The 62,679-nt window shown below is 47.6% G+C and overlaps 1 protein-coding gene across 1 annotated transcript; it reads left to right on the forward strand.

Moving 5' to 3' along the window:
- Positions 1-15,469: 15,469 nt before the first annotated feature.
- igf2bp1 (insulin-like growth factor 2 mRNA binding protein 1) lies at positions 15,470-45,177 on the forward strand. The gene is made up of 15 exons (XM_068749641.1): positions 15,470-15,644; positions 16,517-16,577; positions 33,529-33,577; positions 35,112-35,163; positions 36,357-36,420; positions 38,578-38,871; positions 39,102-39,236; positions 39,348-39,470; positions 39,610-39,745; positions 42,703-42,825; positions 43,036-43,152; positions 43,297-43,371; positions 43,464-43,595; positions 43,743-43,856; positions 45,031-45,177. Exons 1-15 carry the CDS (start codon positions 15,470-15,472, stop codon positions 45,175-45,177), a joined length of 1,797 nt encoding a protein of 598 aa, XP_068605742.1.
- The last annotated feature ends 17,502 nt before the right edge of the window (positions 45,178-62,679 follow it).

Raw genomic sequence — 62,679 nt, forward strand, 5'->3', positions numbered from 1 at the left:
TCCTGCTTTAACGTGTCCCTCTCCCCGACGTCCTGCTTTAAACGCGTCCCTCTCCCCGACTTCCTCCCTTTAACGTGTCCCTCTCCCCGACGTCCTCCTTTAACACGTCCCTCTCCCCGACGTCCTCCTTTAACGTGTCCCTCTCCCCGGTATCCTGCTTTAGCGCGTCCCTTTCCCCGGTGTCCTGCTTTAACGCGTCCCTCTCCCCGGTGTCCTGCTTTAACGCGTCCCTCTCCCCGACGTCCTGCTTTAACGCGTCCCTCTCCCCGGTGTCCTGCTTTAACGCGTCCCTCTCCCCGGTGTCCTGCTTTAACGCGTCCCTCTCCCCGGTGTCCTGCTTTAACGCGTCCCCTCTCCCCGACGTCCTGCTTTAACGCGTCCCTCCCCCCGGTGTCCTGCTTTAACGCGTCCCTCTCCCCGGTGTCCTGCTTTAACGCGTCCCTCTCCCCGACGTCCTGCTTTAACGCGTCCCTCTCCCCGACGTCCTCCTTTAACGCGTCCCTCTCCCCGGTATCCTGCTTTAACGCGTCCCTTTCCCCGGTGTCCTGCTTTAACGCGTCCCTCTCCCCGATGTCCTCCTTTAACGTGTCCCTCTCCCCGACGTCCTGCTTTAACGCGTCCCTCTCCCCGACGTCCTCCTTTAACGTGTCCCTCTCCCCGACGTCCTCCTTTAACGTGTCCCTCTCCCCCCGTGCAGCCGACGTCGACCATCAGCTGGTGCGACCAGCTCCCGTCGTCCTCGGCGACCCTGTCCACCTCCAGCCTGTCCTCGGCGTCCGCTGTCCAGCTCCAGCCTCTCGTTGGAATCCCGAGGGCCGGCGCCGCCGCCGCCGGCGACGACGGCGGCCGATGACACGGAGTCAGACGAGAGGCCGTACGTCTGCGACCTCTGCAACTGCGCCTACAAACACGCCAGCTCCCTGCTCAACCACAAGCTGACCCACAAGACGGGGGACTTCAGGTCGGTGTCGAGCAGCGGCCCCCGACCGTCGTCCTGCCTCGGGCCGGCTTCATGCCGGGCCGGGGGGGGGGTAATTCAATAAAAAAACTTTATATTATACACTTGTAATAACTATTGAACAAGTATTACACCAATATCTACTCACCATTAGTATCAATAATGGCTTCGGTCCTTCATGTTCACGTTTTTTGTTTGATCATTTCCACATTCTTCTCTTTTACTTTAGGGTTCTTGGTCTCTGTGCCGAAGCAGTTTTGAACCATTGCCTCGTTAACGAAGCAAGGCAGCTGCTGTAGATAAACCCGAGTTTTAAGTCTGACTCCTGGTTTGTCTGTTAAAGGAAGCTTTCTTTTCTTCCTCCTCGGTTCGACTTTTCCCTTTTAGCAAAGGAGCTCCCCAAAGACGTTTGTTTTTTATTAATTTTCTCTAGTTCACGTCTGTTTTTAGTAACGCATCACGTAAATCATGAGAGTTCACAGCCGAATGTTACGTTGGAGAAACTCCGGTCGTTTTTCAAAATAAAACGCATTTTAGCCGCTAATAATCGATGCAACGGAAATGTTATAAACGGGTTCTTCTTTCTGCGCGGCCCGGTAGCAAAGCCTCCCGGGCCGGTACCGGGCCGCGGCCCAACTCCTCCCCCCTCACTCGGCGTTCCTTCTGTCTGCGCGCGCTTCTGACCGGCGCCGTGTCTCTCCGTCTCCGAACCGCAGGTGTGACTTCTGCAGCAAGCCCTACACCAACTACATGTCGCTGCGCAACCACATGCGCATCCACGGGCAGAAGCGGTACATGTGCGACCTGTGCGGGAAGGCGTTCCGCCTGGCCCGCTACCTGCGCAACCACCAGAGGATCCACGACGACGGGCCCAACCGCTTCGACTGTCCCTCCTGCTGCAAGAGCTACAGGACCATGCTGGAGCTGGCCCAGCACCGCTGCAGCGTGGCGGCGTCCAACCAGGTGGGTTCAAAGGTCGCCCGGTCGGTCGACGGTGACACGTCGGCTGTTTAGACCGCGGCGGTTTAGTTTCGCACGCGGAAGCCTTGTGGGTGGGATTTACGCCCGTTATCGGGTTTATGGATCTGATTCTAGCGGAGGAGGAAAATGTTTCCACATAGAGCGACACGCCGAACCGCCGGCTCGAAACCGCTCCCGAGGGGGGGGCGCCGGGGCGAGCTGGGATGAGCTGATCCCAGGCCAGACACTCGTCGTCACTTCTGGGATCAATCAACTGTTCTGAAAGGGGAATAAAGACGCTCCTGTTGTGTACAGTAATATTTGTAACGCCGTCACACACACACACGCTAGCGCAGACATGGGCAAACCCAGGCCCGGGGGCCACGTGCGGCCCGTTGGTCTTTTTAATCTGGCCCGCCAAACTTGTCCAAATTATGTCATTAAATAAAATTGTATAATAATATTAAAGCTCATTCGTTTGACCTTTTCCCTGTAATGCTGCCTGTAAAAGGCCAAATCCTTTCATGCAATAGCTTTCATGTGTCATTTATATTAGCTCACACAAACACTCCATCCATCTTTTCTTGGTCCGGCCCCTCTGTCAAGTTTTAGGACCCATGGTGGCCCGCGAGTAAAAACGTTTGCCCACCCTTGCGCTAGCGCCTGACAGAGGAAGCTAGCAGACGTAGCCAGTTAGCTGAGCCACACTTCCTGGGCTGGCTGCTGCCTGTCTGAATATAATCCTCTGACTGTTTGTGCTGAGCCTTTTCGGTGACCTTCGTGTGATTATGACCTGTTCCGGAGCCCCGTGTATTTATGTGAAGCAGCGTTTAAAATAACTTTAAATACTCCGTGTATTTCTAGCAGGGGGCCAGCAGCTCCTTTCGCTTTGCATTTCTAGACGCCGACTTTGTGTCGGCGAGTACGGCGTGCAGGAGAATTGTGTGTGTGTGTGTGGCGAGGCGTTTCCTTGGTGATGTGTGTGCACGCGACGGCAGGACCACCAGGGCGAGGAGGAGTTTAGGGAACGAATGCAGTTCAGTCCAAAGTGTAGTAATCCAAATTTGTGTGTGTGTGTGTGTGTGTGTGTGTGTGTGTGTGTGTCTGTCTGTTTGTGTGTGTGTGGGGTTGGTTCATAAGAACCGGTTCAACTGCCCGTCCTGCTTTAAGAGCTACAGAACCATGCTGGACCTGGCCCAGCACCGCTGCAGCGCCGCGGCCAAAACCAGGTTGGTGTGAGGCTGACCGAGTGTGTGTGTGTGTGTGTGTAGGTGTGTGTGTGTGTGTGTGCGTGTGTGTGGGTGCGTGTGTGTGTAGCTGCAGGAGCAGTCGGTATGCTGACGCTAAACTGAGGCTGAGCTACCCTCTGCACCATCTCAGGCGTTAGCACGCTACTGACTGTTAGCTTCAAAGAGCCTAATTATTGATGAAAGTCCTCTTTTAAAATAGATCGGGGGGGTGGGGGGGGGGGGGCTATTGGAATCATTTTGGCCGTTACTGTTGCGCTTTGAACTGAAGTGAAGCGTTCGGGCCCCGACCTTCACCAGCTGGGCGACCTTGGGTTTATTTGGGCCCCGAGCTGAAATAACGGAAACATTCAGATCACCAGAAGTGAAAGTTCCGTTTTGTATTATTCTCCTGCAGAATGAAAACAAAAACAAAGTTTTAAAATGTTAAAGGACAACCGGACGCAAACATGATGGGATGCGAGCTAATGCTTTTAATTTGTAGGCGACACCGACTCTCTTCCTGTTTGGGATCTGGCCACCCATCGAGCACCGATGAGGACTTTAGGCCGTCGTGGTCAGAGTGTAGGAGGAGTCAGAGCCACGGTCTGAGTGTGGGAGGAGTCGTGTGTGTGTGTGTGTGTGTGTGTGTGTGTCTGTGTCTGTGTGTGTGTTTACGTGCACGCGCCGTGACCACTTCATTAACTCATGAGTAAGGAGCGAGGGAATAGAAGCCGGAACGTCTTGGAGGATCTGCTCCGTGTGGGAAGCGGTTCATCATCATCTTCATCTTCATCTTCATCTTGTCACAAACTCAAAGTGCATGAAGAAAAATGAGTCACATGACATGTCTTCTTCCTGTCTTTCTCCCTCCCCTTCCTCCTCCCATCCAGTCCGGGGGTCGTCGGTCCAATTACTCCGGTTCCGTCCGCCGGCAGCAGCAGCAGCAGCAGCAGCAGCAGAACAGCGCTAACTCCATGATGCAGCCCCAGCACGGAGGACACGGCCAGCAGGACCCCCTGTCCTCCCACTGCGTCTCACCCATGTCCCAGGGAGGACCAGGCGCTGGGGTGAGCGGCCAGACTGTCACCGACCCCCACCAGGTAGGAGCAGATCAGTCAGCCATTATTACGCATTGAAGGGTTAAAGATCTGATCTGGAACAAGGCTAGCGTCGTCCTGTTCAAAGCGGCTGCAAACGGCCTGTCACTGTATGCTGCCGCCTACTGGCGCCACCGTGCAACTGCAGCAACGCTGTATTGCTGCCACCGTGTAACTGCAGCTACACTGTATTGCTGCCGCCTACTGGCGCCACCGTGCAACTGCAGCGACACTTTATTGCTGCCGCCTACTGGCGCCACCGTGCAACTGCAGCGACACTGTATTGCTGCCACTGTGTAACTGCAGCTACCATGTATTGCTGCCACCTACTGGCGGCGCCGTGTAACTGCAGCGACGCGGTATTGCTGCCACCTACTGGCGCCACTGTGTAACTGCAGCTACGCTGTATTGCTGCCACCTACTGGCGGCACCGTGTAACTGCAGCGACACTGTATTGCTGCCACCTACTGGCGCCACTGTGTAACTGCAGCTACGCTGTATTGCTGCCACCTACTGGCGGCACCGTGTAACTGCAGCGACACTGTATTGCTGCCACCGTGTAACTGCAGCTACGCTGTATTGCTGCCACCTACTGGCGCCACCGTGCAACTGCAGCGACGCTGTATTGCTGCCACCTACTGGCGGCACCGTGTAACTGCAGCGACGCTGTATTGCTGCCACCTACTGGTGCCACCGTGCAACTGCAGCGACGCTGTATTGCTGCCATCTACTGGCGGCACCGTGTAACTGCAGCGACGCTGTATTGCTGCCACCTACTGGCGGCACCGTGTAACTGCAGCGGCGCGTCTGTCCTCTTGCACCCTGTGAGGCGCTCGTGTTGACCTTCTCTCTGACCACACAGGGCCGTTCCAGCTCGGCGTCTTCCCAGAGCAACCAGCAGAGCATGAGGAGCTCCTCCTCCAACAAACACGTCTCCTCCTCCAGCGCCACCCCGACCGCCTCCTACTCCCTGCTCCAGCCCCTGGTGCCTGAGGTAAAGGAGATGAACTCGGGGTACACTAGGCTGAGCGCCCACCCCATGGTAGGAGAGAGCCGCCGAACGCCTGCTGTCTGCTGGCTAACTCCTTCTCCCTGTGTGGCTACTAACATGAGGGGGGGGGGGGACTGAGGAGGTGTCCGCCAGGAGTCTCTGCTCACAGGACGATGCGTGCTGCTGTTGTGGGAGACGACCGGTGGACACGGTCCCAGCTGTCTCCTGTGGGTTTTAGTCTGCTGCTTTCATTGATGCCACTGATTTGCATTAAAGGAAACAGATTCATGGGGGGGGGGGCTAAAACAAGGTCTACTAACGGCAACCAAAAACCCGTTCAGACCAGATGTCCTCATCCCCGGGTGATCCCATCACAGGTGGACGGCTACAAAGCCATCGTTGAAACGCGTGTCTAGAGACGACCCCGCGGTGGCGCTGGGGTCTCCTCCCATTGTAGTCCCACAGGCGTCCGTCACAGGGTCCAGCTGGTCTTTAGTGGGTCCAGCTGGTCTTTAGTGGGTCCAGCTGGTCTTCAGTGGGTCCAGCTGGTCTTCAGTGGGTCCAGCTGGTCTTCAGTGGGTCCGGCTGGTCTTCAGTGGGTCCAGCTGGTCTTTAGTGGGTCCAGCTGGTCCTTAGTGGGTCCAGCTGGTCTTTAGTGGGTCCAGCTGGTCTTTAGTGGGTCCATCTGGTCTTTAGTGGGTCCAGCTGGTCTTCAGTGGGTCCAGCTGGTCCTTAGTGGGTCCAGCTGGTCTTCAGTGGGTCCAGCTGGTCCTTAGTGGGTCCAGCTGGTCTTCAGTGGGTCCAGCTGGTCTTCAGTGGGTCCAGCTGGTCTTCAGTGGGTCCAGCTAGTCTTTAGTGGGTCCAGCTGGTCCTTAGTGGGTCCAGCTGGTCTTCAGTGGGTCCAGCTGGTCTTCAGTGGGTCCAGCTGGTCCTTAGTGGGTCCAGCTGGTCTTCAGTGGGTCCAGCTGGTCTTCAGTGGGTCCAGCTGGTCTTTAGTGGGTCCAGCTGGTCCTTAGTGGGTCCAGCTGGTCTTCAGTGGGTCCAGCTGGTCTTCAGTGGGTCCAGCTGGTCCTTAGTGGGTCCAGCTGGTCTTCAGTGGGTCCAGCTGATCTTCTGTGGGTTCAGCTGGTCTTCAGTGTTATTGAGAGTCTGAGGAACGTCAGCAACACGGATCTATCAGACATGTCAGAGTGTGTGCGTGCACGTGCGTGTCTGCAGTGTCATTTCCCACCTCTTTTCTTCATGCATCTGACAGATACCTTATTGCCCCCCCCCCCCCCCCCCCCTCCAGTCTTTCACCTGTTCTTTCTGTCGCCCCGCAGCCGAAGCACCAGGACGCGTTCTCCCTGGCCCCCCAGCGGCCCCTCACCACCATCAACCCCATCATCAGCCACTCCCTCCATCCGAACGGTGCGCCGACGCTCAAGCCCCCCCCCGTACCCCGTAGCATCCAGGCCATGCCCTGGGAGCAGCGCTCCCTGTACAATCAATGAGGACAGCCCCGCCCCCTCGCTGTCCAGCAGCCCTGCCCCGCACACCCTTGGCCACCTCCCCTTTCGGACCCAGCATCAGGAGGGGGGGGGGGGGGGGGGGTTTGGACGTCCTCCTTCCTCTGGAGCGTGGTTGGGGGAGGGGGGGGGGCACATTGAGAACTCGTGCGATTGATTACTGAGTAGTTAGGTTTGAAATGTGTTGCCTTGAGCCTCATCGATGCCATGTACTGGATATAAGTTAAGATGTCTGGCCCCGCCCCCGGCCCCGCCCCCGCTCTGGTGAATAGTGCCCCCACCACGACCTCCCCTACACGGTAAAGGAACCTCCAAACCCTGACAGACGCCAAACCCAACGTGACCAAACGCCCCCCCCCCCCCGGTTGTGTGAAACGTGTGCCCCCCCCGTGCCCCCCCCCCCCTTCTGTCCGAGGCGGAGACGGAAGTGGAATCGTGACCTTGAGTTTTCCTGCACACGCCCCATCCCAGTGATAGTCGTACGTTGTTGTAGGAGGAGTCTCCTGTGCGAGGACCGCCTCCGCTCTGCACAGTGGGTGCCCCCCCCCCCCCCCCCCTGCCAGAACCGTTACTTGAACCCCTTTCTGAACCGGCACCTGACGATAACAGTAAAGTCTCCTTTGGTTCGGGTCCAAACTGTTTGTTCCTTTCACTTTAAAGCACTTTAAGACAAGTGCTGTGTAATTCTGCCCCCCCCCCTCCGTCGATCCGTAGATGTAGCATTGCCTTACATCACCCCCCCCCCCCTCGACACCTCTCACACCATCACCAGTGACTTGGCAGCAGTACTGGGCCCGGTTTGAGCCCATAACACGGGGACCCCCCCCCCCACACACACAAACGCCTCCTGGAGAAAGCGTCTCGGCTAGCATGCTAACGCCGTTCTCCTGCTAGCCCTGGTTCTACTGACAAGTTGTTTCTGTTTTTATCTTCTCCTTGTTTCTTTCTCTCTTCTTGTAAAGTGTCTTTGAGTATTTAGAAAAGTGCTATACAAATAAAATGTTTTATTATTATCGCCATCATCGCTGCGTTTTGTGTAGATCGGTGTTTCCCAACCAGCGTGAGAGATCGTCGGGTGTCTGCGCTGTAAAAGTGTGTCCGCCGCCCGGAGATCGCTCTTCAGTCTCCGGCGTTGTCGTGCGTTCTCCTTGCACTACAAAATAAGAGCGCACACTTCAAAATAAACGTCACGCAACTGCGCTGCATTTACAGTGTGGCAGATAAAAAAAAAAAACGCATTTATTAAAAAACAAAACTAATATTTCCCCAAAACCAGTTCTTCATGCTTTGGCTTTTGCCTACGATACGCTTTGAGTGCTTCGGTTCCCCTTTGGGGAGGGTCATCCTCGCCTCAGAGGCAGTTTGGGATCACAGCAAGACGAGCGAGTGACAGTGAGGGAGACGATCTTGAGAAGAGAAAATGCAAATGCCGAACAGGACCCTGGACAAAATCCAGACCCGGATGAAGGCCCGAGTATGAGTGGTCGACAAAAGGAACTAGAAAGACAATCAGAGATTGCAGACCCCGCCTCCAATAGACTATTGGATTTTGTGAGACAGTAAACAGGGCTTCCGGATCAGAGGGGCCAAACCTGCTCTAGCTTGCTGCTCCGGAACGTACTACAAGACTCCTTCTGGACTCTTTTTCCCATCATGCCGTTCGTGTCCCTCCCTCTTAAAGTGGCAGTTTACAGCACAGGCACAATTCCAGATGTAAAAATAATTCTAGAATCTGGATCCAGATCCGGATCAACGCCATTCTCGGGGATGACCGAGCCACGGACAGAACCTTGCTTGTGTAAAAATTTGAAGTCGATTGGGTTACTAGTTTTTGAGTTATGCGCTCGGACAGACAAGCATACAAACAAGCAAAGAAACAAACAAACAAACATACAAACGCACCCAATTGCAATACCCTCGCCTCTTCGGCGAGGGTAAAAAGAGAAGACGGTGAGCTCGAGGCAATACAGCGAAAGCTCTTTCATTTGGATTCACTTTCACCGGGGATGCAACGGCACCGACTCCGCTGGGCTTGGTGTGTGGTGAGAAGCTATCGAACAACTCCACGGTGCCAGGCAAGCTGAAACGCCGTCTCCAAACGGAACACCCTTCCGTTCAGAACAAGCCGATTTTGTACGCTTACGTACAAACAATGAGAAACGGAACTGTTTTTAGAAGAGCCCTCAAAGCTAGCCACCTTGTTGCTGAACTTGTAGCTAAATCAAAAAGGTCCCACACTGTGGCAGAAACATTAATACTGCCAGCTTGTAAAGGTCAACGAGATGCTCCGCCCTGATGCGGCCATCTTGAGATGTTTCCTCTCACCGAGGAACTGCACGATGGCAACACTGCTGCAATGTGCGAGGTGATTTGCACACGTTTGAAAACTCTTGAGGAGAAGTTGTCATTTTATTTCTATTCAGCCTCCAGAGAATGCCTTTCCTGGGTTCGGGACCCACACAGCTCAGCATCCGGTGCTGGAAAGTACCTGACTTTAAAGGAGAAGAGGAACTCACTGAACTGAAACAAGATGGTGGCTTAAAGCTAAACTTTGCTGATCTTCCTTTGGACAGTTTCTGGTTATCTGTTGCCAAAAAGTTCCCCATTCGAGCCAACAAAGCTATTCTGACATTGCTCCCGTTTTCAACCACATATCTGTGAGCTGAGCTTCTCAAGCTCGACGGCGATAAAAACTAAAAACAGAGAGCGACTGAGAGATGTTGAGGAAGAGCTTCGTGTGTGTCTTTCTACCATTACTGCCAGGATATCCATTTTGTGTTCGTCAAAACAGCCCCAGGTTTCCCACTAAGTATAAATACATTAAAAACGGTATTATTAACTATATGTATTATAATACCTAAAGGTCATCGAATATAATATGTACTGTGTTGGAGTGTCATTTTGGGTCATTTTGGTTGGTGGTGTGCCGCAGGATTTTGTAAATGTACTCAAAAAAGGTTGGGAAACACTGATGTAGAAGGTGAGTTGGAGGATTAAACTGGGTGTGACCTGTAAAGTGGCCGCCAGGGGGCGCCAGCAGCCGAAGGGGCAGGTCTGGATGTGGAACCTCCAATGAGGCCGCCAGGAGAACCTTTCAAATAGTCCTCAGGTAAAGGTTGGTGCGCGTGAAGCCACGCAGAATGGGGCGTGGCTTCAGGCTCGGACCGATGTATTGATCATCCAAATTGATTCGTATATACTTCCTCCAGCCGACAGACCGACTTCTGTCCCGAAACCCTCCCCGGGTCGCGTCATCAATGAAGAGAACGTTGATAAAGTTTAAACATTTATATAAACAACAATTCAGTTAAAGGTTGGTGATGAGAACCAGCGCTGAGGTTCCGCCATGTTCCTCGTGGGGGCGACCCCGGGTCCGAACAGAGGAACGACCTCTTCATCCGTGTGCGTGCGTGTGCGTGCGTGTGTGTGTGTGTGTGCGTGTGCGTGTGCGTGTGCGCCTTCCCTTCTCCCCAACACGCGTTCGTTGCTGCGCCTTTATCGTTTCTATAAAGTACTGAATAAATATTCTGTGCAGGGTGAGCCGCCGATGACGTAATCAGAGTTTCATGATGACGTCAGCGCTGAATGAGAAATACTAACTAATAGCGGAGACAAAATCAGCAGCTGCGAAGTTTCGTTCATTTCTCCGCAGAGTCAGTTTGTTCTGGGTGTATTGATTAGACATCCAATAATGCGGGTCCGCCGGAAGCGAAGGATAAACAACAACAACAACAACAACAACAACACGCGGGTTCGGATTAAACTTCAAGAACGAGGTTCAAAGATTTAAGTTCTTTAATGCATTAAATAAAAACATTTTAAGGGACTTTGCTTTGATTTGTCTTATTTTAAATGAATCCGAGTCTTCCTGCCGTTTATTAAGGAGCCCACTAATAAACGACGTGACGTCATCAGGTGTCGGCAATTTAACCGGACACTTTCAGAACATTTGATCCAATGGCGTGCACGTAGCGGGGACGCGCATTACAAGCCAACCGAGAAGCGGAGCCGCGCGCGTTGATCGGCCGATAGAAGCCTTTGAAGTATTCCTGCGCGCGGGCACGCGGTGCACCTCGGCGTGTATTCATGTCTTCTCCCGGGTGGAGGCAGAGTTCGATCGATATCGCTGCTGATTATTGATAGGAAATCGTTCCCCGTTTCGATGGCCAGGCTCGGTTTTGGTGTTTGGTGGCCTCTGGATCCAGCTCTGTGGCTGGAAACAGCCGGTTTAACGCGCGTGCACGCCCCGGGCAGCCCGTTATAATTGATTTATAACGGCTGATAATGCACGTACTTAGTGAGTTCATTAGTAACGGCTGCGTCATTGATCAGGAACGACGGGAACGCTGGTTTTTTGACAAAAAAAGGAAAACTTGTTCTTCCCGATGTCCCACAAATCAAAACAGTTTTAAATACAATGAAAAAAAAAATGTGTGAATTAAATTAGTCCCTGATTTTGGTCATATTCTATTGGATAAGGTAACGTAGAGAATAACAAAGAGATTAACAATGGCCGTTTAACTGAATTTAATTTCTGCAATAAGAAAGTAAAATAAATCAATTAATCAATAAAAATAATTTTCATCTGAATTTCTTCAAACTAAAGTCCGGCCCGTTTTTTGGCCCGATAATAAAACTATTGTTGCGTTCGCTGAAGGCCCCGGCCTGCCCGCCCACCTGTAGTGGAGCACATCGGCCGCCAGGTGGCGGTGGCGGCCCGGCCGCGGTCCAACCGCAACCAGTGCGGTATATAATCATTAAATACATTAAAAGATGGTTGAAGAAAAACTTTAAACGTAAACGAGCTCATATAATATATTTAGAAGCAGCAATTAAAACTTTGTGAAATAAGAATTTTGACTTCTGACAAATGAATTTGTCAAGTTTTAGTGCATCGATCTTTCCTTTGACGTTTTCTTCTGTCTGTCTTTTATGCATATAAATAGAAACTAAATGGTTAAAGGCGCTTCCGGTCCGTCTCTCACAACACGCCGTGTCTAGCACAGGGGTGTCAAACTCATGTTCTCCAAGGGCCACATTAGCATTATGTTTGCCCTCCAAAGGCCAAATGTAAACCATTACGGTAAAAAATGTAACTAAATGTAATGTAATCTAATGTAAAATAAATGTAACTATTCCTTAACATGCTGTTAAATAACTATTTATTTTTTATTTAACTCTTTAGCCGCCACAGTAATTACAATAAAATATTCAGTTTTGATATCACTTTTTTAAAAGGTTGTAACTTAATAATTGTTAGAGATAAAGCCAAACTGTAAATGAGAAAAATCACAAGTATGAACCAAAGTTTGTGATGAGAATAAATTAACACATCTAATAATGTGGAAAAGTTCCATTCAAATGCAATCATCACGCAGGAACAAAGATAATCGATACAAAATCAAAGCAAAACCAAAAAGCCACCACCTTGTCTTGTCATGGACATGCAGAAACCAAAAAAACCAACCGAAGTGGGAAAGATAAAGAACATTCCCCGAGTCAATGCCACGGAAAAGACGCTTTATTGACCAAAACCGGGTCTAAAGTTAAACAGATTGAATTAATAGGACGGATGTAATTTTTTTGCAGCAGAGGACTGAGCTCTGAGCCAGAAGACAGAAATGAAAGCATCCATGCATGGATCAGCTGATGCTGACCAGAACCTCCAGAAACCTCCAGAACCTCCAGAACCTCCAGAACCTCCAGGGACTCTGAAGAGGATCCACGCTGGAACACAAAGCTGTAAAAGCTGCGCTGACAAACGTCTGGACATCGATCCTGGAGCAGTTTGTTGTCAGAGGCAGAATAATCTGAGTCTTTGAGTCTTTGAGGGATTGAATCAGAGTAAACTCGCGTGTGTGTGCGCGTGTGTGTGCTCATTGTAATAAAGTGCCATGTTGCCAATGGCAACAGCGAACCTGACTGATGTGTTTTAGTAGTTATCAGACAACAATGGAGCTCTGAAGCAGCAGAGGAAGACGATGTGACCCCATGCTGAGGTACTGATGAAGATGCCAGAGAGACGTCCTCCTGAGCCCCCCCTCAGCCCCCCCCCTCTGCTTCCAGGTGTGTTCCTGGCCTGCCGCTTTACCGTTGGATTATTCAATTCAAAGCTGACGTTCAATATTGATGCTCTTTTTACAAAGTAGTAAGACAAGAAGGTTACAGAAAGACGTCTTCGTCCGACTTCCACAGCAACCGTCGCTGTGATCTAAGCAGAGGACATCAAAGGATGTGGACAGACGTTACTAAAGCTGTCTGTCCACATCCTTTGCTATTTAAACTAAGGAATCGTATCCATGCTTTCCCCCGGGAGCCTCATATCAGCGTTTTCCTGTCTTCCCTTGTCTCTTGATACCATTATGATCTATAAACGTTTATTACCGGGTTATTATTTCACACATTTAAAGACTATTTAAATAATAAAACAACACCCAGACGCTGCAACACCGTTTCAGTGAATACTGCTTGTTCAGCATTCTTTCAATAAAGTTGTTCTTTGTATTTTGCTGCCTCCTTTGATGCGTTTGAATATTAAAGACATGGCGGCATATTGTAGTTCACGTAGGGAGCAGGAATAAATACGGGCTCATTATTACAGCAGGGTTTAATGAGTATAAGGCCTGGATCCACACAAGCAGCCGTCCAATCAGAGGCGAGCTGAATCAGAAATAAGCCTCCATTCATAGCAACGCGAGAGAAAATGGAAATAAAGTCGTGTTTAACAGAGGAAGGAACGCACGGGGGAAGCCACAGGTTTTAAGGGGGCGGGGACAAGGAGGAGTAAAGAGGAGGAGGGGGAGGTGCTGTTGTTGGGGGGCGGGGACAAGGAGGAGTAAAGAGGAGGAGGGGGAGGTGCTGTTGTTGGGGGGTGGGGACAAGGAGTAGTAAAAACGAGGAGGGGGAGGTGCTGTTGTTGGGGGGTGGGGACAAGGAGGAGTAAAGAGGAGGTGGGGGAGGTGCTATTGTTGGGGGGAGGGGATAAGGAGTAGTAAAGAGGAGGGGGGGGTGCTGTTGTTGGGGGGAGGGGATAAGGAGTAGTAAAGAGGAGGAGGAGGAGGTGCTGAGGGAGGAAGAAACCTTTCATGAGGTTCCCTGTTGGGATTCCTGAGAAATCAATCTGAGGTCTGAAACAAAACCACCTTGAGAACAGTCCAGGACAGAACGGTTCCACAGACCTCGCCAGGACCGAGGAGGCCGAACCAAGGAATGACCCTGAAGCACAGTGCTGACCGCTGCGCCAGGTTCACCCGGACTCTGCTGTAGCTGTGGGCGAATGAGGTGGTGCATCCATGCTACGTAACCCCCCCCACACGCACACACGCGCACACACGTGATGGGCCCCGTCCACCTACTGGTTACCAGTTTCAGGCTGGTTCCATTTTGTGTACAGGAGCCATTTTCTAGCCGTGTGGGCGCACGCAGCGCCACGCAGCGCCACGCAGCCCCCACGCTGCTCCACCGTGGGAGCTGCGTGGCGCTGCGTGGCGCTGCGTGGCACAGGATCCCAACTTGTTAACATTTCTGCCTGAACAGGAGGCCCGGAGATAGACGGCCCCCGGACACCCAGCGCGCCACGGGCGTGCGTGCGTGCTTGCGTGGGAGAGGCGGGCCTGCGTCACACACTGCCTCCATTTTGAGAAGCCTCTCCACGCAGAGGGGCGTGGAGTGCGTGCACGGCGCCGTTGGCAGTTGCGCGTCACTTGTAATCGAAGGGATGCGCATGACGTGGACCCACGTGAGCACGCGTGGCGTGAGGCCGACGCTGCGTCTTGGTGGAAGCCACGACCTTCCCGACGCGCCGCGCGCAGGGGCGGCCGCCACCGCTGAGCCACGGAGTCGGTCACCGGGCGTGGGAAGACGGTCAGGCAGCAGCGGCCCCTGGGGCCAAACGGGGGCCCCGGAGCCCCAGCGCGCCTGCAAGCGGCCCCAGGACCCATTTAGCGTCGTGACGCACGGCGTTCATTCAAGGGGGGGCGTAAAGTTCAGGCTGAAAACTTCGGCCCCCGGTGAGGTCCGGTCCAGCCTCACCGAGCAGAAGCGCGCAATGCGCGTGCGCGTGGCCGCTCCGTGTTTCATAAAAGCCCTGACACAGCACACAAACTGCACCACGCACGCACAAGTGTGCACGAATGTGCACGAGTCCAGTCCAGAAGGCACCAACAGAGCTCTCGGCTCGTGCGCCCACTCCTTGGCGAATACCCCTCCTTTTCTATGAAATACTCCAAATAGACCACGTGGTTTCCTCTTTGCAAAAAAAGAAAAGAAAAGGAACCCGTGAATCGGCGTCGCTGGAGGGGCGGGGTCACCCCCAGCCGGTAACGAACGGATCTGAAAGAGGGAAGGGTCGCAAAGCAGAGAGAAAGGAAACGCTTCCCGGTCGGATCCCGCCATCGCTCGTCCCAGCCCTCCACCCGAACCCGGACCCGGACCCGGCCCCGAACCCGAACCCGAACCCGTCCAGTCGGTGCCACAGAGGCTGCGGCTGCCGCTCCACTCCGCCCGGCCCGGCTGCACCTTACCGGAGACGCTTCGGCTCCTGCTCGCACCCGAGCCTCCGTGCGCTTTTTTTTTGGGGTTCTTTCTTCTCAGCAGAATTCAGAATTGTTGCGCCGCAATAAAAACTTTCTTCTTTTTTTTTTTTTTCTTCCGTTCCTTTATTTCGTGCGTTTTTCGGGCTTTTTTTTTTTTTTGTCTTGTTTGGACTTGGACAGCCCCGCGCCGCCATGCACAAGCTGTACATCGGGAACCTGGGGGACAGCGTGACGGCCGAGGACCTGGGGAAGACCTTCGACGAGCACAAGATCCCCTACTCGGGACAGTTCCTCATGAAGACCGGCTACGCGTTCGTGGACTGTCCGGACGACCAGTGCGCCATGAAGGCGATCGAGATGTTCTCCGGTGAGTGGAGTTCCGCCGCGCGTCCATTCATTCCGCGGGGAAGCCGGTGGAGATCCACGGCCCGCGCGCACATGCACACACACACTCACACGCACACACGCGCGCGACTTCCACTGATGGTACAACATGAACGCGGCGGATGGAACTCGTCCGATGATTTTACTGATGTAAGATCAATGGCGGCGTCTTCTGCGCCGTGCGTCCTGGGGGCGCGCAACTTTTGCTGGGGGAGGGACGCACACTTTAGACCCAAAGCTCGGGCTGACGGCGGACGGGAAGCGCACACCAGAACTTTTTGCTCGCATGAAGTCCGTGCGCGTTTCGGGCTAACGGGCCTGCGTGCGTGTTGCCGCGTTGCGCGCTGTACATTGCGCAGCCTACACTCATATCGCAGGCTGGTTCCCCTCCCCTTTAAGCCCACAGTCCACTACGAGACGTGAACACATCTAATCCCGTGGACCGACCGAACCAGGCCCGAGAGAGACGCCGAGCGGCCGCGCGCGCGCGCGCCGTGCCGTCTGATCGTGGATCCATTCTCACCGTTTGCTCAATACACGAAGAGGCGAGGTCCGCCATGCCTGTCAGACCTCCCCCCCCCCCCCCCCCCCCCGCCTCTGAACAAACCCAACATTAAAAAGGCCCCACGCGTAAAACCCACACGGTCGCCGTGGGGACAGGAGCGCGCCAGGGGACACATCAAGGGACGGACGTGCACGTCGCCTGCCTGCAAACGTCGTGGACACTGAGCTCGTCCTCATTTCATGGGCTTGTAGTCCACGGCCTCGTGGGTGACCCCAGCCGTGCCCCCCCCCGCGGAGTCACGTCCAGCCCCCCCCCCCCCCCCATGTGTTGAATCTTGTTGTCTGTTTCAGGTAAGGTGGAGCTGAATGGGAAATGCATCGAGGTGGATTACTCCGTCTCCAAGAAGCAAAGGTAACGACTAACGCCCCCCCCCCCCCCCCCCACCCCCCACAATAATTCCCCTGCATGGAGTGGATCTCAGAACCGAGCTCACGTGGCTTGTGTTGACTGTTTGGGCTCTGGACCTGGGGGGCAGGTGACAGGGTTCACGGAGCTGGGGGGGGGGGGGGGGGGCATCCTGTCCTGTAATACGAACCTGTCGTGTTTATACTGCAACTCTTGAAACGCTTTTCTGGACTTTATAATTCAGTAATCTCTCGTTCTAATTGAAACGGGTGTAATCTGAAGCAGGTGTGTGTGTGTGTGTAGGTGTGTGTGTGTGTGTGTGTGTGCGTGTAGGTGTGTGTGTGTGTGTGTGTGTGTGTGTGTGTGAACATGTTGGGATCAGATCCATCCTGGGCTTGTGACTCCAGGTTACTCTGCTGATTATGATGATTATTATTTATTGATGTGATTCTCTGAACGTATTTTTCTCTCATTTATTTCCACCCTGATCCGGACCTTTTGAGATTTGAGGATAATTCTGTTTGATCTTTTATACCTTGCTTTTATTCCTGTAGTCAGCTGTTAGAGTTTAAGGGGGGGGGGGGGTTAATATGTGCTCATTGAACAGAGATTTCTTGTGATTCTGCTTCTAAAGCATTTCAATATAAAAGTATTGCGCTTTGTCTCAGAGTCCAGTTTATGCTGTCCCGAGGACAAACTGGGTCCAGCGTTGATCAGCTGCTCTGTGCTGGGAGACGCTGGGAGACTTAAACCTTTAATGCTGCTCTGGATCGTCTTTTATTCCTGTAACCTTTGACACGGATACGAGGGGGGGCGTAGGTCTCCGTGGTCCGCCGTTTGGACCGTGTGTCTCTCTCTCTCTCCTGCTCAAAACGAGCGTCAGACCGGTTGGCTTTAAATAAATAAATCATAACGCGCGGTAGAATCAGGTTTTGACGTGCGTCATTACAGCGTTACGACACGGCGTGGCCCTCCTGCCGCTAAATATCGCCCGACGGCGAGGCCAAAGCTCGGAGGTCGTGTTTTACGTGGAGGGACGGGCCCCTCGGTCCAACATGGCAGCGCCTGGGATCGCTGCTGCGCTCCCAGCGGCTCTGTAAATTATTCTGTGTGTGCGCACAGATTAGTCTGTGATAACCTTGAAGACGAGCTGTAAGAAGGGGGGGGGGGGGGGGCATTGTGGGTGATCTGAGGCCCTCGGGGGGGCCCCCGCAGCTCCACGCAGACAGGAGCCGGCCCACGTCAAGCACGCAGGGCAAAATGGCGAAGCTCTGGTGGGGGCGGCGGGGGCTGCTCAGGCTGCTGCTTCCTTTCGCCGCGTGTCGGCCCCAGTCGGGGGCTCCTGAGTGCCCGGACCCCCCCCTCCCCCTCCCCCGCTTCACACGTTCGCTCCAGTTCCTGTGATTGTGTGTGGATTCAGCGAGGTGATGCGTAAACCGGGTTTTGGGAACGTCGTCCACGCCGAGCATGAAACGTGTCCGGCGTGTCCCGCTGTCGTCACGCGGATCCACGCCACGCCTTATTTCACCAAACACACGTGTTTTTGTTTTTAAAAGACAAAAAAGAAATCATGTAAATAACTGGATTTAAATCGACTTGTTATTAACGTACCTGAATTGTTATTACGGCAACTGTCTTATTATTACCCTAGCCGACTTGTTATTAACCTAACTGACTTATTATTACCCTGACCGACTTGTTATTAACCTAGACGATTTGTTATTACCCTAGCTGACTTGTTATTAACCTAGACGATTTGTTATTACCCTAGCTGACTTGTTATTAACCTAGACGATTTGTTATTACCCTAGCCGACTTGTTATTAACCTAACCGACTTATTATTACCCTTACCGACTTGTTATTAACCTAGCCGATTTGTTATTACCCTGACTGACTTGTTATTACCCTGACTGACTTGTTGTTAACCTAACTGACTTGTTGTTACCTTGACCGACTTGTTATTAAGCTAACTGAGTTGTTGTTAACCTAACTGACTTGTTGTTAACCTAACCCTCACTGACTTGTTGTTAACCTAACCCTAACTGACTTATTCCTGGATGCTGGTTTCCACCACCAGGACGGCTCCGCCTTGTTCTTTATTTCACTAAGTCTGTTCATTCTTTGTATTTTTAAAGGACAGTATTTTAGTAATATCTGTGTTTTAGGGCCGATAATGTTTTCCCAACGTGAAACCTCAGCGTTGTTGCGTATCTGTGTGGGAGGGGCAGTCCTCGCTGTTGTGTGTGTGTTCCAGCCGAAGGAGTCTAGGGCTGCGGGGGGAGGTGTGGGAGTCGGGGGGGAGTCGGCCTCCTTTCTCTAGCGAGTAGGAAACCCACAACGCTGCTCTCGTGAACAATGGAGAGGAGGGGGCTTCTGGATTTCATACAAACGTGTCATCTGCAAAAGCACAACGACACAGCTCCAAAAACAGGGTCCCGGATTGTACTGTAAGAGAAAAACTAAAATCCTACATTCTAGTAAACTAAAGCGTTAAAGCGTTCACGCCGGGGTCCCATCATGCTTTGCTGCCGCTCCAGCAAGAGGGCAGGAATTCTTCCCGGTGTTGCTCATCGTGAGGTTTGACCTGCGATGTCAGACATTTATTCTGTAGAATAACACGCAGATTTGTGGACGAGGTCCTCCTGGCAGTAAATATGGCGCCGGTCTCGAGGATCTCGTTATCGGATGCCGACTTGTGTGAAGACTCACGACTCAAGTTGGGCGTCCATCGCTGGCGCTCTCCATGCAAGCCGTGGTCTACAGTTTACTTTTTGTTGTTGTTGATTAAACAATAGGCGAACAGTTCAACCCAAGACACACTTAAGACCCGCCCCCTCATTTGAATACACTTTTTGCTGCATTTTTTATCTGCAGCATGAAAAAACAAGTACGCAGAGAGCTTTTATTTATTTACTGATATTTAATTCTACTTATATATTTATTTCCACATATAGTGAACATTTTTGACTTGTTTTAAATGTTTGTATTTATATTAAGAGTTTATTTATTTATTTATGTTTATAATTTTTTTCCATTGATCTTCATTTTTAAATAACCGATCTGGATCCTGGAGAAAATCACCATTCATGAAACATTTGCTCTAGAATTACAAACTACTAATGTGATCCAGATTCTCTAGTCCTGGAGTCAGATGACGAGGGCCAGCCTATCGGGGGGGGGGGGGCGGTTGGGTTTAGGCACAGTGACGTCATGGGGAAGCGGAGCACGGTGGAGGCTGGTTGATCGCTGATGCGTCATTTCATAAAGCGTGACATTACAGCCGCGTCAGCGCCGAGTCTCAAAATACTCACGCTATCTGTGAGCAGCTGGAGACGCGGAAAACAGTCGTGTCTTTAGACCATTACACCACGTTCTAAATGTAGGACTCGAGCACAAACCACGTCACGGCGTGAGAAGATAAATAAAAATAGTATTTAACCCGGCGCGCTCTAGCGGAGGCCCCGCCCACGTGAGCCATACCTTAGAATAAGATCTTTTATATTGGGGACAGCAGCGAGGCTTTACTTTGTCTCAGTGTCCATCCACAGAGACTCTAAAGAATCTTTATTATCCCGATAAGCGCTGCTGGGAACGTCCTTCCGACGGAAACACGGCGTTCACGGAACAAGCGGCGTGCGGCACGGTGTATAACTGGTCGAACCCCCGACGCTTATTCCAGCCTTCTGGTCCGGTTGCATGGCGACCACCGACGCCTGGGGCGGCGCCCGTGTGATGGAGGATGCCGTTCCCGTGTTGTACGACGCAGGGCTCTTAAGCCGGGGAGCTGCCAGGCAGCGTGTTGCTCAAGGACACTTCAGCAGAGTTTGAGCCGCAGCCGGAACGCTTCTGCTCCCCAAATCGAGCTTTCCTGCAAATGTTTTCATTTTTACCACCAAATTTCACTTCCAACCTTTTCTGCATGATGTAAAGTGTGTTGCAACTTTCAGCTTCAGCTTGTGTGTGTGTGTGTGTGTGCATGCGTGTGTGTGTGTGTGTGTGCGCGCCTCCCACACGGCGGCTCCGAGGAGAAGCAGCACGCCATGGCGGGTCTCTGTCTCCTCTCATGGAGGGGGAGGAGGAGGAGGAGGAGTCTGTGGGCGGAGGAAGCCAGGGGGGTGCGACCAATCATTCGGTTGCGGCTCGAGCGAGGAGCCAGGAAGGCGGTCGCTCGGCGACGAGATGAGAGGATCCTCCTTCCTCCCTGCTCAGGACGCATGCGTGACTCCTCCTCCACCTCCTCCTCCTTCTCCTCCTCCTCCTGGTGCTGTGCCATGTTCGCTGCACAATTACTGCACTTTTGCAGGCGAGCGGACCGATTAGAGCGGCTGCAGCAGCAACACTTGTTTCTGGACCACCTTGGACAGACAATAGGTGTGTCCACTGGCATGTCTCCAGTTAGTAGACACATTTTGTCATCTTCTACTGTCTTCTCAATTGTGAAAATGATGCCATTCAATGGCCAGGACAGCGCGGACGGCTGCGATGTCCAGCTGTGACTCCGCAGGTCCGGTCCGAACTCGACCACCAAACTGTCTCTGCTGCACGTTCGGCACGCCGAGCGCCGCTCTTCAGTCGGTGTTCCTGGTTGGGGTGTGTCCCGGCAGCCGGGAGGTAACCTCAGCCTCAAAAAAGGAGCTTTAATGAGTCTCCACCCCTGTGATGTCACTCTGATGCCATCCAGGTTTTGCCTGCACATTAATAGCACAGGTTTGTCTAACTTCTGTGTGCAGGTTTGGGAATTTACCAACGCTGCAGTGTTGCATTATGGGAGCTAGAATATACAGTGTGTCTTATATATATATATATGCCTCAAATGCAGTATGTTAACGTTGACCCTTCGGATGATCAGTGAATGCAATCCTCTCGAGAGGAGAATTCTCAACCCAACCTCGCTCCGAGGAGACTCACAGAGGCCGAATGTAGGTGAAGGGTAAGGGAGTCCTGTCTCTTTAAGAAGACCCCCTCCCCCGCTCCTCCCCATCTTTCTGATTGTTTCTTCTTTCTGGTTTAAACCATCTGTCCTCTCGCCATCTCTTTTTCTCCACCTGATTTCATTCCCTCCCTCTTCGTCCTGTTCTTTTAAATGCATTGCCCCCCCCCCCCCCCCCCACACACACACACATACAGGCGACGGTGGCACAGGTGGTTGAGAGGGTCGTCTTATGATCGAGAGGTTGGCGGTTTGATTCCCGATTTGTGTCCTTAGGCAAGGCGCTTCCCTCCCATATTGCCTGTGAATGAGCGAGTGAATGTTGAAAGTGGGTGCACGGAGATGAGAGGAACATCCCACGAATGATCCAGAGGGATATTTAACGTGTGACGTTGAACTTAGTCAAGCCTGAAAATTAAATAATCTTTCTAGAAATATTCACACATTTTATCCAAAATGAAAAATCCCAGACACAGGAGAGACATTTAGGTTTAAAATACAGTAATACCTTGACACACGAGTATAACTCGTTTAAAATAACCTGAAGGTTTTGCGCCATAAATATTAATGAATTAGTCAAATAAAATAAAAATAAGGTGTAAATACTAACTATATTTAGCACCACATTTTGTAATAACACCGCAAGAAGATTCTTGAACGCAATATGTTATAAAGTTTACCGCATTTCGTAATAAGTTGTTACATATTGCACCGGTTATTACAAAATGCAGATGTAAACTTTTTTTTATGAATAAAATGACTTCTATGCTAGAATAGAAGTGGAATAAAGTTTTTTCTATTCTATAATTATTTTTGTCTTTTTTCTGAGTTCTAATCACATAATATTTGTTTAACATATTCCAGATGTGTGTGTGCATTTAGTGACCTTTTTGTCTCTTTCAAACACACTTTGTATTATTAGAATGAACAGTTGAATACGTTTTGACTCGTTATTAAAATGAATTCTCAGTTAGGAGTCATGATCGAATGCTTAAAATCAATGTTCTAATTATTCCAATTATTATGTTTTTCTCAAATTAAGACATCAATTTTGATGCACCAAATTATTAAAATTTTTCATGAAGAATCTGCATTTTGTACTAACCGGTGGAATATGTAACAACGTATTACAAAATGCGGTGTTATTCCATATTGCTCCTTTATTACATATTGTGGTGTTATTACATTTTGCTGGGTCTCATTTTAATTGTAGTTTATCAGTGGAGGTGAAGACATGTCTAACCTGAAGTTTTGTGTCATATATATGCAGATTTATGGACGTACAAATGCAAGGGGGGGGGTGATTTATGAACGGAATCTACAGTCTCTGAGATGATCTGAACAAGAGACAAAAAGCAAAACAATGATTCAACAGACGCTTCAAATGCAGTAAAATCCAAAATCAATGAACCAACACGACTTGTGTCAACAACAAAACAGCTTAAACAGGAAATCTGTGCAAATAGCAAGAATCAAAACGGAATAATGATCCGTCCGTCTGCCGTCAAAACACTGAGAAGAAGCAGCGTCCTCCAGGACGTGTCTCTGATCCGAGTCCTGCTCAGAGACACGTCCTTCAGCGTCCTCCAGGACGTCCTGCTCATCTGGAGGACGCTGCTCCTTCTCTGTGTACCTGGTTTGCATGTTACCTGAAAGCATGCGAGGTTCTACAGGGCGGTGGCGGGCGCCCTGTAGAACCGTGCTCCTCCTCCTCCTCCTCCTCCTCCTCCTGCTCCGAGCAGCTCAAACAGTTAAAATGGAGGCGCTGGCTGCTGGTCACATGACTGACACAGGCATGTGCTACGCCTGCGCACACCCACACCCACACTCACACACACACACACACACACGCAGTCATGTATGAACTGCAGCAGGAGGAAAGAGAGGAAGAGAGAGGGAGAGGAGCCCCCTCCCCCAGTGCTGTTATGCCTCCCCTCCTCCCACAACCTCCTCCTCTCCCAGAGGTGGGTGTGTGCAAGTCAGGGGTGTGCCATATCACATCCAAGGCATTCCCTCACGTGGTCTGGTGGTGTGTGTGTGTGAGTGTGTGTGTGTGTGTGTGTGAGTGTGAGTGTGAGTGTGTGTGTGTGTGTGTGTCGGTTGGGCCTGACAGCTTCCGGCCCGCTACTTTAGGCGTGCTTCCTGACGAGTCCTGGGTGAGATCGCCTTCAGGGATTAACCCGTATGGAAGCTTGAGGCGTGCAGCAGCATGCTAATCTAATGTAAGATTAGGTCCTGGGGGGGTGAATGCCGTGTTCAGATGGGGGGGGCGTGGCAGCCGGTCCGTTTAACGGCCTGGTTCCGTCACTATTCCGTGTCAGTGTCACGTTTTAAATGTTGGCGATGGAGAGAGGATTCCCCTGAACGGATTCTGATTCTGCTGCTGCTGTGGGTCACCTGACCCCCCCCACGATAAACCGGCCGAGTCGAGTTGCACCACGTCTTTTATATTTGACATGTTTAATTGTTTCTAAAAGGATTGTGCATTTTTCCAACCAGAACTGAGCGCTTGCTTTTCCTTCCTCGTTCTTCCTGATGCACATGGAATGTCAGGAATGTGTCCGATGCAACCGGAACGTTCACGAGCAGCACTAATCAGCATTCGGATTCACCCCCCCAGCGGAATCAAGTTCATTTCATATACAACGGGATTTCTAGCTGTTGCTCATCTTACACATATTTTACCATAGTAGGCATTGAAAACGTATTTTTAATTACTTTAGAAAAAAGGGTGAACAGTGGTATGAAAGACTAGAAATGTAGGTCTGTGTTTGCAGACAGAATCAAAGTATTAAAATATAAAACCAAATGTAAAGCAAACCTACACAAATGTAATTTATTCTACTTTCTGAGTAGAACTGATATGATGGATGAGCGGGATTTTTGTTGTTGTGTTGCTATGGCGACGGCCACGCAGCATCCCACCTGAACAGTGTGTATATAAAAACTTTATTCTCATAAACAAACGTAAATATGTCGCTGAGCGCTACAATGCTGAACAAATAAACTATGAATTACACAAAAGTGTTTAAAAACGCAACACACGCTTCACAATTTAGAGTTTTCAGAGTAGCTACCATAACATATTATGGCATTGGTTGAAGTACTTCATTTAAAACTACAGATACTACTAGTGAAATACTACTCCAATAAAAGTAAAATTTGCCAAACAAATGTACTCAAGTAAATCTAAAGAAGTATTTGTTGTAGAAAATACTTAAGTACTGAAAGTAAATCGTTCTGTGTACTTTGAATCAGAATTTTGTATCTTAAAAAAACAAAACAGATTTGTAGAAGAACTGAACTCTCGCTCTTTCACTCGACGAAAGGACACTTAATTTGGACTTTTATTTATTTTAATGAATTAAAAAGGGGATTTATTTTTGCACCTTATTCTATATTCCATTTTTGTATATTGTGCTAATGTTGCCAGTTTATTGTTATGAGGCAGTAAAACTGTTCAACGTAACGACTTTTCTCTTTTAAGTGGGTTCAACACATAATAAAGCGATTCCAGAGTGAATGACTCCGCCCGACTCTCACCTTGTTCAACAAAACGCACAATGTGGCTAAAAGACCAGTAAAAGCAGTGAAAAGTCTCGAACAATGGTAAATAACAACGCGCTATAATAGAGAAATCAAAGGCACTTATTTGTTGCTTTATAGCAGCTAAATGATAAAACAATAATAAATAAACAGCCTTATTTACCACGAACATTAATCATATCTCAATTCAAGTTTACCTGCTACATCCTGGCCCTGCATGCCCTGTTCTAACGGAGCGTCCGCTTTGTCCTCGATGTGGACAATAGTCAGGAACGCTCCAGCTAATAGACACATCCATGAGTTGCAGCGGCTCCAGCTAGTTCCTGAGCCAGACGGCAACACTTCCTGTTGACAAACCATTCATTCTTTTTGGCTGATTATGAATGGAAACAACGTGAACAGCCTTTTATTAAATGTAGTGGAGTAAAAGTAAAAAGTACTCAGCACAAAAAAATCTACTCAAGTAAAGTACAGAGCCTCAAAATAATTTGTACTTTTACTTTACAAATTTTCGTTACTTCGTTACTTCGTTACTGACCACCTCTGAATATTAGCATATCAGCATTACCTGGACCAGCTACCTGATGATTTAAAGCAGCGGCCCCCAACCTTTTTCCTGCCACGGACCGGTTTCATGGCGGGCAATTTTTTCGTGGATGGGGGGTAATTAAATTTAAAAAGAGGAATATAATCTTACTAATAAACTTTATATTATGCACTTGCAATAACTATTAAATAAATATTTAATAATTACACAATATCTACTCACCATAAATTGTGGTCCCAATAATTACTTGTCCTTCATGATCATGTTTTTTTTGTAGTATTTAAAGGACTCTTTAGCTAGCCATCAATAGTTATTTAAATAGTTGTCGTATTTAAAGGACTCTTTAGGTCCATCATTAGTTATTTAAAAACTTGTAGTATTTGAAGGACTCTTGAGGTGTCTATCATTAGTTACTATTTAAATAACTTTAGGTGTCCATCAATAGTTATTTAAATACTTGTAGTATTTAAAGGACTCTTTAGGTGTCCATCATTTGTTATTTAAATACTTGTAGTATTTAAAGGACTCTTTAGGTGTCCATCATTTGTTATTTAAATACTTTTAGTATTTAAAGGACTCTTTATGTGTCCATCATTAGTTATTTAAATAGTTGTAGTATTTGAAGGACTCTTTAGGTGTCCATCATTTGTTATTTAAATACTTGTAGTATTTGAAGGAATCTTTAGGTGTCCATCATTTGTTATTTAAATACTTGTAGTATTTGAAGGACTCTTCAGGTGTCCATCATTAGTTATTTAAATACTTGTAGTATTTAAAGGACTCTTTAGGTGTCCATCATTTGTTATTTAAATACTTGTAGTATTTGAAGGACTCTTTAGGTGTCCATCATTAGTTATTTAAATACTTGTAGTATTTAAAGGACTCTTTAACACCGGTGTCCATCATTTGTTATTTAAATACTTGTAGTATTTGAAGGACTCTTTAGGTGTCCATCATTTGTTATTTAAATACTTGTAGTATTTGAAGGACTCTTTAGGTGTCCATCATTAGTTATTTAAATACTTGTAGTATTTAAAGGATTCTTTAGGTGTCCATCATTAGTTATTTAAATACTTGTAGTATTTAAAGGACTCTTTAGGTGTCCATCATTAGTTATTTAAATACTTGTAGTATTTAAAGGACTCTTCAGGTGTCCATCATTTGTTATTTAAATACTTGTAGTATTTAAAGGACTCTTTAGGTGTCCATCATTAGTTATTTAAATACTTGTAGTATTTGAAGGACTCTTTAGGTCCATCATTTGTTATTTAAAAGCTTGTAGTATTTAAAGGACTCTTTAGGTCCATCATTTGTTATTTAAATACTTGTAGTATTTAAAGGACTCTTTAGGTGTCCATCATTAGTTATTTAAATACTTGTAGTATTTGAAGGACTCTTTAGGTGTCCATCATTAGTTATTTAAATACTTGTAGTATTTGAAGGACTCTTTAGGTCCATCATTTGTTATTTAAATACTTGTAGTATTTGAAGGACTCTTTAGGTCCATCATTAGTTATTTAAATACTTGTAGTATTTGAAGGACTCTTTAGGTCCATCATTTGTTATTTAAATACTTGTAGTATTTGAAGGACTCTTTAGGTCCATCCTCTTTTGGACCCTCCTGCTCTGGTCAGTTTATTCGGATTAAACTGCAGGACGTGTTTCTGGAGTCACGTCCACTGTGACTCATTCGGCCCTCTGCTGTTCACAGCAGCCAACGAGGCACAGGGAGGCGTGCGCGTGTGTGTGTGCGCGTGTGCGTGCGTGTGTGTGAGACGGGCCCCTTTCCTTGCTGCTTTTCTATTTGATGCCGGCGGCTCCGCCCTGTTCCTCGCCGATTCAAAACAAAGTCGAGGGTGACGTCACACTGGCTCCCGTTCAGACAAAGCAGGAACCCCCTCCCCCCCCCCTCCCCTCCCCCCATCTTGTTTTAAGGAGGCTCCTCCCTGGAACGACGCCCTCGTTTTTCACCGTCCGTGTTTCTAAGGCGTCTCTTTATGTCTATTTTGTTACATTCACATTCTTCTGATGATCAACATGGATTTGTTGGATATTGATCATAAAGAATAATGCATTTTATTCCACGTTCATGTTGTAACGCTTTATTTCAGGACTATTTGGAGGAGTTTTTATTGAAGACATAAACCAGGCCTGCTGCTACATGCAAGGTTAAATTCTCCATTTAAAATGTATTATTTACCACCTCACCAGAAATTGATCACAAAGACTTTTTATTTTTATTTTTTAAAGCCTCTTAAATTTTCAGATGATTTCTGAGAAACAATTTTTTGATTAATGAGACATGTTATGAAGAAAAATATTTTTAAATACGAAATTGCTAAATTAAATTACGACATCAACAATAGTAATACATTGTACATACATAATACAAAGTCATTTCTTTTTACTGGCTCAAGAGGAAAACAATCAAATCATGTTGAAGAAACTTTGAGGAAAATATTGAGTGATTCATTTGACCTGAATAACCCCAAATATACTTAATATTCATTTATGTTTTTGTTAAATCTGCTATTGGTGAATAATAAGTTGTTCTCAGTCTGCCTGAATAAAGGATTCTCTGCTCTGGTAATTAATCTTGTTTCAACCAACAGTCTGTGTGTGGACTAGTATTGTAGTAGACTCTGTGTGTATACTAGTAGTATATAGTTGTAGTAGACTCTGTGTACTGGTAGTAGATTGTGTGTATACTAGGTGTATAGTAGTAGACTCTGTGTGTGTACTGGTAGTAGACTCTGTGTATAGTAGTGTATAATAGTAATATACTTTGTGTGTGTAATAGTAGTATAGTAGTAGACACTGTGTGTACTGCATAAATATATATATATAAATATATTCCCTATTCCTTAAAGGTCCCATATTCTACCCTTTTTCCACAAGTTAACGCAGTTCCCAAACACTTATATGAAATATCTGTGACAGTCTTTGGTCCAAATAGCAAACAGATGCTGCAGGACAGCGTCCCTCTTTTCTGTCTCAAACAGATGCTGCAGGACGGCGTCCCTCATTTCTGTCTCAAACATGCTGCAGGACAGCGTCCCTCATTTCTGTCTCAAACAGATGCTGCAGGACAGCGTCCCTCTTTTCTGTCTCAAACAGATGCTGCAGGACGGCGTCCCTCATTTCTGTCTCAAACAGATGCTGCAGGACAGCGTCCCTCATTTCTGTCTCAAACAGATGCTGCAGGACAGCGTCCATCATTTCTGTCTCAAACAGATGCTGCAGGACAGCGTCCATCATTTCTGTCTCAAACAGATGCTGCAGGACAGCGTCCCTCATTTCTGTCTCAAACATGCTGCAGGACAGCGTCCCTCTTTTCTGTCTCAAACAGATGCTGCAGGACAGCGTCCCTCTTTTCTGTCTCAAACAGATGCTGCAGGACAGCGTCCCTCATTTCTGTCTCAAACAGCTCCGTCAGAAACGCCTCTGAAAATGAAAACCAAATAAAGTTCATTGCGTTCAGATTTCTTCCAGAAGTGTTTCAGTCGTTGATTACAGAACTACCAGGTTTATTGATCTGTTTTTGGGTTGATAATTATGGAGGACCAAAACCGCCACAATTAAAAATAAATATGAATGGGGGAAAAGACAAAAATAAAAACATTATACATAAATACATTAAAAACACTGTTAGTAAAAATCGAAAAATATAAAACAAGATTCAAAAATGTAAAATGTATGTGGAAATAAATACGAAAATAAATATAGAAATATAATTAAATAACAATAAATAAATAAAAGCTCTCTGCTCTTATATGTATTTTTTTCATGCAGTACAAATGTTATTCAAATGAGGGGGCGGTCTTTAGTGTGTCTTGGTTGAACTCAAACCCACCACAATAATAGTGTAGAAACATGGGAAAGTGAGTTTTTCATAATACGGGAACTTTAAGCACAATTAATGACAAACTCGAAACATCATGTAAATAAAAAGCTACAACCTTCCTGCTGGCGACTCATAAATAAGTTGTGTGTTCAGAGTCACGCAATGAGCCTGGTAGATCAGTGTTTTCTTCACGTCACGCCGACGAACAGGACACAAACGTGGCATGGACAGATGGGTGCCCCGGTCTGTTAACCCTTTAAAGCCCAAACCACGAAGTCCTCGTCAGAAAACGTTTAAAGTTTTAAAGGTCTTAATGGAACCATCTGAAAATGTGAACATACATTTTTATATAAGTGCTCTAATTTATTTAGCTTTTGCTAAATCCTGATTTTTTTTCATGGAAAATGCAGATGCATGTTGGCTTGTATCCATCAGCTATTTTGGGGGGAAAATATCAAACTTCTAAAGTAAAAGTTTAAAAAAGGCAGAGTGTATCAAATGGAATACGTTTGGCTATAAAGGGTTAAAGCGGGAGGAGACTCCGATGAGAGCAACCCTTCCACCGCCATGCCCCCACCCCCATGCGGAGGGCGTGCACGAGCATCGGCCAGCCCCTCCTAGCGCACTTTGTGAATGGAGGACAGGAGGAGGCTGCGCTCGGAGGGGACTGATCCGAAGCGTGGCGACATATAAAACACAAGCTGCTATCATATGAATACGGGTGTGTGTGGACATCTGTCAAATGTCCCACGCTGGACAGACAGACACGTCACTCCACGGCCATTCTCCTCCCGTGGCGTTCTCCTCTGCTGTCACGTGACTCGTTGTAGTAAATGGGCGTCGGTCACGATGACAGAGCGATGAGACGTCGCTTTAAGTGTCTTCAGATGAAAATGCTGCTGAGATTTATTCACGCCGGTGACGTCACACAGAAAGCTGAAGTCCTGACCTGTCGGTGTGTGCAGCAGGCCCGTTACCGGCCCCTTACCGGCCCGTTACCGGCCCCACTGGAGCAAAGTCTTCATCAAGTCTTCCAGGACAGACCCGACGTGACGGTAACACATAGAACCCGGTCCTCCTGTGGACACGTGGATCCCGGTCCTCCTGTGGACACGTATAACCCAGTCCTCCTGTGGACACGTCGAACCCGGTCCTCCGGTGGACACGTAGATCCCGGTCCTCCTGTGGACACGTGGATCCCGGTCCTCCTGTGGACACGTGGAACCCGGTCCTCCTGTGGACACGTGGATCCCGGTCCTCCTGTGGACACGTGGAACCAGGTCCTATCCTAATTCATACCAGCCCATGATTTTCCCGCAGTCGTAACCTAATATCGTCACAAAACGAAACGTGATGCCGTGGAAACCGAAAGAAAGGAAAAAAAAAAACGTCTGACCGTAAATAAGTTCCTCCTTCTCAAAATGGGGGTCGTCGCCTCCTGAAATGGAGGAGCAGCAGGAGCCGCAGGGGGGGCTCAGGGTGGAGAACGGGCTGGACTGTGGCCCATGCTGGTGGCCCCTCCCCCCCCCGAGGCCCCCTCCGACCTGCCCCGTGTTAAATGACTTTTTAGCCGCTTCTCATTTTCATCAACGTCCAGAAGCATTTCATATTCTCTGTAACACCATTACCTCTTTATTTCGGCTCTTTGTCATGGATCCAATGAAAGGTAGCAGTAATAAATACTACTGGAACGGAAACGAGGAGAGTAGCGAGAAATAAGCACCAAATATGAAAATGGCGTCCGCGTCTGGCCGCTCGCTGCGGGACGGGATGGAGGATTCAGTGATTGAGACTTTTAGACGTTGCTTTTGTCTTGGTGCCGTGACTCCGACTCTCCAGTGTCAGCTGCTGCTTCCTTCCTGTGTCGTCTTCCCATTACATAGCCATACCCAAAAACCAGCAGCGCTGTCGGCCCTCAGTGCAGCCCAGGCGAGCTCTGATATTCACTGAGGACATGGGGAAGACCGTCTTGTAGCCACCTAGCGGCTGTAGCGTCCATTAGGATCCAGCAGCTCTGCTGATTGGCTGCTTCTTCACAAAGCATTTGATGACAAAGGTAGGAAACGGCGGGCCCATGATTTTGGGGTTCGTATAGAAGTGGCTGGTGACCCTTGCTGAGATTTGGGCTATGAACATGTGGGATAATAGCCTAGCCCACTGTAGCCCCCCGGGGCCCCTCTGTCTGCCCTGAAGGGCTCTAACCCTTGACCTTTGACTCGGACTAGAATTAACGCCCTTCTTCCCGTCGTCCATCTCCTTCTTGAGGACCACACTCGTCATTCCCTTGGTTTCTTTTCTTCTCCTTTGTCCCTGTGGAGGCTGGAGCGGAGGTGGATTTAACCCCTTCACGGCTGGGGGAACCGCCCCATTATATGATTGATTAATTTGTCTCTTTGTTGTTCTTCTGTTCATTTATATTTCCAGACATTAAATGCTACATATATAGACTTGATGTTAGAGCGGTTCACTCTTGTTAGCTTCATGCTGTTACTATAGCATGTTGCTGAGCGGGTCGTCCAGCGATCAGTAGGACGGTGGTTCGAATCCCGGCTCTGACTGTTTCGCATGTCGAAGTGTCCTCGGGCAGGACCCTGAACCCCCCCCCCCCACACTGCTGCCAGTGGGCCTGGCAGCGCCTTGCATGGCAGCAGTCGCCCACTGCCGTGTGAATGTGTGTGTGTGTGTGTGTGCGTGTGTGAGAGGCCTAATTGTAAAGCGCTATATAAGTGCAGTCCATTTACCATTTGGTAAGGTTAACAGAGGGGGGGCCTATTTGCCCCCCCCCCCCCCCCCCCATGGAGGTGAGAGGCACAGATGGTTTAAATGACCAATGATTGAACATATAACCAAATATGGTGCATGTTGGTTTGTCGGTCTGCCCGGCCATCCATCTTTCCCCTCCCATTGCGAACCTGTTGCCATGGTTTCAGCCAGGGTAATGACGGGGTCAAACCAGTTCACATTGTTGGGCTGATGGGGGTTGGGCTTCTGTATGGGGTGGTATGTGTTCAGGGGGCTGTGAAGGTTTGGTTGGAGGGGGATGTCGTGCATGCAGAGGTGTGTGCAGGTCCGGTTTTTTGGGTGGGGGGGGTGGGGGGGGGGGGGTGGGGGGGGGTTGGACTTATCAATTCTAACTGTATTGATTGAGGATGGGGGCTGTCAGGTATTTCGGATGCACAAAAGACGATTCATTTGTGCTGGGGGCCGCTGGGGCTTTGGGTGGGCTTTAGTATGTGGGCTGTCGATGGGGGGTTGAGGGTTGAAGTTTTGACCTTTGATTCTCAGTAGGGCGTGGTGACGGACTGGTTGTCATGGTAACGAGCGGGGAAGACGGAATACTGCCCATACTCACATTTCAATGCAAGTAAAACAGGAAACACGGGATGCTGAAAGCGGGTTCCAGCAACCGCCGCCGCCGCCGCCGCTCTCTCTCTCCGCGTCCCCGTTGGATCACCGGATCGCTGCACAGTCGTCGTTGGAGCACTTTCTCTACTTCGCTGTGCAGCTGTAGGGCCGGGGCGGTGGCGCCCCCTGGCCTTGTTGGCTGTGGGTGTATTATAATAGATTTTACGTAGAAACTGACATGCTCACTGGTCAGCCCTTTCCGGTATAGAAGCCAAAGACTAGTAGGACCATCTAGAGCCGGTTCCCTCTGATGCCCCCCCCCCCCCCCCCCCAGGACAGCTAGAACTGTAGTCCAGCTGTTCTCAGATAATGATCGGATAGATCTGATGAGAGAGTAAAATGACTAAAATCCCACTTCCTGGTTCCTCCCAGCTTTGGGTTCAGACGAACAGAACCATCGGTGAATCTTATTTTGTGTTGTTGATTTTTGAGCCCCGCATGTTTTACATTTCTTTCTTATAGCAGATGTTTTGTTTTAAACTTGCTCGTGTCCTCTTCCTCTTCTGTGGATGATTTATGTACGAAGGACTTTCAACGGAAACAAGACCGCAAGGGCTTTTTTGAAATGCTCCTCTTAGACAGGATGTTTGACTTTATTTGTACTGTAATACATGCTACTGTGTGACTGTACTTGTACTCTAACATTCTATCTAATAAATATATTCATCTTCATCATGTCTGCAGGACCAGGAAGCTGCAGATCCGAAACATCCCGCCTCACCTGCAGTGGGAGGTCAGTCACGGTTTCCTCCGGGAGGTTTCTCCTCTACTAAATACTCTTGAGCTTTGTCAGGCTTGCTCTTGTTCTAGTCTTTCATGAAATAAATATACAGTTGATTACTGTATTCTTTCAATTTTACAAAGATATCTTAATCCTTTCTGGGAAGTGTGGGCTGACTGGGAGCATAGTCTTCATCAGACGGCGCTGGGTGCCGGTACCGGTCCGTGAGGCATTTGCTACCGGGCCGCACAGAAAGAATAAATAATTTATACAATTTCCGTTGTATTGATAATTAAAGTCTAAAAGGTGTTTTATTTTGAAAAACTACCGGATTTTCTCCAACCTAACAATCGCCTGTGACACGTTACTCAAAAGAATAAGGCAGTAATCTAGCGAAAATTGGTACAAAACAAATGTCTTTGGAGAACGTTTTTACAAAGAAGAGGAGCCAACGACCTCGAAGAAGAAAAAAAGATGAATTTTGACAGACTTAAAACACAATTCATCAACAGGTGACTCATGCAGCAAGTCCGCTCTGCAGAACATAAAGCTAGGAAACGAGGCAATGAAGCCTTAAAAACTGCTTCAACACACAGAGACCAAGAACCCTGGAATAAAAGACGAGAACCCTGGAATAAAAGACAAGAACCCTGGAATAAGACAAGAACCCTGGAATAAAAGAAGGGAACCCTGGAATAAAAGAAGGGAACCCTGGAATAAAAGACTAGAACCCTGGAATAAAAGACAAGAACCCTGAAATAAAATACAAGAACCCTGGATTAAAAGACTAGAACCCTGGAATAAAAGACAAGAACCCTGGAATAAAAGAAGGGAACCCTGGAATAAAAGACTAGAACCCTGGAATAAAAGACAAGAACCCTGGAATAAAAGAAGGGAATCCTGCACTTAAAGACAAGAACTCTGGAATTTATGAAAGAAAAAAACGTGACAAAAGCTATTATTTACAACTTATGTTGAGTAGATATTGGTGTAATAGTTGTTAATAGTGCATAGTATAAAGCTTATTGGTAAGATTTTATTCCTCTTTTTAAATTTAATTATCCCCGGTCCGCGAAACAATTTCCCGGCATGAGCCCGGTTTGTGGCAGGAAGAAGGTTGGGCGCCGCTGCGTGCTGTTTAGCAGACACACAACCCAAGTGGAGAAGACAAACACAACACGTCACGCAGCAGTTACCTTTCACAGGAATAAAATGAACAGCCTCTTTCTACTGGCTCTATGTGAAAGACAAACACTTTTCTGCTGCCTGCCAGACAGTGCAGTGGGAGTCACTGGCACATAAGCAGAGGAACTAGAACTTCCAGACACGGTGCTTCACGAGCGCCGGGTCTGCTCTACGCCGCTCTACGCCCACCAGTCCGCTGTGTCAACCCAAAATAAAGTTCTCTTCTGAACTCCTCTTTGACTCTTTAAGGATGTCTTTATTGAAACTGAGTCAGCGATGAACCCAGCGTGTCTTGTAGCGCATTGTTTTGTTTGTTTGTTTATTGTTCTTCCCTCTGCCTGCCCTCCTTTCCTCCCATCAGGTGCTGGATGGTCTGCTGGCCCAGTGTGGAACTGTAGAGAACTGTGAACAGGGTAAGCTGCACCAGAACCTCCAGCAGGCGGTTCTGTTCCTCTTGTGCTTGTAGCAGCAGGATGGCGCTGAGGATGGAAGCACCGGCCCGGCAGAGGAAGGACGCTCTGTTATTGTCAAGTCATCCGGAATGTGTTCATAATAACGTTAAGCAGTCACACAGAATGAGAGGCTCACATTCTGACGATCGCTACCGCAATGGTGGGCTGGGTTAGGGTTAGGCCGGGTTGGGTTAGGGTTAGGCCGGGTTGGGTTAGGCCATGTTAGGGTTAGGGTTAGGCCGGGTTATGGTTAGGCCATGTTAGGGTTAGGGTTAGGCCGGGTTATGGTTAGGCCATGTTAGGGTTAGGGTTAGGCCGGGTTGGGTTAGGCCATGTTAGGGTTAGGCCGGGTTATGGTTAGGCCATGTTAGGGTTAGGGTTAGGCCGGGTTATGGTTAGGCCATGTTAGGGTTAGGGTTAGGCCGGGTTATGGTTAGGCCATGTTAGGGTTAGGGTTAGGCCGGGTTGGGTTAGGCCATGTTAGGGTTAGGCCGGGTTATGGTTAGGCCATGTTAGGGTTAGGCCGGGCTAGTGTTAGGCCGGGTTATGGTTGGGCCATGTTAGGGTTAGGCCGGGTTAGGGTTAGGCCATGTTAGGTTCAGGTAGGGTTGGGTTAGGGTTAGGCCGGGCTAGTGTTAGGCCGGGTTGGGTTATATATATATATATACACACACACATATCTAAAGACTGATTGATAGAATGCACAGCAGGAGAGACAGTTTTTTAGCCACGCATAGTTGCACTTTCTTTTAGTCTGTTTAGTTCTATGAACAAGTCCAGTCGATCTATAGAATAACTAAAGGGATGAAGAACTAAAAGAACTCAGCGGACCTCCACAGTTCAGATCATGCTTTCTAGTTAAATTATGTGGATTTACTTATCTACGAACAAACTGAAGTCAAATGCAGAAAATCAGAACCACGGATTAAATCCACGGTTCTGTAGCAAGACTTAAAGTCAGAACTAAAGTCGCTGGTGTCGTCGGGCCCGAGCAGACTGAGCAGCCGTTTGTTGTGCAGATGAAACCATGGCAACAACAGGATGTGCCTGCTCTGAGTCAAAGTGAGGATGTGTGATGTTAGCGCGGTCAGAACAGTCCGGGCCTTTCTGGACCCGTTGCAGTGAAGTCACCTGTCTGTTTCTCTTCCTGTCAGTGAACACAGACAGTGAGACTGCAGTGGTGAACGTCACGTACGCATCCAGAGAGCACGCCAGGCAGTAAGTTCCTCCCTCGTCCCGCTCCCACCCCTTCAGACCTGCTGTCCGTCCGAATGCACCGGCTACATTGCTGAGTGTGTTTAACCGAGGCTACTATAAAACATAGATGACTTCAAATTAAATGCACTTCTTTTTAAATATGCATCCTAAACACTAGTGTGGTTTTTCTCAGATGCGTGTGCAGGTGTGCACACGCTCCACTTCTGACATCAAGTGGTGATGGAGGTGAACTACAAACCCCTTGTGGTTCCTCCATTGGGTCGGCCGATAGTTCTGTTATATTCTTTTGTATTAGTGATTCATTTTAGACAGAACAGGAACATGAATGTACCAGAAGGCTTTAAGGGTATACGTCGTCAGCCTCAGAATACACACAATACTTTCTGATGTCACCACCGGCTCCCCAAGTAGCTCAGTCCCCTCCTAACTGGATCTACACCGTCCACATGGTGATCTGGATCAGCACCAGAAGGTTCTAGATTGTTCTTGGTATCTTTATACACCAACCATGAAACGTGAAAGTGAATCAGAGTTCATGTGTATTTTTAACTGATTCTTTTTAATGTTAAAATGTTTTCCTGACCTCATTCTGGATCAGAACCAGAAGACACGTTTCATGATGGTTCATATTGGACCCCTTCAGGACTGGGATTTCTGGTGACTGAATTTGAATGCAGATTTTACAAGATATGAGTCTTTGAAAAAGTCTCCATTAAAAGTAAATGGGAGAATCCAGATGTTTCTGTATCCAGACGGGAATCCGTCCGTAAAGCGTCTTTGGGTGCCTTGAACAGCGCTCTACAAGACCAGCGCATAATAAACCGATCCAGATGATCTTCGGTCGTGAGATAGAGCCCCCCCCCTACGCGACTGTGTCAAATTCCATAAATATTGGTCAATAATCAACCGAGATATTGCGGAACATATTTTGTAGCTCCATTGACTGCAATGTTAACAAAAGATTCAAACTGCTCCAGAATCCAGGATCTCTTCTGGATCATCACCGAAATCTAATAATCTGTTCCTGGAAATATTCCCTGAAAATTTCATTAAGATCCCTCCGTAACGTTTTGAGTTTTGTTGCTAAAAGACAAACAAACTAACAAACAGCGGTGAAAACATAGGCGGATTGTACTCTTGTAAAGTAGAAACATTTAAAGTAGAATACGTATATGTCAAAATTGTACCTCATTTGAATGGGTGTGTGTGTGTGTGTGTGTGTGAACATGTTGGGATCAGATCCATCCTGGGCTTGTGACTCCAGGTTACTCTGCTGATTATGATGATTATTATTTATTGATGTGATTCTCTGAACGTATTTTTCTCTCATTTATTTCCACCCTGATCCGGACCTTTTGAGATTTGAGGATAATTCTGTTTGATCTTTTATACCTTGCTTTTATTCCTGTAGTCAGCTGTTAGAGTTTAAGGGGGGGGGGGGGTTAATATGTGCTCATTAAACAGAGATTTCTTGTCATTCTGCTTCTAAAGCATTTCAATATAAAAGTATTGAGCTTTGTCTCAGAGTCCAGTTTATGCTGTCCCGAGGACAAACTGGGTCCAGGGTTGATCAGCTGCTCTGTGCTGGGAGACGCTGGGAGACTTAAACCTTTAATGCTGCTCTGGATCGTCTTTTATTCCTGTAACCCAGACATGGGCAAACTAAGGCCCGGGGGCCATATACGGCCCGTTAGACTTTATAATACGGCCCGCCAAACTTGTCCAAATAATATAATTAAATAAAATTTTATTATAAACCTCATTCATTTGACCTTTTTCCCTGTAATGCTACCTGGAAAAGGCCAAATCCTTTCATGTAATGGCTTTTACGTGCCATTTATATTAGCTCACACAAATACTCCATCCATCTTTTCCTGGCCCGGCCCCTCTGTCGAATTTTAGAATCCATTGTGGCCCGCGAGTCAAAAAGTTTGCCCACCCCTGCTGTAACCTTTGACACGGATACGAGGGGGGGCGTAGGTCTCCGTGGTCCGCCGTTTGGACCGTGTGTCTGTCTCTCCTGGGCCGACTAATCATTACATAACTAACAGAAACGCATTTTATTTGATGATTTCACCAACATTCCTAGAGCTGCTACATTTCTAGAGCTGCTACATTCCTAGAGCTGCTACTACCCTCCGCTGCTGTTCCTTTCAGAGCCATCCAGAAGTTAAACGGACACCAGTTTGAGAACAACGCCCTTCGCGTCTCCTACATCCCCGATGAGAACTCGGAGCTGGAAGGAGGCCAGCGGGGTTCTGAATATGGCCGGCGTCCGGGCTACGGGCCCCGAGGGGGGCCTCGCGGCGGGTCTCCAAGCTCTGGCGTACCCTCCAAACATCCCCACGCCGACATTCCACTGAGACTGCTGGTCCCCACGCAGTATGTGGGAGCCATCATTGGCAAGGAGGGGGCCACCATTCGCAACATCACCAAGCAGACAGGAAGCAAGTAAGAGGCTGCGCTCCCCTTTAAAGGGAGCCGACGCTCTGATTGTTCTAATTCATGCATCCGCCTCATGAGGACACACCCTGAAACCTTTGAACTTTAGATGGTTTACCGACACAGCATGAGATCTGAGCTTCAGCAGCTTGATTATCACCAAGCTACACGAACAGCTGCTCGTTCAGGAACTTCTAGCGATGCAATAAGGTGATCCGGATCTTTTCCCTTCGCTCAAGGATTGATGTGCACCGTAAGGAGAATGCAGGTGCTGCTGAGAAGCCAATCAGCATCCACTCCACCCCCGAGGGCTGCTCGGCCGCCTGCCGCATGATTCTGGACATCATGCAGCAGGAAGCCAAAGACACCAAGAGGTAGGTCTGAAACCGCAGTCGTCCAACGTGCCGGGCGGAACAGAGGAATCTCCTGGACACCCGAATAAAGGCTCCATCATATACGTATATCTTCTTTTGAAATGTTTGCAGCGCTGACGAGGTTCCTCTAAAGATTCTGGCTCACAACAACTTTGTGGGACGCCTGATCGGGAAGGAGGGACGCAACCTGAAGAAGGTGGAACAGGACACGGACTGCAAGATCACCATCTCCTCGTAAGACGCGTGCTGAGCTCTCTGCAAGGCCGAAGTTCGGCTGGTCATGAAGTTCTATGTGGAATGACGGCCCGCATGGCCTGGCTGGCCCGGTCCATGACCCGGCGACCTCTAACCTCTCTGCTTGTGATGTGTGCAGTCTTCAGGACCTGACGCTGTACAATCCTGAGAGAACCATCACCGTGAAAGGCTCCACCGATGGCTGCTGTCAAGCTGAAGTGGAGGTGATGAAGAAGCTACGAGAGGCCTACGAGAACGACATCGCTGCGATGAACGTGAGTGTTTCTGTCACTCCGTCTCCTAGCAACCCCAATCACTGCCAGCACATGGAGCTGGTCAAATCCCATTGGCTCGAGCAACAAAAGTGAGGTCATTCTGAATCCACCAACCAGCTGCTGCTGTGAATAACGACAAGGCAAGACACGGTAACTAGCATTAGCAAGGATAACTCACGTTATACCAACCATGAGTGTAAGCCCATTGGCTGGTGTGATTCTGGAATGACCCCAGTAGTGAGTCCAGTGGTCATTCACAATACTGAGAAGGATTCAGCTGGTCCTCACTCGCTTAAAGACCTCGTCGTTAAGCGATTTCATCGCCAGTACGATCGGAGTACATCGCCGATATGTACAATCCTCAACCAGAAGGATGCTACCAAGAACACAAACCCTTCCAGAGGCAGAACTACTACTATGTCTAAGTTTATGTACGAGTACCTGTAAGGTACAATTACTCTCCGCTATATTAGCGCTATCGTCTGCATAGTTGTATCATACTGTTTTTTATTGGCATTCTATCTACTACTATACTTTCTTCAGGTCCCGTGAGGGGTCTCCACAGCAAATCAACGTTCTCCACTTCACCCTGTCCTTTGCATCGTCCTCCCCAACACCAGCCACTCTCATGTCCTCTCTCACTACGTCCATGTATCTTCTCCTGGGTCAACCTCTAGTCCTGTTCCCTGGCAGCTCCATCCTCAGCATCCTTCTACAGATATAGTCCCCGTCTCTCCTCTGGACATGTCCAAACCATCAAAGTCTGATCTCTCTGACCTTGTCTCCAAAACGTCTAACCTTCACTGTCCCTCTTATTGTCTCATTTCTAATCCTGTCCAACCTTGTCTCTCCCAAGGAGAACCTCAGCATCTTCATCTCCTCCACTTCTAGCTCCGCCTCCTGTCTTTTCTTCAGAGACACTGTCTCTAAGCCGTCCATCATGGCTGTCCTCACCACTGTCCTCACCACTGTCTTGTAGACCTGTCCCTTCGTCCTATCACAGAGCACACCTGATACTTTCCTCCCCCCGTTCCAGCCTGCCTGCACACGATTCTTCACCTCCTTTCCACATTCTCTCCATCACTCTGCTCTGTTGACCCGAGGTACCTGAAGTCCTCTACCTTCTTTACGTCTATTCCTTGTAACTTCACTGTCCCCCCTGGGACCTTCTCATTTACACACATGTACTCTGTTTTACTGCTGCTCACCTTCATTCCTCTCTTTTCTATCATCTGTCATCTGCAAACATCATATTCCAAGGAGCTTCCTGTCTCACCTCATCTGTTAGTCTATTCATCACCATGGCAAACAAAAAGGGGCTCAGAGCTGATCCCTGGTGCATCCCACCTCTACACTAAACTCCCCTGTTACTTTCGTACGACTGTCCTACATGTCCTGAACTACTCTGACATACTTCTCTGCCACTCCAGACTTCCTCATGCAGTACCACAGTTCCTCTCTGGGCACCCTGTCATATGCTTTCTCTAGATCACAAATACTTCTGTCCTTAGTCTAGCCTCAACCACTTTTTCCAATAACGTCATCATAAGACTTTCTTATTTACATTGATTCACTTTTCATTTTACTAGCAACGCTACGGTAGTTCCTGCTAACCACACGACCGGTACTACCCATGAGGCTGCATTATTGTTATTCTCTCTATTGGTGTGTTATTGTTTGTAATTTATTGCCTATATCACATGTGTCAAACTCAAGGCCCGGGGGCCAAATGTGGCCCTCCAAGTCATTTCTTGTGTCCCCCGAGAGCTGTGTGCAGACATTTGTTTTTGTAAAATGCTGCATCTGTCACATGTTCTTAACAGCCCACATTTGTTGGTTGTTCTGCAGTTCTGCTCCTCTCAACTGATAAAAGAGTTTTGAGCAAAGTTAATGCCATAACTTGTGTTGGATGATATTTTTCTTTATTTATTATTTAATATTATTTACTTGAATAAGTTTGATTATTGATCGATGGAGTAGTGTGGTTTTCTTAACCTGATCAATTGAAAGGATTTATGTTATAATAACAGCAATAATCTATCCATATATATATACAACTATACAATTGAATATGCAATGTTTGTAACTTAAGTTGATTGCCTACATATGGCGCTCAGGATCAGCACTGGACATATGGAGCTGTCCATTGCTTTATCCATGGCTTTATCTCTAACAATACTTAAGTTACAACCTTTTAAAAAAGTGATATCAAAACTGAATATTTTATTGTACACATTTTTTACTGTGTTACAGTTTACATTTGGCCTTTGGAGGGCAAACATAATGCTAATGTGGCCCTTGGAGAAAATTAAATGAAAAAAAACCCTCCTCACGTTGAAATCTCACCTTTTAGTGGTTTTGCCCTCTATAGAAGCTGCACCCAGGTGTGTTCATTAAGTGGTTTTAATTAAAATCATTAAGGATTTAGAGCATAATAAGGACACATAGCAACATTTACAAATGGATACATTTTGTCTACTTGAAGGGTGCTGAAATGATAAAATTGCATTACAGGATCAAATTCTGCATTTTCATGCTGAAAGTTGGGATTTTCAAATTGAAATCAAAATTGGCCCCCCTTATCAAAAATCCCCCCCCCCCCCCCCCCCGTGACCTTTTGTTGGACACTTTCTAGAACAAATGTTTTATTCTGAAGGGTCATGGAAAGGTTATGGATTACATGTCAAATTATGGATTTTAGTGCTGAATGTTGAGATTCAGAAATTTCAGCCAGAATGACGCCGCCTCACCAAAAACCAAACCTGTGAGGAGGAGGGTTGTCTGTGGGGGACAACAATGTCCAGGGTAACACAAGGGCTAAGTAGTTAGTAGTGGCTACATTTGCCACCAGTCAAAAATGAGGGTCATTTATGCATATTACAATAATGCCCCCCCCCCCCCCCCCCCCCCATGTAAACCTGGAGACAGTCTCTTACCATCAGCCTTTATCTCTGCAGCAACAGACTCACTTGATCCCTGGACTCAACCTTGGGGCTCTGGGGCTCTTTCCTTCCTCCTCCAACATGCCCCCACCCCCGCCTGGGAACACGACATCTGCTGCCCCCTACGGTTGCTTTGGGGTAAGAATACCTGCTCTATAAATGTCCTTAATGTGCAATCTCCTCACATGATGTACCCACTGAGATACCCCGGGCTGAGCAAGGAGCCCCACCGCCATCTCAAATCACAATGGAGAAGCAAGAGGACGTCCATGACTGGACGATGCATCAGTCCCAGTAGCTGGCCTGTGCTCCTCCTGGACTCAACTTGAGCTCTGTGTGTGTGTTCAGGCTCCGGAGCAGGAGACGGTCCATGTTTACATCCCAGCTCAGGCAGTTGGGGCAATCATCGGAAAAAAAGGACAGCACATTAAGCAGCTGAGTCGCTTTGCCGGGGCGTCCATCAAGGTCTGGACATCAACTTGCTTCAAGTCATCCATCAGGGCTGATTTACCAGTCCATGGTCTGATTAGAACCTAGAGTGGAGCTCTGTCACCCTGAGACGTGAGGGGGCTACAGCAGGACTGACTATGCATGTCCCCTGTCCTGCAGATTGCCCCAGCTGAAGCTCCCGATTCTAAAATGAGGATGGTGATCGTCACTGGACCCCCTGAGGCTCAGTTTAAGGTACACTACCAGCTGAGTATCAACCACATTTCATTTTTCCACCCCTGGTTGATTGAGCACATGAAAATAGCCTCTGTATTTCCATCCCAAAGGCTCAGGGAAGAATCTACGGCAAGCTGAAAGAGGAGAACTTTTTTGGGCCAAAGGAGGAGGTCAAACTGGAAACTCATATCAAAATGGCTGCTGCTGCCGCCGGACGAGTTATCGGCAAGGGGGGCAAGACGGTAAGCCACCTCGACTGTACACCTCAATCCCGTGGCCCACCTGTATGTGGGCCACAGGAAGACGTCTCACAGAGGTGTCTCAAACGTCCTAACTGGTCTCATTTCACCTGTAAATGTACAAACCCGTCACCAAGTTTCTGTCTCCAGGTGAATGAGCTGCAGAACCTAACAGCAGCCGAGGTAGTGGTTCCCAGGGAGCAGACACCTGATGAAAACGACCAGGTCATCGTAAAGATCAATGGCCATTTCTACGCCAGCCAGGTACTCCTGCCTCTCGAGTTATACAAACCACATCAATGCCCAACTGTGTCAAGCCCAGAAGAAGTCACTTCTGCTAATATACTTCCTGTCCAAGCCGATCTTTTCACATGGTACAACTATCAATGCCGACACAAACGTCTGAAGCATCTCCAAAAAAGAAACTGAAAAGGTTGCATAGAGTTGAATAGAGCTGGGTAGAGTAGGGTAGAGTTAAATAGAGTTGGGAAGAGTTGGGTTGAGTTGGGAAGAGTTAAATAGAGTAGGGTAGAGTTAAATAGAGTTGGGAAGAGTTGGGTTGAGTTGGGTAGAGTTGCATAGAGTTGGGTAGAGTTAAATAGAGTTGGGTAGAGTTGCATAGAGTTGGGTAGAGTTAAATAGAGTTGGGTAGAGTTAAATAGAGTTGAATAGAGTTGGGTAGAGTTGGGTAGATTTTGGTAGAGTTGAATAGAGTTGGGTAGAGTTAAATAGAGTTGGGTAGAGTTAAATAGAGTTGGGTAGAGTTGCATAGAGTTGGGTAGAGTTGCATAGAGTTGGGTAGAGTTAAATAGAGTTGGGTAGAGTTGCATAGAGTTGGGTAGAGTTAAATAGAGTTGGGTAGAGTTAAATATAGTTGAATAGAGTTGGGTAGAGTTGAATAGAGTTGAATAGAGTTGAATAGAGTTGATCGGTAAAGTTGAATAGATTTGGGTAGATTTGGGTAGAGTTGAATAGAGTTGGGTAGAGTTGAATAGAGTTGGGTACAGTTGGGAAGAGTTGGGTAGAGTTGAATAGAGTTGAATAGAGTTGAATAGAGTTGATCGGTAAAGTTGAATAGAGTTGGGGAGAATTGGGTAGTGTTGAAGAGAGTTTGGTAGAGTTGAATAGATTTGGGTTGTGTTTAATAGATTTGGGTTGTGTTTAATAGATTTGGGTAGAGTTTAATAGAGTTGGGTAGATTTGGTTAGAGTTGGGTAGAGTTGAATAGATTTGGGCCATATAAGCATGAACCAATCATTTTCTGCTGCATAACCAGAGAAAAGCATCAATACAGGAAGTAAACGTCATCAGTCGGTCAATCCTCAGACCTCGTCATATTCCCAGTGTGAGCGACGCTCCTGATCGCTGGTGTACCTTTACTCACAAGTGCAGTTTTCTATGTGCCTCACACCAACGTCATCTCTCCTGTGTCCTCCAGCTGGCTCAGAGGAAGATTCGGGACATCCTGACGCAGGTTAAACAGCCACAAAAAGGTGGGGTGGGCTCAGGACCGAACCCCCAGGGCTTCACAGAGATGGGTAGCCCCACAGAGGGACTGACTCAGGACCACCAGCGCAGAAAGTGAGGGTACCCACGCCACGTCCCACCACCCCACCCCCCGCCTGACGGACAGACGACAGACTGACACACGCATGGACAAGCAGACAGACAGACGGATACAGGAGAGCGATACACGGACCCAGCGACACAAAGAGGGAGGGAGTACGCCCGAAAGCTAGAGCGGAAGATCGACATTTAGAGCAAGAGAGAGGATGAATCAGATCAAAAGATGAAATGACGAGAAAAAGAGGATCAGGATGAGAAGAAACCAAGAGAGACGTGTGGAGGATGGTGGGATGAAGGCGTGTAGGGATGGAGAGAGGGAGAGGCGGGGTCCTCCTAGTGCGCTGCAGCCAGCTCCTCATCTGCTGCAGCTGTAGTCGGAGACAGGTGGAAACAACATGGCCGACATGCTTCTGTGGTTTGCACCTGTCCCATGTGTTAGGTCTCCACTAGCAGGGGCCCGTTTGTCCCTCTGTCCCCCCCTCTGTGGACCTCTCCAGCCATCTGCAGTCAGTCCTGCAGGGTGGCTTTTTTATCATAGAGATATATGTATAGAAATGTTTTATTCAGAGCTATTATTGATGAAATGCAGTGAGGCGGAGCCCGGAGAGGGAACGAGGAAGCTGCTTCAGCGGCACGCTGGGCATGGGCAGGGGTCTGGCGCTAACCCAGCCCGCCCTGCACCTCTTGGCCAATGAGAGTCTAGAAGAGGGGCCGCAGATGTTAACACTGCGCTTCAAAGACCTTTCCGAAACAGCGGAGAGACTGGAAGACAAAAGACAAATATGAGGTTGTAAATATATAATCTTCATGCAAATGCTGTGTCTGGCCGCCTTGCCTTTTTCAAGGGGGTCTTCTGTATACTCCCCAGTCTCTTACCTCAGCTATGTGGTATATAATGTAGCCTACAACAAGGTCGGGGGCTGGGGGGGGGGCACTGACTTCCCCCTTTCCACGTTTTGTCGTGTGGCGGAAGGTGCAGCAAGAGACAGTACCGGGGGCGGCGGTCGCAGCTGGCCCTGCAGTTCTATTGCAGCGGCTCAGCTCATACAGCGAGGCCAGGTGACCAGCGACCCGCACCTGAAATGCCATGTTTTATATATATTATATATATATTTGATATGTGAGTTAACCCGGCCCCTCAGGTGAGCGTATAGAAGGCAGCGAGACAGGTGTGACGGTTTTGCTGCGTGAGCTTGGACAGACGTTCCTCCAGCAGTGCAAACAAAAGGACAAGATGTCTGTCTCCTCAGAGGAGCGGGGGAGGGGGGGGGGGGGCGTCCAACCGGTCCTGCATTCAACCATCGTCGTCATTTTGACATCCATGGGCTCTAATGCTTGTATTCATCAAGAGAAGCTCCTTGCCTCCAGCCCAGAGAGGGTACCATCAGTATGAGGGGGGGGGGGGGGGGGGGGGGGCGGCTTCCTTGTTCTCTCTCCCAATCTGCCAAAGGCCTGTGGGTGGAGCCTCCAGACCCCGCCTGCATATGATAATGAGAGGCAGGTTCTCCAGTCTGGATGCTCCACCAAGATTAGAACAGATTAGCGAAGAAATTAAAAAAGCCTACCTCAGGGTAAAGTTACCTCAGTATTCCTCACTTGTTTTGCTTGCTGGTATTTTATATAAGAAAAACGAAATGAAGCGCTGATAGGCTTGAATATTTTGTATTTTTTTAGTTATTGTCTTGAGGCTTTGGTTGTTTTTTTCTGTTTTCTTGTGTTGCGGTGGTTGAATGAGCTCAGGAAGATAGGGGGGGGGCTTTGGTTCCTCCCAGTGTGGAGAGCGATACGAAGCTGCTCTGGACAGGAAGATGCTCGACTGCCATTCAGCCCCCCCCTCCCCCTGTCTTTCTGAGGCGTGACTGACGGTTGTCTGAGACAGAGCACTGGCCAATGGGGAGTGGCGTTACTAATCTGCCCGCGGTGACCGCGCCAGCCACATGGGGCTCTTTTTACTGCTCTCGTGTCATCAGACGGGGTGAAACGATTTCTTCTCAGGTCGCATTTTGAAACCTCGTGCCCTGAAGGACCTTCTTTTCCTGCCTTAGTATCATGACATCATCATGAAGCGCCAAATATTAAGAGAAGTTACATTTCTCACCCACAAAAGGAGACATGCGAGTGAGCTCTTACCCAACGCCACCCTGTCTTCCTGACGCCTTCAGACCAAAGCTGAAAACAGCAGGGGTGCTCCGTACATATGATGCACTGACCACAGCGCCACGGACGCTCCCCACTGGCCACTGGTGTGCTTTGTCTGTGTGCATGTGTTCACTAGTTTTAAATGTTCATCTTTGTCTGGGGGATGTGGTCGCGAACCTATGAGCCGTCGTTTAAGTTCCATCTGACTGGAGGGAGAAACGCAAGAACCTTTGAAATGGAATGGGAGCAAAAAGAAAAGCAAGAGAGTCTAAAGACCTTACCAGATGCAAAATGTCATCACGATACTTTTGTACTTTTGGAGAAAAAAGTATAACAAATCTAATTTGGGAAAAGCTGTAGACAGGAAAGATGGCGCCAAGGAGGTGAGTGACGGGAGGACACTGCCAGAGCATTCACAATCGTTCTAATGTCTGACCTGCACTCGGTGACATCGAGCGCCCGTCTCCAGCTCACCTTCACAACGTCCGGTCTCAAGCCTACGCTTCCATTTCTGTCCAGAGGTAGCGTCGCACTTCAACCGCCGTTCACTGTGCTGCGTCAAGCTTCCACCGCTATCCACAGCGTGGAGTTCCGTTCACATCCACCAGGACACGCTAGTTAGCACTCGCCAAGCTTCCACCTCTATCCACAGCGTGGAGTTCCATTCACATCCACCAGGACACGCTAGTTAGCACTCGCCAAGCTTCCACCGCTATCCAGAGCGTGGAGTTCCGTTCACATCCACCAGGACACGCTAATTAGCACTCGCCAAGCTTCCACCTCTATCCAGAGTGTGGAGTTCCGTTCACATCCACCAGGACACGCTAGTTAGCACTCGCCAAGCTTCCGCCTCTATCCAGAGCGTGGAGTTCCATTCACATCCACCAGGACACGCTAGTTAGCACTCGCCAAGCTTCCGCCTCTATCCACAGCGTGGAGTTCCATTCACATCCACCAGGACACGCTAGTTAGCACTCGCCAAGCTTCCGCCTCTATCCACAGCGTGGAGTTCCATTCACATCCACCAGGACACGCTAGTTAGCACTCGTCACTCAGCCTGCAGCCGATCGCGGGCTTTAGGATTCATTGGTTTCCTCTTCGGTTTTATTACGTTTTTACATCGCAGCAAGCTTTATTTGGACGTGACATCTGAGGACGTACTGATTGATGAAACATGTCGACAACGTCAAGCTATCAAAAATGACTGAGAACCTCCCGATGCAATTCTCTGAGGAAAAGAGGGGCGGGCTGGGAGGAAGGCGAGGGGGTGTAGACCGCCGTTCTGGGATGAACGGGTGAATTCCAGCATCTCCTTTCTGGTTGTAGTTCCTCCGCCCTTCCACAAAAGCATTTCATGCCTTCTCCTTGTGTGTTTTCTGCCCCTCCTGTAGGAGGAGAGCCAGATCGTTTATGTGCTTTTGTTAAAGATGAAAGTCATTTCACAACTCGGAGTGGGCGGGAACACACGGCTCCCTCGCCCTCGCTCACGCTGCTCTCCATCGTGTTCGTTTTGCTCACTTCTGTTCAAGACTTTTTTTTTTTTTTTAAAAACACTTTTCTTTTGCTTCTTTTTTTTTTGTTTCTATCGATGTTCTGAATCTCTTCTGGAAAATCGCTGAATTTGATCCTGTTTTGTTTTATTTTTAATGCACAAATCGATGAACATCACAGCAACTAAATGTCGTCTCCTAGCATGTCGCTCAGTACTGCGGACCGTTCGCCCAAACCCGCCACGAGATGCACTCATTCTGTCAACATGTTTTGAAATGTACCGTTTAAGGGGCCCTTACCAAAAACCTGCTGGTGGGGCCCCACAGGACACTTTCCCACAAACCCTGCCTTCTGTTTCTGCGACTTAGATTGCATTGACAGGTCCGGAGTGTGGACGCAGCCTCTCAGTCATTGCAATGAGAAACTGTCCGACCTTTTGACTGGCGCCGGCGATGCAGCGCAGCCCTGGTTGTGTCCCTCTGAACAGGTTCAGCCCAGCATTCATTCTATTCAGGAGTTAAATTACAGAGATCAGATAAAAACTGCAGCACAAAATGACAAAAGAGGAAATTGAACCATGGTCTTGAATTGGCCAGGCCCAAAATCAGAACACTGAGCTGAAAGAAAGTTCTGGCTGGGCGCACCACTATGGATGTCCCCCTTCCATGAACCTATGCATAAAAGCAGCTTTAGGTCTGGTGTGAAGAAATAAGTTCGAGCAGTAAAAACTCACTGTCGTCCTGGAAGCATTGAAGCCCAGAGTTTTGGGAGAAATATCTCGCCCAAGCAGAGTGCAGCTTTGCTTCATGCAACATGTAGCTCAGCCCTGACAGACGGCAAAGGAGGATAGTTTGCAATAAAACAACGCAAACTCCTTGTCGTGCACCCGCTGACCCCGAGTCTGATGCTAAACAGAGACCCAGCAGGGACGCCACGGTGGGACGAAAACAAACAAACCTCTTGACACATAACTTGAAACGCTACCTCAAACCAGATCAAACTCATTCAGAAGATTCTTTGATTTTCTTTGAATGCAAAGACGAGAGCAAGCAGTCGGTCAGTGGAACAGGCAGCAAGCGCAGGCAGTCGGTCTGCTCTTACAGTCCAGCTTTGTTCTTGTTCTTTCCACTCAATGTTTTAATTTATCTTTCGCTTATTCAAATGTTGCTTTTCCAGTTTAGAGACTGAACTGTTAAGATAAACGAGTACGTTTATCCGTCCCAATATTGACGCCTCGGGACGGCGTGGGCAGCCGGGGAAAGGATGTTCTAAATGTCGGGTAATCTGATTGGTCAACGTATCGTCCAACCACAGCAAGGTGTTAGCAGTTTCTATTTTACAACTCGCATATTAAAGAGTCACTCGCTTTCAATCGGAACTTAACACCTCAGGTAATATTTTTTAAACATGCCCCAGAATGCTAAAATTACCCACAATCCTCCTGTAGCTCCACCCGGCTGCTCGACATGCCATCGATGTGGTGTCACCTCCTGAATCGAGGGGCACCATCCCTGTAACCATTTAAATGTTTTGTTGATCTACCTCTTTGGGAAAAAAACTAGCTAAATTGTTTTTGTTTGATTTTTTGGTTTTAAAAAGACACAAAAATAATAAAAATTACAAAACAAAAAAAGATTTGCTTGAAAGAAATATAGATAAATGAATAACGGTGTAGCAGCATCTCCATATACTGTAGTGGATAGTCTATTAAAAGGATAAAACTTTTACTTTTTCCAAAGATGATTTTTGTTTACTTTCTTCATTCTTTTTCAAAGCGTTATACATTTGAATAATAATCAGAAACCTACCACCATTTTTTTAATCTTCTTTATAAAAGCCCAACATAAATGAGATTTCTTGAGTCAAATGAATTGTTTTCTTTGAACTTATACTTTTTAAACTTCCACGTGTCTTCCTTTGGTTGACGTCTCATTTCTTTCTCTTTTTTTATGACAGAAGATTGTATCTCTTGTATTTTGGGTGCATTTAGCCGTTTCTTTCTCTCTGTAAAATGCCTACACATCATAGAGCACCCTGCCAGGACCTTCGACAATGATTGATTATCTATTCTCAATTCTAAAGTGTCACTTGAAAAAAGCAAAAGGACCTGTTGTTTTAGCTGCAGCTGGAAGGAGGAGGGCTGGAACATTTCTGTCTCAGAGCAAGACAAAAGCAGGCGAATCTGATCTGGGCTCAGCCAACGCTGAAAGTTCACGCCTGTTGGCCACACCCGGAGATGAGTGTGAGAAGGCCCAAAGTCTTCCTCCTTCTGTCTGACGCCACCTTTGGTGTTCACAGTTTATGGACTTCCACCCTCCGCCGGCCTGATTCCTTTAGTCCTCATCAACACTTGTTTTAAACTCCTTGTAAACGAAACAGAGCAGAGAAACGAATGTGTTATTAAATGATGAGAAAACGGACCTGCTGCCTCTTTGGTCTTTTGTGTTTACAACAGGAGATATTCAAACATGAAGACATTAACAATCCCCTGTGGATATCAGGGCATAAGTACGGTGGCCCCGAAGGGCAAAAGCTCGGGTTTCTACAACTGAGATAAAAAACAGAAGGTGGACCAAAGTGGAGGTTAGAACTTATAAAAGAAAGTCAAATATTCAAATAATGGAGAACTAAGATAGAACCTCTTCAAAGGTCTTTCTACCACAGCAGAACATGGCGTCGCTCGACACTGTTAACACATACGTACACGGGGAGTACCCAAAAAGGTTTAGGCTGTGTAACAGAAGTAAAATCAGAACTATTTATATAGCAAGTGTGACTGAATGCTAACGTGATTAGCTCCGCAGGAATCCTGAAACACAAAACACTCATTTTATACTGGATGTGACTCCCGATATGACCAATCAGAGGTTCGGCTCACCTATAAGAGCACGACTGAAATGAAGAGATAATGAATGCACATCACATTACCGAGACCAGAGAGCATCGAGACCGAGACCTTTGGAGGTCGAGACTGAGGCGAGACCGAGAGCATCGAGACCTTTGGAGGTCGAGACCAAGACCAAGGCGAGACCAGAGAGTATTTAGACCGAGACCTTTGGAGGTCGAGACCAAGACCAAGGAGAGACCGAGACCGAGACCTTTGGAGGTCGAGACCAAGACCAAGGCGAGACCGAGACCAGAGAGCATCGAGACCGAGACCTTTGGAGGTCGAGACTGAGGCGAGACTGAGAGCATCGAGACCTTTGGAGGTCGAGACTGAGGCGAGACCAGAGAGCATCGAGACCTTTGGAGGTCGAGACCGAGACCTTTGTAGACCGAGACCGAGGCGAGACCGAGACCAGAGAGCATCGAGACCGAGACCTTTGTAGACCGAGACCGAGGCGAGACCGAGACCAGAGAGCATCAAGACCTTTGGAGGTCGAGACCAGAGAGCATCAAGACCTTTGGAGGTCGAGACCAGAGAGCATCGAGACCTTTGGAGGTGGAGACCGAGACCGTGTATATCAAAGGGAAATCACAACAAAACAGGACAACATGACCAGTACCTTTTTTTCATTAAGTTTGAAACAAAAACAAATTCTGCTATGTTGTTTTTGTTTCAAACTTAATGAAAAAATCGAATCAAAGCAAATTTATTGTTTCACTTCTCCAAATTATACAATCATACTTATTAATAATGAACTGTCCTGACAAACCACAATCATTGTCATTTTACAAATACAATTTTAAATAGTCAGAATCAGTTTATTGCCAATCAGGGTTCACAGACTTTTTTCCCGGTGAAGTCGTGCAACATGTAACAGTAATGACTAAGTTACAAAAAACATATAAGTACAGAACACATCACCAAAACAGCAGCATCAGGAGTGGATCCACAGACGTATTAGCAGCAGTAAAACTAGTGTAATTACGCAGGGCAAGTTACCAGTAGAAAAATGTTCATTAGTCCGAGTCAGAATTACTATAAGAGTTCACGAGTCTTACAGCCGAGGGGAAGAAGCTGTTCTTTTGTGGTTGCTGCTACACCAGGACACCAGCCGGCCCACCTCCCTCCTATAGGCAGACTCATCACCGTCCGAGATGAGCCCGATGAGGGTGGTGTCGTCCGCAAATTTAATCACTTTAACGGAATGATGGCTGGAGGTGCAGCAGTTGGTGTACAGGGAGAAGAGCCAGGGGGACAGTGCACAGCCCTGGGGGGGGGCGCTGATAGTCATAGTGTCCGAGACTGTAGTCCTCCGCTCTGTCAGGAAGTCAGTGATCCACCTGCATGGGGAGTCGGGCACGTCGAGCTGGAGCAGCTTGTCCTGCAGCAGTCCCGGGAGGATGGTGTTGAGCTGAAGTCCACAAACTTTCTGCGCCGCTGTGGAGTCCCACCAACAATCCTGCAGCTAAACTGTTCAGTCAAAGAAAGTACATCGTGAAGCTGGAACTATTTACCTGAAGAAATAGTCATTACATGAACAAAGTTTCATTCATCCATTCATTCATTCGATCTGCAGTCAACAGTATCAGATGAAATATTATAGTAGAATTAATTTTAGCCTAAACATAATAATACTATTATGTTTGGTAATATCCGTTGACTGCTGGGATCTGTCCCTCCATCACGACCCGGTTCTGAGTTTGATCCAGGGTGAAACGCGCACTGGATGAAATGAGATGGAGGGAGCGCGCCCCCTTGTGGTTCACAGTACGCACAGCAAGTCTTTGCAGCTCACGTCCCACTGTCCTCTGCTGTCTTCTCAAAGCTGACCCTCCATTCGAGGATCAAATACAACCTCAAGGAAAAAGACCTGCTTTTATCATCAGGAAGGTTTTATTAACATCATTTTTTATGAGCATGTCATCGACTACACCAGGGGTGTCAAACTCATTTTCTCCAAGGGCCACATTAGCATTATGTTTACCCTCCAAAGGCCAAATGTAAACCGTAACACTGTAAAAAATGTAACTAAATGTAATGTCATTTAATGTAAAATAAATGTAACTACTCCTTAACATGCTGTTAAATAACTATTATTTTTTTTATTTAACTTTTTAGCTGCCACAGTAATTACAATAAAATATTCCGTTTTGATATCACTTTTTTAAAAGGTTGTAACTTTAAATTGTTAGAGATAAAGCCAGACTGTAAATGAGAAAAATCATAAGTATGAACCAAAGTTTGTGATGGGAATAAATTAACACATCTAATAATGTGGAGAAGTTCCATTCAAATGCAATCATCACGCAGGAACAAAGATAATCGATACAAAATCAAAGCAAAACCAAAAAAACCAACCGAAGTGGGCAAGATAAAGAACTTTCCCCGAGTCAATGCCGCGGAAAAGACGTCACTTTCAGGATCAGCACTGGACAGATCCATATGTAGCCGACTACCTATGGAGCTGTCCAGTGCTGATCCTGAGCACCATACAGGTGATGAGAATGAACGGATGGAGATAAAGCTGTGAAAACAGGAGCTGTTATTCTGGGACATAGAAAATATCAAACTCAACCAGCCAGCCGCAGTGACAGTCTCAGATACTCTCTCGTCCAGGGATTCATCGTTCGTGTCTATCGGGCAGTAAGTCCATCCGGACCACTGGAGCCCGATGATCCGGTTCAGCACCTGAAAGAAGTCTGGACCCTGCACGCTCCATGAATTCATTCCTGCTGATGGATGCATGTGATGACCGGCTCAATGCATTGTGGGAGGGTTTCCCCCTTTGAAAGGCAGAGATTCAGATGCAGTATGTTCCGGATCTTGGGACAAAAGTCCTCATGCCTGAGAGCTTCATGGGAGGCTGAGCAGCAACGTGGATGGGAGAGAGTCCGGGCATAATTTCAGTCAGGTTTCAGAGCTCTTGATAGCACAGAGACAGCTTTAGTTAAAGTCACCAATGACCTTTTAATAGCGTCTGATAATGGACTTGTCTCCATGCTCATTTTATTAGATCTCAGTGCAGCCTTTGATACAATAGAATCATCAGATTCTGTTACAGAGGCTGGAACAATCAGTTGGTGTTAGAGGATCTGCATTGAACTGGTTTAGATCATATTTATCTGATAGATTTCAGTTTGTACGTGTTCATGATAAATCTTCTACGTACACAGAAGTTAAATATGGAGTTCCACAGGGTTCAGTGCTTGGACCTATTCTGTTCACGCTGTATATGCTTCCCTTAGGTAACATTATTAAGAAACACAGCATACATTTCCACTGCTATACGGACGATACACAATTATACCTCTCAGTTCAGCCAGACAAAGTCGATCAGTTGGTTAGACTTCAGACGTGCCTTAAGGACATTAACTCCTGGATGACCGAGAACTTCCTGTTATCAAATCTAAATAAAACTGAGGTACTGGTTCTTGGGCCAAAGCATCTCAGAAATGTTTGTTCTAGTGTTACAGATGGCATCTCAGTGTCCACCAGCACCACTGCCAAGAATCTGGGGGTAATCTTTGATCAGGACCCGTCCTTTCAGTTACAGATAAAGCATATTTCAAGGACTGCGTTCTTTCACCTTCGCAATATTTCAAAAATCAGGCACCTACTAACCCGAAAAGATGCAGAAAAAGTTGTCCATGTTTTGTAACTTCCAGACTGGATTACTGGATTAATTCGTTACTGTCCAGCTGCCCCAAAAGGTCTATTAAAGATCTTCAGCTAATCCAGAACGCAGCAGCTCGTGTTCTGACAGGAACCAGACTGAGAGAACTTATTTCCCCTGTTCTGGCATCTCTACCTGTTCTAGATCACAAATTGAATATAAAATCCTTGTGCTCACTTTTAAAGCCCACAACAACCAGGCCCCTCCTTACCTTACAGAGCTGATTATGCCATATCGCCCAACTAGAACCCTGCGGTCCTAAAATGGCAGTCTCACAGCGCATACTGGAGTGTGTGTGTGTGTGGGGGGGGGGGGGGGCTTTCAGTTATCAAGCTCCTTTATTGTGGAATCGGCTCTGTTTCGGTTCGTGAGACAGTTTGTCTGCTCCTGCTCTGACTCTCTATCACTTCCCTATCCATCTCTTTGTTTTTGACTCTCCTCCTACCTGTCATTCTTTCTCTCTCTCTCTCTCTCAACCCAGCCAATCAGATCGATCTATCCAAGGGGTCTGCCTGTTAAAGGGAAGTTTTTCCTTGCCTCGGTTGTCTTGCTCTTGTGGGTCAAGTTGGGTTCTGTCTTTCTCTGCAGGTATTTCCCTGATACTCCTGTAAAGTGCGTTGAGATAACTTTCTTTGTGATCTGACGCTATATAAATAAAATTGAATTGAATTGAATTGAACTGAATATTCCAGGTCCACCAAACGGCTAGGACCCCATGTGGTCGCACCGCAAGGTGAAGTGGATCAGGTTAGGAGACCTCAGTTAGGAGTAGACGGTTCGGTAGGACGCTTGCTCAGCTTGACTGAAACAGAAGGAGAAGAAATGGAGCCCAGGAGAAGCGAATTTTTATGGGTGTTGTTCCAGTTGCACTCCTCCTCTAATGTGCAGGAGCATCCTGGACCTGAGGCTTCACTCCGGGACTCAGGACTGTCTGGGAGACGATGGTCTCACAAATGTGTCTTCACAAATGTTAAGTTAAATTCCATTTCTTAAAACCTCGCTGGGAATCACACCGTCAGCAGCGTCTGCTGCTACCATGTCCTTCTCCCTGTCTCTCCTTATGTGTCTCTGTCAACCTGTCTCTCTCCGTCCTTGTCCTTCTTCCTGTGTCTCTGTCAACGTGTCTCTCTCCGTCCAACTCCATATTTCTCCATTAGGCAGGATTTTAACCGTCTCTTGTTAAAGAAAGTTCTACACCATTTAGGACCATTCAGTCACTGTCACACACACACACACACACACGCACACACACACACACACACACACACACACACACACACACACACACACACACAAATCAACCCTGTGGCATGCAAGGAGCCATTTGTCACCGTGGTAACGGCTGGCTTTGTTGCAGAGAGAAGGATGGAGAGATGCTAATGGAGGGTGGAGAACAGAGAGAAGGGAGGGATATGTGATGAAGGATGGACAGAATGACTCAAGAAGGAAGAGGATAAGAGAGAGAGAGAGAGCATTAAGGATGGAGGTGTGGGAACAGGGAAGGGGATGGAGGGAGGAATGGGAGGAGGAGAGAGAAGGTGTCATTATTCCTCTTTAGCTTCCATTATGAAGATTAAAGACTTAACCATTTCCACACCATCTATGACAGGGGTGTCAAACTCATTTTCTCCAAGGGCCACATTAGCATTATGTTTGCCCTCCAAAGGCCAAATGTAAACTGTAACACTGTAAAAAATGTAACTAAATGTAATGTCATTTAATGTAAAATAAATGTAACTACTCCTTAACATGCTGTTAAATAACAATTTTTTATTTAACTCTTTAGCCGCCCAGTAATTACAATAAAATATTCAGTTTTGATATCACTTTTTTAAAAGGTTGTAACTTAATAATTGTTAGAGATAAAGCCATACTGTAAGTGAGAAAAATCATAAGTATGAACCAAAGTTTGTGATGGGAATAAATTAACACATCTAATAATGTGGAAAAGTTCCATTCAAATGCAATCATCACGCAGGAACAAAGATAATCGATACAAAATCAAAGCAAAACCAAAAAAACCAACTGAAGTGGGCAAGATAAAGAACATTCCCCGAGTCAATGCCACGGAAAAGACGTCACTTTTAGGATCAGCACTGGACAGCTCCATATGTAGCCGGCTACCTATGGAGCTGTCCAGTGCTGATCCTGAGCGCCATATGTAGCTGGGATCAACATTTCAGCACATGCTGGAAAAATGGAAAAAACAAAAAAGTTTAAATAACTTTCAATAGTCACCTCCAGCAGATTATTAATTTCCTGACTGCAGCGTGTTGCTATTGTTATTGCCATGTTGCTGAATTTGTCCGTTTGATCAGTACACTACTTCAGTTACAAACATTGCATATTCAATTGTATAGTTGTAAAATATATGGATACATTATTGCTGTTATTATAACATAAATCCTTTCAATTGATCAGGTTAAGAAAACCACACTACTCCATCGATCAATAATCAAACTTATTCAAGTAAATAATATTAAATAATAAATAAAGAAAAATATCATCCAACACAAGTTATGGCATTAACTTTGTTCAAAACTCTTTTATCAGTTGAGAGGAGCAGAACTGCAGTACAACCAACAAATGATGTCTGTTAAGAACATGTGTGACAGATGCAGCATTTTACAAAAGCAAATGTCTGCACACAGCTCTTAGGGGCCACAGAAAATGACTTGGAGAGCCACATTTGGCCCCCGGGCCTTGAGTTTGACACATGTGATCTAAGAGATCCCAGCTCAGTTTAAGAATACTGAAAAGACAGAGCATCACCTGTTGCTGTTCCAACCGGAGTCCCCATCCCTGTTTAGCAGGGGAGGTGGTCCGGGAGGGGAGGTGGTCCGGTAGGGGAGGTGGTCCAGCAGGGGAGGTGGTCCGGTAGGGGAGGTGGTCCGGCAGGGGAGGTGGTCCGCCATGACGGGGCTGTGATGACCTCACAACGTATTAAAGGTTCAACCCAGCCAGAAGACTTGAACAGTCGTTAGCAGCTAACTGAAAGAAGGGGGGACTCTCCAGAGAGCCAGCGAGGGAATAGTTGTCTTTTTCCGTCCAGTCTGTCCCATCTCTGGACAAATCATCACGTAGTGGAGGCCTTGTCTGTGGGCGCTCACCAGTTCATCACAGGGAGCTCTTATTTCATTTAATGTGATTAAATACTCACATGGGCCACCTGTAATTCATTGATGCTGTCAGTGATGACCGATCAGAAATCAGCCAGGCTTTGAACATACATGAGAATATGATGTAAAGATGTCGTAATCACCCATCTCTCATCAAGAGAAGACCAGCAGCATTAATGTCTGTCATTAAAAGAGCCCACATAAACTCTTTAGTTCAAGCATCTCGTCGAATGATCGGTGTGTCGCCCTCTGACTGATGACTGATTCAGGGTCACTCTCAGCTGATTGGTCACACCGCTGCCTTTAAACGGGCCTTACCCGGAGTGTCCACCAGACGGCGCTTGGTGCTGACTGCTTTCTGTGGGACGCCACAGCTGAGTTGAGTTCCAGCACTTCGCTGTGTGTTTTCTGAGAATGACAGCGTGACGACACTAAAACGTGCTTCATATCAGCAGGATGTGATCCAGACGTTTTCAGCAGCTTGTTCTCCTCAGTGAGGAGAGAGAGGGAGAGGGAGCAGGACGAGCAAGAAAGAAGAATGACTATGAAATAAAGCCTACGTACAGTGTTTCTCTGCATTCTCACGTTTAGTAGGCAGCAGCCTGTGGGTTATGGTTAGGCTGGTGTTATGGTTAGGATGGTGGGGTTAGGGTTAGGCTGGTGTTAGGGTTAGGATGGTGGGGTTAGGGTTAGGCTGGTGTTAGGGTTAGGCCGCTGGGGTTAGGGCTAGCGTTAGAGTTAGGGTCAGCCTCTCACTCACAGCCAGAGCGTTGAACAGGTTCACCCTGGCTGCAGGAACAAACCTGGCTGGGTTAACATCATGTCTGATCTACGACACACCCTAGGAGTAGGCCAAAGAGTGTCCTCTCACATGCAAACACACATGGATGGTACTCTTTGGAGGCTGGTAAGGGGGCACTGACAGAAAGGATGGGGGGGGTCTACACTGCCTGATGGTGGCATTAGTGTGGTAGAATTAATAAAGGGGTCAGGACTAAGGTCAGAGGGGGGGGATGAGGTCTGGGCTGGAAGACCCAGACTTAAGGTTGCCAGAACCAGAGACTGGTCCAGGTACTGGAGATTGAATTTGTCACCTGGACATCATTTGTGTCCCTTCAAGACAAGCACGGATCTTCACACTCAGGGGATGTGCGTGGCAAACATCGTTAAAGCTGGCGTACGCTTTGACTAGAACAAAGAAGTGGGCTCTCTGGCCCCACCGTGTGGACAAAGGTCGTAACGCCAGGGGCTTGATGGCTCCGAAACACAGCACAGTGTTGATGCTTGGTAACCAGGCTGAGCAAACATTTATCCTTTTTGTCATCATGATTCTGGCCGTTCTCATGCCTGATTTGCCCAGAAGCGCCATTTATTCTGCTTTCTATCAGTCTTCATATGCAGATCATTCATCAGTCCACATACGCCTGCCTTCGTAGACATGTGTAGAGGACAGCATCATCTACATACATGAGATATATGAGAAAACAGACGGGCGCTCCCTCATCTGGGACTCCTCCTGAGTTCTCCTCTGTTTCTCACACACACACACACACACACACACACACACACACACACACACACACACACACACACACACCGACACACACACACACCCACACCCACACCCACACACATCCACACACACACACACGCACACACACACACACACACACACACACCTCCACACACACACACGCACACACACACACACACACACACAGCAGTCTGTACAGTCTCAGGTTTCGGCACACACACTCCTGTTTTAGTGTAATGGATGGCAATGTCATGAAGCAAGCACTGTTTAGCTTCAGCCACTCACGCTTGTGTGTGTGTGTGTGTGTGTGTGTGTGTGTGATATACATCCATCACACCTGAATGGTGCTGATCGCTGACAGGAAGTGCTTGTTGTCCTGCATCCTGATTGGTTCGTCCCTTCGGGGCAGCAGAGGGGACCGGGGTTAAATGTGGCATGGAAACAGTCTTCAGAGAGGCTGATGGTCGTTCTGTGCCTTTAGATCCAGACAGCGTGGATAGAACCGAATGAGGGGCGAGTCGGGGGTTGTTAGCGTAGCTCTGGATCACAAACTGCAGGAGGAACCCCGTTATTACATCACTGATTCAGAGTCACCACATTCTGAATGCCCCGGTTCCATCTCTCGCTGTTTCAGTCTTCAATAGTTTAGAACATGCGTCCATAGTGATGATATAATAACGGCGTAAGACATTTTCACATCATTATGCAATAACAGCACATTTTGTAATAAGTTACATATTGCTCCGGTTATGCAGATGTTTTATGAAGAAAATGTAATAATTTGGTGCATTATGTAATAAACCATCAGTGCACTGTAATGTCAGGAGACACGCACACATCTGGAATATGTTAAACAAATATTATGTGATTAGAAAGCAGAAAAAAGAGAAAAATAATTAGAGAATAGAAACAACTTTATTCCACTTCCATTTGTGTTAATGCAGCATAGATGCCATTTTGGTGGTTTATTACATAATGCACCAACTTATTACATTTTATTCATAAAAAAAGTTTACATCTGTATTATGTAATAATAATAATGTGGTGTCATTACATAATGCAGTGTTATTACATAATGAAGCATTATCACATAATACGGTGTTATTACATAATGTGGCGTTATTACATAATGCGACGCTATTACATATTGCGGCGTTATTTACATAATACAGCGGCATTACATAATGCGGCATTATTACATATTGCCGCGTTATTACATAATGCGATGCTATTACATAATGCAGCATTATTGCATAATGCAGTGCTATTACATAATGCAGCATTATTACATAATACAGTGCTATTACATAATGCAGCGTTATTACATAATACAGCGGCATTACATAATGCGGTGCTATTACATAATGCAGTGTTATTACATAATTCAGTGTTATTACATAATGCAGTGCTACAGACCCTTTAGGGTGTTTTTTTAGGACTTCATTATTCATGAACATTTATAATACTCACTGCAGAAAAGAACATTTACGTCTTCTGTAAGTCAGTAAGAACGAGTTTGGAGCCTTCCTGTTCAGAATGCATGAAGCGCTGGGCACAGAGGGGTTAATTATTTCTGACAATACGCAACACACTGACTTGCAACACAAAGTGAAAGCATGAAAAATCGCATTCATTAGGAAGGAGCGCACGCACGCACGCACACACACACACACACACACACACACGCACACACACACACACACACACACGCACACACACACACGCACACCTAGACAACCTGCATAGATGGATTCCTGCATGATACAGCCGGCAGCGATCTCATTACCATAATAATTCATGGTGGTAATTTTACACTTTCACTCTCAGTGTTTTGCTTCAGCGAGAGAGACCCCAGAGACACGTCCACGCGTCCACACGTCCACACGTCCACGCTAATGTCCTCCATACCCCGCCTCTGCTCCGTGATCCGTCTTCGTGTCAGGAATCAGGACCTCTGCCCTTCAGAATCCATACCCAGCTGAAAGGTTATTTACTCAGCACTTGAATTACTACCTTTGTCCTCAAATGGATCATTATTATTATTATTATTAAGAAGAAGAAGAGAAGACGTTTCCAGTGGCTTTATTTATCACATGTCATTACAGAAACATTTCACAGCTGGTATTATATTTCCACATCTGCAGATAGTCTGTGTTTATAGTGACTTGTATATTCTGCTGCATGGCTGGATTCTGGGACATTGCGTGCAGCTGATAGCGTTGTGTGAGGGTTAGGGTTATGAGCGTCGGTGAGCAGGCCTTCACTGGACGGCTGTGGGATCGACCTGCAAAAGGAACTAGAAAGACAATCAGAGATTGCAGACCCTCGCCTCCAATAGACTATTGGATCTTGTGAGACAGTAAACAGGGCTTCCGGATCAGAGGGGCCAAACCTGCTCTAGCTTGCTGCTCCGGAACGTACTACAAGACACCTTCTGGATTCTTTTACCCATCATGCCATTCGTGTCCCTCCCTCTTAAAGTGACACTTTACAGCACAGGCACAATTCCAGATGTAAAAATAATTCTAGAATCTGGATCCAGTTCCGGATCAACGCCATTCTCCGGGAGGACCGAGCCACGGACAGAACCTTGCTTGTGCAAAAATTTCAAGTCGATTGGGTTACTAGTTTTTGAGTTATGCGCTCGGACAGACAAACAAACAGACAAACGGCGAGGG

The sequence above is a fragment of the Brachionichthys hirsutus genome, chromosome 16 (assembly GCF_040956055.1).
Source record: "Brachionichthys hirsutus isolate HB-005 chromosome 16, CSIRO-AGI_Bhir_v1, whole genome shotgun sequence".
Taxonomy (NCBI): domain Eukaryota; kingdom Metazoa; phylum Chordata; class Actinopteri; order Lophiiformes; family Brachionichthyidae; genus Brachionichthys; species Brachionichthys hirsutus.

Bases quoted from the DNA above. Each gene is read 5' to 3' on its own strand.
- igf2bp1 (XM_068749641.1), top strand. From the start codon at position 15,470: ATGCACAAGCTGTACATCGGGAACCTGGGGGACAGCGTGACGGCCGAG. The intron at 38,872-39,101 runs GTAAGAGGCTGC...CCTTCGCTCAAG, and splicing joins ACCAAGCAGACAGGAAGCAA to GATTGATGTGCACCGTAAGG. The intron at 39,237-39,347 runs GTAGGTCTGAAA...AAATGTTTGCAG, and splicing joins GAAGCCAAAGACACCAAGAG to CGCTGACGAGGTTCCTCTAA.